At 38.8% G+C, this 71,315-nt stretch overlaps 4 protein-coding genes and 1 long non-coding RNA gene across 6 annotated transcripts in view; 3 read left to right on the top strand and 2 right to left on the bottom strand.

Moving 5' to 3' along the window:
* Positions 1-7,712: 7,712 nt before the first annotated feature.
* On the bottom strand, positions 7,713-8,712 carry LOC126733057 (uncharacterized). The gene has a single exon (XM_050436175.1). The coding sequence runs from the start codon at positions 8,503-8,505 to the stop codon at positions 7,864-7,866; it is 642 nt and encodes a 213-aa protein (XP_050292132.1). The 5' UTR covers positions 8,506-8,712; the 3' UTR covers positions 7,713-7,863.
* An 8,012-nt stretch (positions 8,713-16,724) lies between these two features.
* On the bottom strand, positions 16,725-21,552 carry LOC126733056 (receptor-like cytosolic serine/threonine-protein kinase RBK1). Its single transcript, XM_050436174.1, has 8 exons — positions 21,203-21,552; positions 20,579-21,037; positions 18,675-18,932; positions 18,197-18,351; positions 18,016-18,095; positions 17,788-17,923; positions 17,401-17,550; positions 16,725-17,302 (listed from the first exon to the last, which is right to left on the bottom strand). Exons 1-8 carry the CDS (start codon positions 21,216-21,218, stop codon positions 17,144-17,146), a joined length of 1,413 nt encoding a protein of 470 aa, XP_050292131.1. The 5' UTR covers positions 21,219-21,552; the 3' UTR covers positions 16,725-17,143.
* Positions 21,553-35,471: 13,919 nt separating this feature from the next.
* On the top strand, positions 35,472-41,931 carry LOC126733051 (uncharacterized). Its single transcript, XM_050436169.1, has 6 exons — positions 35,472-35,916; positions 36,000-36,088; positions 38,470-39,290; positions 40,361-40,490; positions 40,952-41,295; positions 41,391-41,931. The coding sequence occupies exons 1-6, from the start codon at positions 35,619-35,621 to the stop codon at positions 41,512-41,514; spliced, it is 1,806 nt and encodes a 601-aa protein (XP_050292126.1). The 5' UTR covers positions 35,472-35,618; the 3' UTR covers positions 41,515-41,931.
* A 1,764-nt stretch (positions 41,932-43,695) lies between these two features.
* LOC126733052 (putative UDP-rhamnose:rhamnosyltransferase 1) lies at positions 43,696-47,168 on the top strand. 2 transcript variants are annotated; one of them, XM_050436171.1, is made up of 2 exons: positions 43,696-45,373; positions 46,804-47,168. In XM_050436171.1, exon 1 carries the CDS (start codon positions 43,953-43,955, stop codon positions 45,357-45,359), a length of 1,407 nt encoding a protein of 468 aa, XP_050292128.1. In that variant the 5' UTR covers positions 43,696-43,952; the 3' UTR covers positions 45,360-45,373; positions 46,804-47,168. The 2 variants fall into 2 exon arrangements, with proteins under 2 accessions (XP_050292128.1, XP_050292127.1); XM_050436170.1 differs by having other exon boundaries at positions 43,698-45,373; positions 46,800-47,168.
* Positions 47,169-67,174: 20,006 nt separating this feature from the next.
* Positions 67,175-71,315, top strand: part of LOC126733054 (uncharacterized) — a 4,258-nt gene continuing 117 nt past the window's right edge. The window contains exons 1-2 of the long non-coding RNA XR_007659612.1: positions 67,175-68,590; positions 71,157-71,315. The exon at positions 71,157-71,315 is cut by the window's right edge and continues 117 nt beyond it. This is a non-coding gene — a long non-coding RNA (uncharacterized LOC126733054). The remainder of the gene's footprint in view (positions 68,591-71,156) is intronic.

Here is a 71,315-nt window from a genome sequence, read left to right as displayed (position 1 = left end):
TATGGTTAATCAAGTAGTCTCGGGTAATCCTACGCATGGGAAGCGTTATTCCTCCCTCTATGAAAACGATTATAGGAATAACAACTTGACCCATATCTCTATCGGTCAGTACTCGGTCCTAAGGGTAATATTCTAAAACCACCCCCTGTGGAATACGGTACCTAGCTCTAAAAGCCTCCATAGCGGTTGGTGTATTTACTAAAAGCTTGAATTTACCCATCTAGATGAACTGAAAGGCCGAGGAGGAAGGCCGAGATGAAAAAGGCGTAATATAAAGGAATGAGAACTTACGGGTACTTGTATAATAATCTCTGAAACTTTCAGAGATCTTTTCAAAGAAAAGCTTCTTACAGGAAAGGACTATGGAAACTCAAGAGTTTGGTGCATTTTATGAAGACTGGGCGCTGGAGTTCTTTGAAGTTCTTGAATATTCGTAAAAAAGAAAGGCAAAGGGGGTTCCTTCAAGGCTTTATATAGCAGGAGAAGATGGAAAAGATTACTCCCGCTCGAAATACTAGGAGGAACGCCAGCCGTTAGATGTGGGGGACACAAAGCCGCTTGGAGTAATTAATAGCGCCTCGTAAACTACGACGCATCAGAAGTAACCACTCCCACACGTGTGAACCAAAAATCAGTTGGTCTTATCTCTTGAAAAATCAAAATCCCGCTTTTCTCCTCGGATGGAAGGGAAAAATTGGAGTTTTGAGGGGCTATTGTAGGGGCTAGGGCCCAAAATAATGTATTGGGCCTTGGGCCTTGTCCGAGGAGAAGAATACGACTGAAATGATCCACATTACAAGTTTCATCAGTGGGGAACAAATAGAAGAAGGTCCGAGGAGGAACTCCTCCTCGGATATGACAAACGCAGACCAAGTGTGTACTTTAACAATTGAAATGCGCCCCCTGAACACATAAGAGGGAAGAAAACTCAAAATATCTAAGGAAAAGCTGCCACCACCACATTAAATGCATTGCAACTATTTTTCTGGCCACATTAATGTGGAGAAAACCCCTGAACAAGGCTGCCTTGGCTGCCACAACTCACAGAGGGCTGAAAGGAGTGTCTGATGGGATGGGTATTCAAGTGGGGATCCAGATGATCAACAAGTGTAAGGTCCAGATGATCAGAAAGGAGCTATATAATGTAGAAGAGCCCCCATGAAGAAAGGAGGCAGAAAAAGAGTGAAAGAGAATACTATAGCATGCTAAACAATCTTAATATTGTGATTTGTATACGTTAAATTTTGGTCTCCTTGGACCGAACGTCCATTGGCAATGATGGCTGTTATTTGTATTTGATTGATTTTTAACTCCATACTAGCCGTTGCCCAACTCATCAAGACCTAGTTCTTTGACCCATACTCTACAAAATTCATTGTATTGGGCTTATTAGACTAGGATTCCATACGTTTGGGCTTGGGCTCCAAATCTTGCCCTTACAATATATATATATATATATATATTTGCTTTTTTTGGACATTGCAATTGAGGATGTTAAAAAAAATTGAGGATGTTAAAATATCTACATCTTTTTTTTATTTTTTTATTTTTTATTTATTTTATGAATTTTAAATAATAGTATAAAATTTTTTAGTTTATATAAAAAAAAGTAAAAAAAAAAAATTGATGACAAAAAATATAATTTTAAAACAATAATAATAGTATATAAAATTATTTCATATAAAAAATTATAAAAATAGGAAAAAAAGAAGAAGAGAAAGTTTAACCAGAACTGGTCGGTTTAACCGTGAAAACCGAAAATCGGGCCATTTTAACCGGTTATGAGCAGATTATGTTGAAATTCAAAACTACACTGTTGGGTTTTTTGTAATAGTTTGTCAAATATAATTTTGCAAATTCCACAAGTGCTTTCAATTGCTAATAGCTTGTCTTGGTATTTAATTGAACTCTTTACGCATGAGTTATGTAGGGGACGGAATTGGATGATTGAAGACACTCAGATAACTCGAATGCTAAGTGTTGAAGGGGAAATTGATGCTTTGAAATAAACTATGGGGGGCCCAAGCTGAAACTCAACGATGGGCTCTTGAGATGATGTCCAGAGGCTTTCGGTGTGGTGATAAGCCCATCCAAGCAAGAAATAAAGGCTGCACTTTGACAAAACAGCAATAAAAGCCCAATAAACCCGCTGCCTAAGTTGAACTTGTTGCTACTCGAACTAATGCTGAGGCACTTCCACCTAAACTTAATGGTAAAGCCAAGGTGAGTGAGATAGTTGCTGGTTGTGGTAATAATAGGAAAAAGTCTACTGCTTGGGATCATTTTGAAAAAAATATAGATTAGTGAGGGTCATTTTAAGGCTGTTTGCAATTATTGCCAAAAACTTATCATGCTAATAGGAAGGGCCATGGTACTACTAATTTATTGAATCTTGTGCCAAATTGTGTTAAGAACCCTAATAGAGATGCCTTTAAAGGGCAACAAACCTTAGCGTTTGAACCCAAAATGGATGGGGAGGAAGGGTTTTAGCTTGTACCAACAACTTTTACTGTTGAGGCTTTTAGAAAGGTACTTGCTGAAATGATTATAATAGATGAGTTTCCTTTTAGGTTTGTTGAAGGGTATGAGTTTCAAAGATATTCAACAATCTTACAACCGAAGTTGCGAATTAGGGATATCCCATCTTGTCAAACTGTGGCTAAGGATGTGATTGGCGTTTATGGTGTTGGTAGAGAGAAACTAAGAGAAGCCTTGAAAGGTCGTAGGGTGTGCCTTACTACAAACACATGTCATTTTATTGATGATGATTGAAACTTGCATAAGAGAATTTTGAATTTTTGTCAAGTTGAAGACTATAGGGGGGAGACTATAGGTAGAAAGGTTGAAATGTGTTTGCGTGAGTGGGGTGTTGATGGCATATTCACCTTGACAGTGGATAATGGTTCTTCTAATGGTGCTACCATTATATTTTTACAAACAGTAACTAAAGATTGGAAAGGGACTGTTTTAGAACATGAGTTCTAGCACATGAGGTGCTGTGCACATATTCTAAATCTGATTGTGGGGGGTGGTTTGAAAGAAATTGTTGAGTCCATTGCTAGGGTGTGTGAAGTCCTCACCAAATAAAAATCAAACTTTTAGGAGTTTTATGGAGAGATTAGGTATTGAATTCAAGTGTTTACTATGTCTAGATGTACCTACTAGGTGGAACTCTACCTACCTTATGTTATATATTGCTAAAAATGTTGAAAAAGTGTTCCTAAGAATGGACTTTGAGGATGATAGTTATTCTTCATACTTTATGAACAAGGAAAATTGTGGTGGTTTGGGATCTCTTAGTGGGTTTGATTTTCAAAATTGTAGGACATTTGTGGGTTTCTTGAAACTTTTTTACAATACAACAAAGAAGTTCTCCGGTTCTTTGTATGTTACTTCAAATACTTTCTTTGATGAGATATTTGTGATTCAAGAGAATATTGCTCATTTAATTAAATCTCAAAATCATCTCTTGAAAAACATGGCAACTAAAATGGAAGCTAAATTTGAAAAGTATTGGGGGAAAGGGGATAAAATTAATCATCTTTTGTATGTGGCTGTGGTTCTTGATCCAAGAAAGAACATGAGGTTTTTGAAATTTTCTTTTTTCTGAAATTTATAGGGATGAAGTGGCTGATGAGATGGTTGATTTAGTGAGGAAGACCATGGATAGGTTGTATGATTATTAATCTTGTGTTGATTCACCAAATGTGGTAGCACCAAGTGGGAGTGAGAGGATGCACATAGAAGGTGATACAATGGGTTGTACTGATCCATATGCGATGGTTAATTCTCGACATGAGCGTTTCTTAGAAGCTGAGAAGTCTATAGAGTGTAGCAATGAGATTGAAAAATATTTGGCTGAAAATTGTGAGAGTAAAAGGGATTTGAAATTTGAGATTTTGGGGTAGTGGAAAGCTAATTTAGATAGGTACCAAGTGCTATCCAAAATGGCCAGAGATGTGCTGGCTATACCTGTTTCTACAATTGCTTCTGAATTGGTATTTAGTACCGGAGGGCGTATACTTGATTCATTTCGAAGTTCACTCTCCTCTCATGGTTCAAAATCTTATTTGTGCTCAAAACTGGCTGCAAGCCCATACCTGTTTCTATGATTGCTTCTGAATTGGTATTTAGTACCGGAGGGCGTATACTTGATCCATTTCGAAGTTCACTCTCCTCTCATGGTTCAAAATCTTATTTGTGCTCAAAATTGGCTGCAAGCTCGTGTCCCAATTTCTTTTCACAAATCAAAGGACAAGATGGAGGCCTTGGAGGATGAATTTCATGACTTAGGTAATATGTTTAACTTCCAAACTTTTTGTCTATTAAGTGTTATTAAATGTGTCATATACTTAAGCAAAATTTAATCTATTGCCTTAATTTTTTCTTTTCTAGTTTTGAATCAGACAACAACAAGAAGAAGTTCTAGTTCTTGCTCAAGCAAAGGTGGTACTCGTACCACAGTTAGTATTGATGAATGATTACTGACTGGGTATATTTCTGCCCTTGTAATTTTTGTTGATATTGGTTACTTCCCTTTCGGTCATTCTGTAGCTTTAGTTCTTTGTCTTTATGTATTATTGATAAATATTTTTTCCCCTTGTATTGTAGGAGGAAGGAATGTTGCATTTTGTATAGGAGGCAGTTTTTTGGATATATTTTGGAAACGTTTTTGTGCAGTAACTACCTTCTCTGCTGCCTCTATGGCTTACTATATATATATATATATAATTATGAAGATGTTCTAGTATTTGTAGCAATGCTTGCTGTGTGGTTCTGGAAATTTACTTGATGTGTGGAATGGTTGGCAGGTTTAATATGTGTTCAGATTGACTTTTTTATGCCTGAGTTTTCTTGAGGCAATTTTGAGGTATTGCCCAGTGCCCAGGCCCTTAGGCTTAGGCAATTTTGAAAATATTTGTTACCTGTATTGTGTGGATGATTAACAAGTGGTAAAAAAAATGGTATTTTGTGGTTTTTTATTTGTTGGATATTTGCCTAGGTTTTACATGCTATTGAGGTTTAACAGGTGGTAAAAAATGACATTTTGTGTGTTTTTATTTGTTTGCTATTGTGCCTAGGTTTTACTGTGTATTTTTTTGTTCCCAAATGTCAATACATGGGTACTAGGAAGTATAAATTTGGATTGATATTGCTTCAAGTAGATCTTGAAGGCCCATTTTAAAGGGTACTGGCTTACTAGGAAATATTAATTTGGATAGATATTGTTTCAAGCAGAGCTTGAAGGCCCATTTTAAAAGAAATTAAGTAAAAAAGAGGCCCAATCTGATATGACAAGATTCAAAAACTTTTAAATCCTTATAATTTAGAAAGCCCAATAATTTTGGCCAAAAAGGTCCAAAAAAATTAAATCCATGAAAATCTACAAATTTGGCCCAATCTGTGGTCCAGACCTGCCAAATCGTTGAATCTGACCCGCCCCAACTGATGACCCGAATCAATGGGTTCGACCCATATGTTCAGTTAAGTGCAGGTCAATTTTCCAATGACTTGACCCAATCGGGTCGAGTACGGGTCAGGCCCAAACTCGGGCCGATATGACCCGTGGACAACCCTAATGAAAGGTTAGGATTTTAAGAATTCTATATGGTAGAGTACTCTAGGAAATCTAAAAGATCTTGATCCACAGGGCATGACCCACGCATTTGAGCACACGTGCAAATCCAGACCAAATAAGATTTCAGTCATAAATTGTAATTTTTAGGCCTTAAAATTATTGTCCACATATAAACTTTGAAAATCAAAAAGGTTGGAAAAATTTAACTAACATTGCCCTTTTAAGTCTTAAAGGGATCCACAACGCTTCTTTTTTAAGAAGTGAATGAATAATGGTAAAGACTCTTTAACTTTAATATTCCAAGTTAGGTGGAATAAACCTGAGTTTGGCTGGATGAAGCTTAACACAGAGAGCTCTTCATTGGGCAATCCGAGAATGACTAGTGGAGGGGGCTTAATTTGAGATCATAAGGGTTTCACCCGTTCCATAGGGGTGGTATATCCTGTAGATGCCAATGTTTGGGCTTTTAGAGATGGTTTAAGGCTTTGTATTAGTTTAAATCTCTTGGCTGTTGAAATAGAGCTTGATGCTAAAGTTGTGCTTGATTGGATTACTGAAGAATTTAATAGCAACTTACATCATGCGTCTCTTATCTTGGATTGCATGACTCTTATTATCCAAATTCTTCAAGTGAGGATGAAGCATTGTTATCGCGAAGTAAACAAATGTATGGATGCTTTGGCTAGAATGAGATCATCTTCAAGTCAAGATTTTATGGTTTTTGATAGTCTGCTTGTAGATTTATATATGCTTTATTTTATGACGCTTTTGCTTTGTATTATTAGAGGTAGCGTCCTCCTTACGCTGGCTTTGTTTAGCTTCTTTTAAAGCATTTCAGTTTTAACAATTAAAAAAAAAATAAAGGATTAACTTTGATACTAACAGGGAAATATCTAAACATCTGAAAAATAAGATTGAACATCCGCTTGGCAAAAAAATAGCTACGTAAGAGCATAAGCAACGGTATGGCTAAATGCCAAATGTAAGCTCCTTTTACCATTATTTTACCATTCAGCCCAAAATGTCCCCTCCATTGAGTGTTGTAAAATGCAACTATTGTAAAAAAAAATACAATTGTGCTATAGTGTGGTTCTAAATGTAGAACCACACTGTACAATTGTCCCCTCTCATCTCTCTCTCTCTCTCATTCTGACTCTCAGTTCCTCTCTCTGTCTCTCACAACAGCTCCTCCCTCCTTACTCCCTCTCTCACATCTCTCTCGTTCAAAGCTTGTACCGGTGCTGGGTTTTGGATTTTGGAGGTTGGACTGACATGGATTGGTGGGTTGGGTTTGGATCAGTGGGTTTGAATCAGTGGATTTGTTGATCGGTGGGTGGATCGGTTGGGTTGATTGTCAGTAGCTCCGATGGGTTTGCTTTTGGTTTGGGTTTGATCTTTCTGAATGGGTTTGCTTTTGGTTTGGGTTTGATCGTTTGTTTTTGGTGGATCGGTTTGGATTGGGTTTGATTGTTTTCCGATGGTGGATTGGTTTGGTTTGATCGTTTGGTTTTGGTTTGATGGTGGTGGCGTTGCTTTAGGGTGGTGGATTTTGATTTTGGCTGGATTTTGCTTAGCAGAGGTGGGTGGTGTGACTAAGAAACTGGACAGTGGTGGTGGTGGTGGGTGGTTGAGAGAGAGAGAAATAGAGATCAAAGAGAGAAGTGAGAAATGTATTTATATTATTTTAATATGTAGTATGGTAAAATAAAAGTTGGGATGATGGTGTATTGTAAAATAGTATTGTATAACTGATAAAGTAGTTTTTTAAGATAGTAAAATATGATAGAATTGGCATGAGCCATTGTGGATGCTCTAACTAGGCAAAAATGGCGCACTATCACTATTTAGCAAAAAATTTAGTAATCTACCACTGTTTTGGAAATATGTAAGGATCTACCACTTTTTTGGAACTCGAGTTTATGAAACAATGTGTGAGACTCGAGTTCCATAAAATCGAGTTTTTTGAAAAAATATACTCTGAAAAATTTTGAAAATTTTTTATGATACTTTAGTTAAATTGCAACATAGTTGATAATAATATGCTATTTGGCTAAAAAATAGCTACGTAACTAAATAATTTCAGAAGAGAATTTTTGATAGTATTTTTAGGAAAAACTAAATATTTGGCCAAAAAAAAAAAAAAAAGCCAGTATTTCTATTTCACTCATCAAATTCAAATACACAGTTTCTACTTTCTATACAAAAATTAGGGAAAAAAAAAAAGGTAGTGTTATAGTTCGCAAATTACAAAAGGCGAAGGCAATTGGTGTTGAAGCAACCCAAGTTCACGGTCCCGAGCGACTCAACCCCTGACGAGCCGCGACGAACCCAGGCTCGACCCTCAAGGCCTCTTGGAAAGCCTCCCTAGCCTCTTCTCTCATTCCTTTCCGTTCGTAACACTCTCCCAACAAACAAAACGCCGTCGCTTTGTCACGAATCCCACTCAGCCTCACCGCCTCGACCAAATCGTCCACGGCCGAGTCAACTCGCCGCTTCCGATTCATGGCCAGCTTCAACTCGGCCCTCGTCACGAGCGCGTCCCCACGCGCGCTCTCGGAGAGGGACTTCACGCGCGGCGGCGACAGGGCCAGGTCTAGGGATCGAATCGCGGAGGCCGTGTGGCCCATGAGGTGTAGAGCGTGAGCTTTGAGGAGGTGAGGGGTTGGGTCCTTTGGAGAGAGAGAGAGGGCTTTCTCGGCTTCGATGAGAGCGGACTTGGCGTGGGCCTGGGATTGGGCCCGGTGGTGCGTGGATCGGGCCCGAGCGAGGAGGTGAGACCCTTGGACGAAGTGGCGGTTGGTGTGGAGAGCGGCTCGGTTCTTTGTTCGGAGCTTGTTTAGAGCTTGTCTTGGGAGTTTGTGAACCGCGACGAACATTGCTAGGGTTAGGAGTAGCAAAGCCAATTGGATCACAATCTCAGTCGCCATTACCGTTCTCTCTTGCTCTATCTCTCTACTCTCTACTCTCAGTTGACTTAAATTGCGATAATCTGGATTGTTCGTATCGAAGAGGACAACAATAGTATATCCTGAATTTTGGGCCAAGGTTCTAACTGGGATCGTTAAAACTAGTTTTGCAAACACACTAGCTACGTGACCATTTTTTAAGATTTGAGTTCCGTCGAAAAAATCATGAGATGATATATATATATATTTTTGATAAGAAATACTGAACTTGTATTCAAGTGTTAAGAAATAGTAGCTACATCAATATCCTAGCACAGGCCCGCTTAATATGACTCGGGCAGGATTCTACCCAAGCAACGTAACTAACTAATGACTTAGAATATTGTGCTAACATGTGGGCAGAGACATTTCCCTGCCTTTTTGTATGGGAGAAACAACATGACCTGAACCAACGTGCTTGATGGAGGATGCTGTCCACGATGAAGAGGATCGAAGAGCTTGGTGTCGCTAAACCTTGGACAGCATTGAAGACAGCCATCGCATTACACTCAACCACCACATCTCTGATGTCTAAGTCAAGTGCGAAGCGTATGCCAACCTCCATTGCTTTGGCTTCCGTCTCAAGGGCGCAAAGGGGACCCACCATAGGGCTGCTTAGAGCAGCAATCATATTCCCATTGCTATCACGGATCATCACACCCAGCCCCACCTTCCTCTGGTTCGCAAACACAGCCCCATCAGAGTTTACCTTGTACTGTCCCAGTGGTGGAGGCGCTCAGCGAACTGGTTCGGGGCTCACTGCAGCTGGCTTCCATGGACCCTCATTGGCCATCTGGAACTCATCCATTAAGCCAAGGGAGGTTTTCAAAGTGACCCTACCAGGTTTACCCCTTCCACCGGTACGGATGACATTTCTCTCTTTCCAAATACCCAAGCACACTGAGACAAATCGTTTAGCCAGGCCGGGATGCACTTCCTCATCTTGTAGGAGCTTTTCCATAATATCCAAAAAACACCAGTTGGGTTCGATATCAAAAGGAAGAGAGAGCTTACTTGTGTTCCACACATCCTTGGCATGAGCACAAAACTAGAGAATATGGAGAACGTTTTTCGTCAGGTTCCAACATAGAGCACAACCACCTTCCACTGCAATGTGCCTCTGCCGTAGCGCCTCTTTGGAAGCCAGAATGTTTCTAACTGCCTTCCAAGCAAAATGCTTGACTTTTTGAGGAAGGTTCATTCTCCACAGCCCCTTCTATATGTTCTTCCTCGTCGAGGGGTTCGAGCAATCTGCTTTGCTGCCACCCTTGTTCACCTCATAGGCTAGCCTATATGCGCTTTTAGCCGTAAATTTTTCACTTGGTGATTCCGCCCATATCAATTTGTCCTTGGGCTGATGTAAACTTAGAGGGATGCTTAAAATAGCATCTGCTCCTCCTCTGTGAAACAGCCCCGGATCTGCTCAGCTTTCCACTCCATGGATGCTCTGTTTATGAGGTCGCAAACTGGAGCAACATTTGGGCAAGCATCTTCACATGTGACCACACAATAGGAAGACGGCTTAGGAATCCATTTGTCACACCACACCCGTATACTCTCCCCCGAGCCTATTTGCCACATCGTTCCCCTTTTCACCACCCCTTGGGCCGCCATAATGCTTCGCCAAGCATAGGAGGGGTGGCGGCCTAAATCTGCCTCCAAGAAAGAGCAGTGGGGAAAATACTTCGCCTTAAACACTTGGGCAAACAAGGAAGTAGAGTTGGTTTGTAACCTCCATCCTTGTTTTGCCAAAAGCGCCAAATTGAACATCCTCAAGTCCCTGAACCCCATGCCGCCCATTTCCTTTGGCATGCACAACTCATCCCAGCTTAACCAAGCTAGCTTTTTCTCATCTTTAACCTGACCCCACCAGAATTGCCGAACCAAGGAAGTAAGTTCATCACATAATTTCTTCGGCAAGAGAAAACATGACATGGAGTAAGACGGTACTGCTTGTGCAACTGCTTTGATAAGAATTTCCTTACCAGTTGTCGTCAAGAGTTTTTCCTTCCAACCCGACACTTTGTTTGCGACCCTCTGTTTTAAATTGGTAAAAGTATTGCTTTTTGACCGGCCCACCAAGGATGGCAGCCCGAGGTAGGATTCATGAGGCCGGATCTCAATTGCACCGAACATTGCCTTGATTGACTCCTTTAACTCATCTGTTGTGTTAGGACTGAAAAATAAGGAGGTTTTCGACCGATTTAACTTTTGTCTTGATGACTGTTCGTAGACCTGAAGCACCCTCTGTATTTCAGCACATTCCTCCAACGAGGCCCTCCCAAAAATGAGACTATCATCTGCGAAGAAGAAGTGAGACACTCTAGGTCCGCTACCCGAGGCAGCCACTCCTCTTAGCCTCTGCTGTTGAATTGAACTATGGATTAGAGCAGATAGACCCTCTGCACAGATGATAAAGAGATATGGAGAGAGAGGGTCGCCTTGTTGAAGTCCACACGATGGACGTATTTCTCCACAAGGCTTGCCATTAATTTTCACTGCATAAGAGATTGACGACACGCACCTCATTACTATTTGCACCCAATGCCCATGAAAGCCTAGTTTTAGCATTATCTGCTTTAAGCACTCCCATTCTACCAGGTCGTAGGCTTTACTCATGTCTAACTTCAACGCCATTTCCCCACTTTTGGCTTTTCTTCGTTTGCCGATATGATTCATCACTTCATGTGCCACTAAAATATTATCAGTGATTAACCTCTCTGCCACAAACGCACTTTGGTTTTCACATACAACTTCCTGCAGCACTACCTTCATTCTGTTTGCCACCACTTTTGAAGCCAATTTATAAGCCACGTTGCACAAGCTTATTGGTCGGTAATCCATGACCCTTGCCGGATCTTTCGTTTTTGGGATGAGCACAATATGAGTCTCATGGAACTTGGGCGGGGCCATGCTGTGGTTAAGAAAGTTTAAGGTATTACATATAACAGTCTCTTTAATAGTAGGCCAGAAATGTTGGTAAAATAAAGGGGGCATACCGTCTGGGCCCGGGGCCGTCGTGGGGTGCATCTGCTTTAAGGCTTTCTTAACTTCCATTGCCAGGAATTCCCTGATTAGCGAGGCATTCATCCTATCCGATTCCTTTGGCTGAATTGCATCAATAAGCTCCCCCTCAATCTGAGGGTCAGAGGAGGTAAAGAGGCCCGTAAATGACTGTACAAATTCATGACCAATATGCTCCTCATCTTCTATCCACACATTATTGGAGTCCAGCTCCCTGGCTATAGTGTTACGCTGCATGCGGTTGGATGCTTTGGTGTGGAAAAAAGTCGTATTCTTGTCCCCTGCTTTCAACCAACTATTCCTTGACCTCTGAAGCCACATATCTTCCTCAATGGCAAGAGCTTTGTTTAACTCTAATCTAACCTCATGAAGATCATTCAAAGCCGCACCGCCCATGTTCAAATTCTCCAGAATTTGGAGCTTCTATTGCAGAGCAGTGACTCTTCTACCCACGTGGCCAAAAATATTTTTGTTCCACGACGTTAAAGCGAATTGGCACTCTTCCAGGCAGTTAGCAATTGGCCATTGAGAGCCCTTGTTTTCACCTCTTGCCCACGCTTCCTGAACCACCTCACTACATGCCTCATCTTTGAGCCACATGGCTTCGAACCGAAATAGTTTTGATCTCCTGGATTTCTGTCGAGGGGGGTTGGCTACCTTTAGGAGTAGAATACTATGGTCAAAAGTAGAGGAAGCAATATGTAGTAATTTGGAACGTGGGAACGTCCCAACCCAATTGGTGGAGACCAGTGCACGGTCTAGTCTTTCTTGTATCCACCCACGGTTGCCCAACCTTCGCCGCCAAGTGAAAGCCGAGCCCTTGTACCCCAAGTCCTTGAGGTTGCATCTATTTATCGCATCCCAGAATTGTTTCATTTGACCCTCAAGTCTAGTATTACCACCCTCCTTTTCACTTGTGAACATGAGTTCATTATAATCCCCATACACACCCAAGGTAAGTCACTGCGACAACTAAGTCTTGAAAGCAAAGTCCAAGATTCATTGCGCCTACTGATTCTCCGAAATGATAACATCTATATGGTTAGGAGAGTAAGTTTGCACCTCCATAGTTGTAGAACACCTCCATAGGAGGGCAAGCCCACCCCCCCGACGAATACAAGGCACCACAAGCCCCTGTTTTCTATCCAACTTCCTTTGTACCCATTTCATCTTAGTAACATCATACTTAGTCTCCATTAAGAAGACTAAAGTAGGATCTTCCTCCTTCACGACTTTGTAGAGTGCTTTAACTGTGAGGGGGTTCCCAAGCCCCCTACAGTTCCAACTTAATGCACTCATTGTTCTCGGCGGGGCTGACCCGCAGCCATCATCGATCCTAACTCTTGAGCCATGAGTTTGCTAAGGGCCATGACATCCCCATCTACCTTTTTCCTCTTCACGTTCTCCACCAAACCCGAAATATCTTTCAAGGGAGGGCGAGTTCTAAGCTTACCACTCTTTTCATTTTGTTCTACGTCCATCATGGTACCCGTCCCCAAGTCATCACCTTTTACCCTCACTATCCCTCTACATAAAACATTTTCTTTTCTTTGCATGGCTGGTCCTACTCGGCCTTTCCTTAAGTTTATTTGGCTGGACTTTTTCGGTTTAGGCTTTGTGGGCTAGCTGGTGAAATTGGGCCCATAATAAATGGAGGGAGAGTTGTAAAGTTTACCTGGGCTTTATTGGTTGGCCCATTATGTGGCTGTGACCCAGATGTTGACATTATATTGCTTTTTGACATTTCCTGGGGCCCATCATGTCTAGCATCATCTTCCACCTTCATCTGCGTATGGGTTGTCTGAACATTTGTTTGAATCACCTCAGTCATACCCGTGCTTTGCACTGCTTTATGGTGATTTGTTGTGTCAGCTGTATCCCCAAAAATCGCTGCGTCAATCTCCTTTAGTTGCTTCTCGAACTGACTGCCTCGCTGCTCGTGAGGGATTTGTGGGATTTTCACCTCGGTAGTTGCAACCACAGCCCCCATGTTAGCTTTACCTTTTTCATTTTCCTATACTGCCGTCTTTGGGGATCAGTTCCCTTTACAGGACTTTGCGAATGCCGGTCTGATCCAATGACAGCCTGAATATGGAGGTCTGGGTTCTTTTGTACCTCCTTATCGTTGTCCCGAGATGGTGCCAAGACCAGTTTAGGTTTCTGGAGTCTTTCCTGCGTTGCTCGCAGCCATGGCCCATATGGCTTGTCCTCTGCATTCATCCGTTCAGTACGTCGAAGCCCTACCAGGGAATCATTTTCATCGTGGGTCACCATACCACAAAGGTAGCAAAATATTGGCATTCGCTCGTACTTGAAATCAACCCAAAACTGACTTGATTCTCCTAGTCGAACCTTCCGGCCTCTGCACAGCGGATTTGAAATGTCTATCATTACCCTTATGCGCATGAAACTTCCAAGGTAGAAACCTTTTTCATTTGTGTCTACACTTTCCACCGCCCTAATGGTGGACCCTATGCTGTACCCCACCTCCTTGGTTTGGAACGTGGTTGGGATGCCGTGGATTTGGATCCATAGTGCCATCCTGTCAAACTTGATCTTGATCACTGCCTCCCCTGTTTTCAGCTTGTGTAGAGCAAGGAGGTATTTATCAAAGGACCAAGGACCTTGAAGTTGGACTTTATCTGCATCATCCTCATTTTGGAAAAGAAAGAGAGCCTTATTATCTCCTAAGTCGCTAACCTCGAAGCTTTGGTTCGTTTTCCAGATCAATCTTAGAACTCGCGCCACTGACTCCAAATTCACACGCCGTTTCGTGAAGAACTTCTCGGCCAACACTCTGTTGCTTTCTGTCACTAGAGCATCTATAATAACCTCTGCTCCCTCCCTCTCTGATAGCTGTAAGCTCGCACATCTATTCAAGATATCATCCATGACTTTCTTACCATGAAATGAAACCAAACGTTTCTACTGAGTTGATCAGAGAACTATTCGTACAGAGACGAAAAAGTTTCACCTCTGGGACTCCTGGGAGAACCTAGAGAGAAAAAAACCGTTTATCATGAGATGATATTAGAAGCTTGACTTCCAAAAGTGATCATATAATCAATACTCAAGAGAAATGTTATCCTCACTACGTTTTCGCAATACTATTACAACAAATTATTGGTGGTAAGTTGTTATTAGTCCTAATTTAAACTTACAATTGAACCACTGCACATCCTTGGTATGATCGTCACTCCATAAGTATAAGTGTTTGTGGGGATAAGGGTCGAGATTCAAATCTCCAGGAGGGAGTTTCACACACATATATACTTAGATTGGGCTAGAGTTGAATTTATATCTTGTAAAAAAAAAAAAAAAAAAAACCTACAATTGAAATTACCTTTTTGACTACTAATAACAATTTGTCACTTATAATTTGTTGTGAAAATATTGTAGCCATATCATTTCTCATTAATTAATAAATATGGTAAATTGTAAATTACACCCCTAAATTTGGGGTGTTTGAATTTTACACCGTAAAATTTCAAAATTTAGAATTTACTCCCTGAAGTTTGGACTGTTTGGATTTTAAATCCTGACATTTCAGAATTTGGATTTTACTCCCTAAAGTTTGGGGTGTTTGAATTTTACACCCTCAAATACTGAAACTTTAGGGAGTAAAATCCAAACACCCTAAAATTTATGAGTTAAGATTCAAATTCTGAAATGTTAAGGTGTAAAATCCAAACACTCCCAAATTTCAGAGGGTAAAATTCAAATTCTGAAATTTCAAGATTTAAAATCTAAACAATCCCAAACTTTAGAGAGTTGAATCCAAATTCTAAAATTTCAGGGTATAAAATTCAAACACCCTCAAAGTTTAGGGTGTAATTTACAATTTACCCTAATTAATATGTTTTAGTCACATAACTAGTATATTTGTAAAATTAACTTAATGGCAAAAAAGCCCCTAATTATCTAAACTCGATGCTATTACTATAGTTTGCTTGTTTTTAAAATTGAGTATTGTAAAGACTTTTATGGCTTAATTAGTACTTTCTCTTTCTGTTTCAATAGAAATGTCCTTGTCCTCGAGGCACTTTTGAGGATGTAATTTGATTTCGTGATTAAGGATTGTGAGTCTGTACTTAACAGAGAGGAATTTTATCAAATAGTGCTTGTGTTTCCCTAATTTGAAGACAGTAACATAAATATCGCGAGGCTTGAACTATATTATCATTAATGAGGATTTCAACTTACACGAATAATAACTAATCTTGACGTTTATTCTGTTTCATCATCTATTAATCTCTATGCGGTAAGTAGCTTTCTTGCAGTGAAGTAAGCAAACGACTACACTATTAAGCTTAATACTATTCTATAGAGGAAATATAAGAAAGAATATGAGTGTGTTGGTTGCCTCATTTCTGAAATCTGACCATTATTTATCCTTGAGTCTCAACTATTACGGTATTACCAACAGTTTCCCAAGCCACATTTTTGTCCTGACCTCAATTCTCTGGGAAATATCATATGTTTGATGTGTTATCATTCGTATCTTGATTTTTGGAGTAGTTCCTGAATTGTGCTATTATTCAAATTTTTTAAGGAAAAACTCTAGCGATGTATCTAAACTCACATCCAAATCTATTATAAGTTTGTGTCCATTGATGCATCAAATTAATATTTTCACTGAATACTGTGGTGGTCCCACGCGTAAGTATTATAATCTAATCACAAGTTGACACTCATGTATGCTGTCAAATTAGATATGAACTTAGGTTTGTGTTTAAGCTGATTGTTTGTAATTTTATAACCACTGAAGTTAATTGTACTACCATTCGTCACATATTTAATTTGTGTCACATTAGCATATGCCATCTGTTTTAAAATTTTATTTTTATACAAACAAGAAACGACTACTAGTACTAGAAATTAATTTTGTCAACATTGTTTCTCAAAAAAGAAAAAAAATTGTCAACATTATTGCAATAATATACATACATACCGAGTACTAGTTTATACAAACAGGGAATTGAAGCTGAAACCTAAAACACATTTAGGTTTGTGTTTAGACTGATTGTTTGTAATTTTATAACCACTGGAGTTAATTGTACTACCATTCGTCACATGTTTAATTTGCGTGTCACATTAGCATATGCCATCAGTTTTAAAATTTTATTTTTATACAAACAAGAAACGACTACTAGTACTAGAAATTAATTTTGTCAACATTGTTTCTCAAAAAAGAAAAAAATTGTCAACATTATTGCAATAATATACATACATACCGAGTACTAGTTTATACAAACAGGGAATTGAAGCTGAAACCTGAAACACATTCAAACTTTTAAGCAAATTGTTGGATTTCCAATTTTGGAAATTGCAATAGAAAACACTCTGTACACAAATTGTTTTTCCCTACAGTTTCTCGTGGAGAGTTTTTCCCAGTAGTCGTGTGCTCTATAGGTTTAGGACAGACAACGATGCTTAATGTTGAAAGCCTGAGGAAACATACTAGTAGCTGGTGAAAAAAACTTCACCCACGGAACTGCTGGGCCATACAATTTTATAAGTCTCACAAAAGCAATTTACAGGAAGGAACTCTTGCAGCTGCAGCAGAAGTGACAATAGAACAGAATTTGAGGATTAATTACTCCATCACAAGTTGCCTGTGACGATTGAGGTCGTTGAGATAGTTTGTGCAAGTATAATCTTCCAGGTCACTAGCACTGAAAAGGTGTGATCTGGCTTCTGTAAACTTTTGTTTCAGTTCAAGAGGTCCATCATCAGCCTTCAGTAGCTGCACAAGCTGCAGTCCACAACTTTGCATCAGTAATCAAATCTTGCAGCTTGATCATGAGGAAGTTAAAATTAACCTGATACAGAAAACATGGCATATTTTCATACCCGGTTCATGTCAGGACGCATGGAAGGTAAGTGGTGGATGCACATTGAAGCCATGTACATAGCGCGTCTCATCTCACTAACATCATATGCATCTCCTAACCTAGGATCTGCTAATTCCTTAATATTATTCGTGTCCAGCAGCGGTTTTGCCTGCACATAACCAAAAACTAAATGAGTAGTCATTTATCTTTGTCAAAAGTATTTCATAATCCATAAAGATATTAGCAAATAGGAAACACAAAGCCCAAATATTGCAGCCTAAGGTAGACAGTCAGTCTTGGTGCCCTCAAAATGTTTTATGAACGAATTTTGTAGCCTGACATGATTATCACTATAACCATTGATTGGACCTCGCTCACAAAAGTTTTGGCATAAACAAAACCATACCCAGATGACAAGGCTTTGTCTACTTGAATCAACAGCACGGCGGCCAGTTATGATCTCCAGTAATAAGACTCCAAATGCAAATACATCAGTTTTCTCATCAACAATCCCATGCATAAAGTATTCTGGGGCCAAATACCTGAAGTTCATAAAAAAATTTGTAAGCCCAGATGACTATTAACTTTTGAAATGAGAAACACTTCTAACAAATCATTGAAACTGATGCTTAACCCGAATGTGCCCTCAATAGGGAAAACAACATGGTGAGCCCATTTTTCTGGCAGCCACTTTGCGAGTCCAAAATCAGAAATCTGCAAGTTACAGGCGAAATCACAAACTTGAACTTATCCCATTTTAGGGACTACATTATACATAAATGTCAAATTTAGCCCTTGAGAAGTAGCAAAGATACCTGAGCATCGAAATCTTGGGTGAGTAATACATTGGAGGCTTTGATGTCTCTGTGAATAATTCGCCTGTTGCATTTGTGATGGAGATATTGCAATCCTTCCGCCACCCCTACAGCCACCTTAAACCTTATCTTCCACTCCAGACACTCAGATGAACCTGAAATGCTGAATGTCTCTTCATCAGCCAAATAAATCTATAAGTTTTGGCTTACTTTGTTTTTCTTATAACTAAACTAGTTCATTCGTGGTCATATTTTATACAATCCTTCTCAAACATCTGCTGCCATCAAACCGTTTTAAGTCTTAGTGGTTCCAAAGGAAGAATTCCCATCACTTCAAGCTTTGCCTAGTAGAGAAGCAGAGATGCAGCAGATGTGGCAGAAACACATATTGCTATTTATGTTCACTGTATGTGGACTAAAAACAATCATACAAGTAGAAAGGAACAGAAACATCAAAGTAAAGAGATTGAGACAGCACCGAATAACAGAGAAGCCAGGCTGCCGTGCGGGGAATATTGAAGGACAAGATGCAGACCACCATCTATCCCGAAACCAAGCAATCGAGCAGCATTGGGATGGTCTATGTGTGCAATAATTCCAACCTCAGACAAGAATTCACGTATTCTATCCTCGTCTTTCTTCTCTTTCTTTGTTATCTTTTTAACTGCTACAACTTCACCATCAGATAAGCACCCTTTGTACACCTCTGCGTGCCCCCCTTTTCCAATCAAGTTCTCTATCAAAGTTTGATGAACAAATTAGAACCATAGTACAATATAATAATAAATAGACACTGACAATTTAACTAGAATTTTTGTAAATATTCAATATGATTGGATTGAGATTGTTGTTAGATCATTGACTACAACTAGTCATACAAGTGTGAAAAAACGCTTGTCAACAATCCATTGATTGATTTATAGTTCCGCAATTAACGGCATAAAGTTGGACTGCAGAGAAACTAAGCCCGACTGAAGATTAATATGTAATTCCAAATTCAGAGACTAACGGAGAAAATCTTAAGAAAACGACTTGCTGCTTGGACTTATACTTACACCAGAAAAACCTGTAAAACAAGAGCATGTCTTGGAAACTGGACCATACTAATTTAGACAACATTAGTCATAAATACACACTATTCAGAATAAATCCAACAAATTCAGCAGTGATAACATACAAAATTAAAAATCTGTACTTGTCAACTAAACCGATCACAACCCAAGTTAAGGCGTTTTTCACGGAACTTTTTTTCAAATGGCAAAGTCTTTCTAAGCTGTTTGAAATACGAACCCATTTGACGACTTGTTCATTATCAGAAGCAGTTAACAGTTAACTGTCTCAACTTTACTGCCACGTGTGGGTCAATCAGTTCTGTTCCACAATTCACTTTTATTTTTCCATTCAATAAAAATTGGGTCAAGGGGTCAGCTCCCAAAGAAAAATTTATTGGGCCGGTCCAAGTAAGTGGCGGCTAGTTGACTAGTTCCCAATTTTTTAGTCAACATTGTAGTAGTTGATAGTTAATAGTTGATAGTTGATAGGTTCCCACCCTTTTGTTTTTGTTTCATTTTTGAGGTTCTATCTAGGACCATATACAAGCCATACTGCATTCAACTAGCTAGGATTACATGGTTTTTGAATGAACTAGGATTATATAGTTAAGTAATGCTATATATAAATTGAATGTTTGAACTTTAAAACATCCCATAAGATGTCATGTACAGTACAACCTTTTTTTTTGTTAGGTACAATGTCACGTACAAGCTATAGAGATTAAAAAGAGACTATTACTTCATTTTTGGACTTGAATGACGAAATGTGAATATTAATGAAATTAATTTGGATTAATAATGGCCAAAAGGCTAACTAATGAGGAGAAAAAAAGCAACTTTACTACCAAGTGCTAACAATGCATCTGTCACTAAAGAGTTTCACTTTCACTACCCACTAAAGTTCTCCACTAATCAAACCTTATTTGAATTTTTTTTCTCACTTAAGCATCTTGAGCATATGACCATCTCTCTGATCACTTGCGAATAATTATTTTTGGTTTCACCTTTAAAATTTCACCGTGAGAATCTATTTTTGCATTATAAACTTGAGTTATATTATTAAAAAAAGAAAAAAAAAATGTTACATAGTAAATTATGGTTGGTGGACTTCAAATTCAAGCAAAATGAGATAAGTGGGGCATGTGAATCATCTATTAGTAAAAAGTCCACTAACATGATTTAAAAAAAAATCATAATAATAATTAGTCCACTAATAAGATTTCTCAATCGATTAGGTTGAGTAGGTTTTAGCTCTAATATTTAGATATTTAGAAATAGAAAAAAATAGAAAAAGACAAGGAAAGTAAAAGTAGAGGGAAAAATGTTTTACCAGAGCTAAAATTGTCTGTAGCAGCCGCAAGTTCAGCAAAATCAAAGTTCCTCCAAGAAGGTTTGGGTATGGGAATCTCATGATCCTCACCGCATTGAATTCCATCCTCGGCGCTTCGAATCCTAGCCAATTTCCTCCTCAGATAATTCTTCCTCGAAAGATCATAGCTCGCAGTGAAAGAAGATATGGTTGATAACCTTCTCATTGATTTCTTCTTCAAACCATCGATCACAGACTTCCACTGCGACCCACCACCATGGCTCTGACTCTGACTCTGACTCTGACCCACCATAGATTTCTGGCTTGTTGGAGAAACACAAGAAGATGAGCTAAAACTATTGCTACTCCCACTGTTGTCTGAGTCATTACCCCCCATAATAGGAATGTCCAATACAGCTCTTGGTGACGAGTCATCTTCTTCTGCTTCTGGGTTTTGCTTTGTTTCTCCTTTGCTAGTCTCTGTGTAAGCCATAACATATTAAAAAACAAAAAAAATGAAACGTTTTCTCTTCAACAAAGCCAATAATTTACTTCATAATTGTGGTATTAAATGAAAAGCTACGTTTTCTCAGCAAAGACAAAAGAGATAATCTTGAAATTAATTCAAATAAAAGCCAAATTTACCTTCTTCAACAGACATGGTTTAAGATTTTTTTTTTTTTTTTGCTTTGGTTCCTTGGATTTTCCAAAGCTTTAACCAATTGGGTCAAAACCCAGAACTACAAGCTTGAAAACATGAGGCTCATAAGGAAAACATTAAAAAAAAAAACTAACCAAAAAAAAAAACAAACAAACAAGAATATCCACCACTACATTTGGGGTGTGCAAATGGTCTAAGAAGAAAGGAAGCAGTGGAGCAAAAGAGAGAAGAGCGTTAACAACAGAAGGGTATATCTTAGGGAAGTGGTTATTCTTTGAAGGTTCAGAGACTTGAAAAGCAAGGGAAAACCAACACTAGGATGATTGGAATATATGCTATATTTATACACAATACACTGTTAAATTATTTTTTGATTTCTGGATATGTTTTACTATATTGTATTTGTTTGTAGCTAGTAGAGTTGTTGATGTTGTTGTGGTGACGCAATCTCGACCGTTGCTCTGAAAATCGTGATTTTAGGCGTGACTAACGCTCGTTTAAATGCGCAGGAGAAGGAATTTATATAACTAAGGGTAGTTTGGGGACTCAGTCACTAACAGTCAGAAAAGATATTTTTTACGTGTTCATAAATCAGTTTTTTTTTTTTTTTTTTTAGCATAATAGGTAATAGATTTTGAGTGTGTTTAAATATCACTTATTTTGCTGAAATTGAAAAATTATTTTTGAAAGTTAGTCGAAATAATACAGTGGGATCATAAATAGTGCCAAAAAATATAGTGAGACCTATAAATAATAACAGAAATAAATTAAATAGTAAAATAATTTTCAATTTTAATCCTAACCTCAACGCATAGTTTATATAAATATAATTACGTTTATATAATGGAGAAGAGAAAATAATGGTATTTTTCTAATTAAAAAATCTTTTCTTTTTCTTTTGCAGCACTAGCCAAAGCAATTACATCATAAAAGAATGCTAACAAAGGAAAAAAAATCAAAACTATTAACCATCCCTAAGCAAAGTAATGTCATAAATCATTTAAATCTTTGTTTTTGTTTTAAATGTTTAGTATTTGATGCTGAACATGGAGTGTTCCCATGTTCGTACGAATATCGATGCCCAAAATGCGAAGGCTAATGACTTTTTATTAAGGCAACCAAAAGAAACAAGGTATACTGCCAAAAAAAGTTTTGGATCTTTCTAGGATTTTTCAAAGTAAATCTATTACTAAATTTTTCTTTGACGTGTCGGTACGAAAAAGTTTCGCAGATTTTTGGGAACTAAAAAAAATAGTGGAAATTTCAAATTAAAAAGCAATTTTGCTGTTTGCAAAAGCCAAAAGGAGGTTTGTAAACTGCGCAAGTAAAATTGAATAAAGTATTGTGAAATGGGAAAAGTTAACGGTACATTTATGTTATTCGCTTAGAAACTATTTTAAAATTTTTTTTTTAATTTTTTTTGACAATATTTTATATTTTTCATGAGAATAATATTAAAACTTTTTTTAAATGATACAAATGTCCTAAGGCATTCATTAAAGCGTCCCTTATAAAATTGAGGGGTGTTTTTGTTTTTGCTAACACTTGAGGATTGTTAAACATATAGCAGTAAATTCCTACCATGAGATATGAAATTTGGGTAATAAATGGGACCATCCTGAATGCTATTATACTATTTGCTTTCACTTTGTGATGAATTGAGGACACTACTTGTTTCTATCTTTTCTTTTTATTAATTTTGTGACGAACTTAAAATGCCAAATTATGATCATATTGAATAATGAGCGCATGCTAGAAGAAAAACACTTTCATGAAGTCTTCTAATCATGGAGATGAGACAAGAAAGCAATGCATTTCAGAGCCAATGAAAGTGTTCGCTTCTATCTGGAATAAAACTGGCAAGGCAACAAGGATGCTTTCTTACATAAACTTGTCTTAGCAATAGCATCAAAGTGAGAGTTCACATCTAAAACGTGGATAATCACAAGCAAAGTCATATCTTTTGTTTAGTCAAACATAATTTTCACGCATTTCAGAATTAGTTAGTTCAATAGATAAAATCTCTTATTATCCTATCCTATTATATATATATATATATATATATAAAGGCAAAAATTCAAAACTAACCCTCTAACTTTCAACGTTTTTTCATTTCAGTTCTCTAACTTTCAATTTTTGTCAATGCAAGATTCCATTAAAACTCAGTAAAGGGCTATCGTTAAATACACTAAAACGACGCCGTTTTTATTTATTTATTTATTTATTTATTTATTTATTTTTAACTTCAAAATTAAAAGAAAAAAAGAAAAATCTATATAAAAAAAAAAAGAAAAAAAGAAAGAGAGAAAAGAAAACATTTCCCCTTCCCCTGAAATCTTTTTTTTTTTTTTTGAAAACCCCCTTCCCCTGAAATCAAAACAAAGAAACATTGAGACCCAAATCCCTAACGTAAATCAAAACAAAGAAACATTGAGCCGTGGTGAATTGGCTATACTTTAAGAACAATTAATGTTCAAATCATTGCATAAACCAACCTTCTTTATTTAGATTATCAAAGTGAAGATATCAATGGCTGCAGAAATAGGAAAGTGGAAGCTGATTGTTGGAGAACGATGAAGTGAAGTCATGAATTTATAGGCCAAATTATGAAATAAAATAATGCCCAGGAACCACAAATGAAAAACGTTGAAAATTAGAGGGTCGGTTTTGGATTTTTGCCAAAAAAAAAAAAAAAAAAATTCACACGTGGGCTTTATCTAAACAAATGAATTCTTTTAGATTGAGAAAAAAAAAATCTAAATATAATTTAGGGTAAATTCCATTAATATATCCTGAGATTTTGGCTAATACCAACCAAGTCCAAGACTTTTCAAAACTGGACAATTTGGTCCCTAAAGCCATCTTAGTCCCTAAACAGTTAGTTATTTTTTCTCAACTTTTTTAGGAACTAAGTTAGCATTAGGAACCAAATTGGTCAGTTTTAAAAACTCTTGGACCTAGTTGACATTAGCCTATGGGTATATTAGTGGAATTTACCCTATAGTTTAATATGTGACATGCACAAGTAACAAAATAATAAAAATGTGTTGGGTTTAAGTTACACCTGGTGTGACTTTAAGCAATGTTATATCAATAAATGTTTTTTAATTGGATGCAAATTTTGACAAATCTACCATTAGATTACATTATCTTCATATATTCTTCATGCTTTCAAAATTTCAAGGTGATCAAATATCAATAGCCATGTCATCTATCACTTGTTTAAATTCAAGATTTTGTAGCTTAAACTTTAAAATAATGCATAAAATATAAGCTTATGATCGAATGATAAATAACATTCGATTGACATGAAAATTGACCTGCATGTTAGAAATATATAGAACATGTAATACAATAGTGTGATTTTCAAAATATGAATTCAATAACAAGTTTTGAGTGGTGTAATATTACTTAGAATTACATCAAGTGTAACTTAACGCAACTCATAGAAAATATATAAACATAATATGTGATCATGTTGGTGTTAATCAATTTAATTGGTAAATTATGATAGAATTAAATCTTCCTTAACCTTTCTCACGCTAAAGAATGAGGATCAAAGAGTAAGAAAAGATTACCTCCATTCTCTAATTTATTGATTCAACAATGAATTAAAAATAATGCATTTGATCCCTAGCAAAAAGGCCAATGAAGAAATGAATGCTTAATTACAAGTGAGAAATTGCCTATTATCCTCTACTTAATTGTATTATTATTAAAATTTCTCAACTCGCAGGATTTGAACTACCACTAAACTAAAATACATGATACACCAATTAAAAGCAAGATTACTCAATCATACTACATTAATAGAAAACGCATGGGTATACCAAATGAGAATCGATCAAAACGTCATGTGCACCAAAGTTAATTATTACCATTGGTTTTGAATAAATATTGATAAAAAAATTGTTTGAATGTAGAAGTAAGGATGATTTTAGTCCAAACATTCTTTAATTTAGTAAACTATTTAACAAGAGTTAATCCCCAATGCACCTTTTCAATGTTGATGTGATGAAGATTTAGACCAAATTGATTATTACCCAATATTTTGATAGAAAATCACATCATCAAGATGTTCCGGAAGTACTTAATAATTTCTCTCTAAAATTGAAGTATCTTCGATTTTGGTTCTATGTATATATAAAAGAAGAGTAACTTTGGATACTGAAGTAGTTGTCACCCGAACCAAGCTGCTGCTGCTATCGCAAGCAAAATGTAGTATAAAATGTTAAGTGGAGAAGGGTTATTGTTAAGTGGGTGAACTAAACCCGTTAGTGTGACAGCAACGTTTATAATATACCAGTTCTTCTTGCAAATTAAATCACAAAACCCAAACTCACCAACCTCACCAAAGTCATCGAGGTCACTTCAGTTAGGGAAGTGCGTTTGACTGAATTCTCATTGACATCTTTAAACTTTAGTATAACAGAGATTTTGAGGGACCCTTTTGTACATTTGAAGGGAGCCAAGGAAGTGGACCTCAAAAACTAAAAAAATATAAATCTTGCTGCAACTTTCACTTAAGACCTATTTCAAACCAGTTTTGGAGCTCCAAATTCAAGGTTGGGACACCAACTGAGAATAGTCCGAGAGAGAGAGAGAGAGAGAGAGACCGATATATCAATGATAATGTGGGAAGAAGATATTTGCCTATTTGGGGATGATAACAATGTGGGTTAGTTAAGGTATTCACACGCCCCAAAAGGCATGCCCCAAAGCCAATTTAAGATGGATCAGTTGTCCACAGCCTAATGATAAACAACAAAAATAGCTCACTGACCATTTAGCAAACATGTGAGATCATGCACACTGCGACGTGCAAATCAGGACAACTGGGAATAGTAAAATGTTTTTTTGGAGTAATTGAAACTTGTGAAAGCTCCACCAAATACCGACGGGAGAAAAGGCTAAATGTGCATGGGTTTAGTGTTTCGGATAAGGCCTGACTGGAACCAATCATATTTTTGGATTTCATGATCGAAATTTACCAGAGTAATTGTTGAATTCAAAGTTGAGTTGATTGAGAATTGATCTGAATTGATGGCCTATCTATTTAGATTAACAAGATCTGATGTGATCTAGTAGAGGTTGGTCCGACAGCCATTGTCCCGAATCTTCTCTTAATGCGTTAATATAAGAGAAACTGCACTAAACCCACGTTTTGCATTTTTGAATAGTTGAAGCAGTGGTGCTTCAACAAATTTGTTGTGTCTATGTAGGGGTGGCTAAGTAAGCCTAAACCCATTTGCCCACCCAAATCCACCAACTCTAATTGAACTCAAACTCACCCAATTATTAGTTTGGTTAAATGGGCATCAACCCAATTAGACTCAGTGATTATTGAGTTTTAACTAAAAACCCATTGAGGCCCATTTAACCAAAAAGCAATATACTCAAATTCAACCTAGCCCTTCCCATAAAAAAAAAAAAAAAAAAAAAAAAAAAAAAAAAAATACAAACAAACAGCCCTTAGACATTTCAGGGTTTTCCTTCATCTCTCTCTCTCTCTCTCTCTCTCTCTCATAGAACAATGAGGCATAACAAACACAACACAGAGACCACTAAGTCTCGCTTCTTAGGAACCATATCCGCTTCTTACAGCGTTTTTTTTGTTTGTTTGGAAGCCCCATGACGATGACGTTTGGAGCTACGAACACAGCTGTGCTAAAGGATCCAAAGCTTCAGATTCCAAGCTTCCTTCGTGGCGACCTTCTCAGGCCATCTTCCAATTCGCTTGCTTTAACAGCAACAACAAGACAACAAACCCACCTGCTTTCCTCTTCTAGCTCTTCTTCGCATGTTATCAGAGTTGTCTCCAAGGTTCAATTTTTCTTTCTTTTATTTTTTTTTTCTGAAATTTGAATTCTCTAAGTTCTCGATTCTCTTCCAGTTTTGGTGATTTGTTTGGTTGTTGAGAAAGTGCAGGAAATGGAAGCTAAGTGCTTAATAACTTAGGCCCATTTTTTTTAGATTTTGTTGTTTAGATAGTGTTGTTTGCATGCCGAGAAAGTGTGGGAAAATAAAAGGAGAAGATTGATCCAATTTAAAGCAATTTTCTTTTCAAGTTTGTATCTTTTGTTTAATTTGATTTTTTGGGAAAAGTAGAGTGGAGACTAGAGAGAGTGGAAAAGGGAACCCAAGAAAGTGTTGGGGTTTTCACTTTAATGGCATTTTGGTAATTTTGATAGTTGGGTAATTGGGTGAGTTAGGGTTTATCCATAATAATTGGGTTGGGTTAGATTTGGGTTAGAAGCAATTAGTTAAATTAGTTAAATGAGTTTTAATGAGTAAATGGGTTTTATATATCCAACCTAATTATGCCTACCCCAAACTCACCCATTTGACACCCTTAGGGTCTGTTTGGATAGAACTTATTTTGCTGAAATTGAAAACTGAAAACACTGTAACAAAATAATTTTTAAATGTGTGAATAGTACCGTGTGACCCATTTTTAATGAAAAAGTTATTGAAAAGTGTAATTTGTGGGTCCGTGAACAGTGCACATATACACTGTTCACTGTGGAAAGTCAACATTTGTGGTTACTGTTCAATGAACAGTAACTGCATTACTCCAAAACGCGTGAAAAAAAAAAAGAACAAAAACGCAGCTTCAGAAACGCAACGCAGCAGACGCGGAACCCAAACACACACTTAGGGTCCATTTGGATACAGCTGAAAACTGAAAACTGAAACTGAAAACTGAAAAACACTGTAGCGAAATAATTTTTAAATGTATAAATAGTACCGTGGGACCCATTTGTAATAAAAAAGTTGCTGAAAAGTGAAATTTGTGGGTTCGTGAACAGTACACGATGTGCATTGATTGGTCCAAAAAAGTTTGAAAAGTCAAAGTTTGCGGCTACTGTTCATTGAACAGTAGCCACAATTTGAAAAACACGTGAAAAAAACAAACAAAACGCAGACGCAGATGCAATCAGCCCAATCCAAACGTAGCTTTAGTCTATGATGATGAGTCTCATCAAGGCTTCAGTGATACATGTTGTATTGTCTATTATCGTCATGTGTTTTGTGGTTGATGAGTCCACACTAAAAACTCAATTTTTTATTCAGCAAAAAAAGAAAAAGAAAGAAAGGGTGTGGTATTTGCATCACTTTCATTAAGCCATGTGACGCTTGATTTGAGTTTCCAAAAAAATAAAATTCTTGGTGAAGGGTGTTATTATATTTCTACAAGAACTATGCTTTTAGATTAAAAAGAAAATTAGAGAGTCTAGATGTTAGGGCAATTTGAATACCACAAAGATGGACTAATAAACGTTTTTATGGTTGCTATTCCAATTGGAAATACAATTCTAGTCTCTAGAGATGTTTTATCTTATAAATTAAAATTGTCAAAATTTAGACTAGATAAATGAGAGAGTAAAATGATGGATCTGAAAGCCACATGCTTTCAAATTTAAAAGGCTTGGATATCCTTTGCAATGTATTGTTTTGTAACCAACAAGATGATGAATGGGTGTGGGGTAGATGATGAATCATGGACCTTGGGTTCCACAAGGCATTTCCCAATCCCTTACAATCGAGCCTACTATTGGACCAAGTATATTTTGGGCTCGTAAATAATCCAAATAATCCTAAGTACATTAAACTACAATTATCCATACAGTTTTTTAAAGACTTAGGCCCAGTGAAGATTTAAAGGTTGACCCCCAAAATTTGTCCTCATAGCTCAATAGTTCATTAAAGTCTCCCAACAAAACCAATGGGAGTACATTTTGGGCTGCTAACTCCTTTAAAGAATTAAACGAGTCCGTTAGCATTTTCTAGTATTAAATGAAGGAGAAGCGTAACTTCATTTTTCTTTTTCTTTTTTTTACCCAAAAAAAAAGAAAAAGAAAAGAAAAGAAGGAGAGGCATAACAATAGAAAAACAGAGCACCATTTACAGTTAAAGGAAGAAGATGGTTAAACACGTATTGGACTCACACACACGTATGAACCACTAAATTAAACTATGTCGTTTCAGTGTGGGTGAGAGTTAGTTATAACTCGTGTGATTCTGGTATGGCACGTGTTTGTTCAAACCCAATCAATTCAAGCTTCAGAAATGGCGGGAAATTCTGTTACAAGTTAGTTAGGATTGTTAGAAAGTTCTGGATCCTATTTTATGTGTGTAAATTCATTTATATATAAGTGAGATGTATTGTATTTCGATTCATTCAAGAAAATCATAATTCAGTTTTCTCTTCTCTGATATTCTCAATTCTCTCTCTCTGGTTTTCCTTTTCTTTTCCTTGCTTCTTTTCTCTTTCACGCATCATTCATTTCTCATAGTTCTAGATACAGAGATCTATGTAAACATCTCTGCAAATCTCACTTGTTTCGTCATGGTATCAGAGCCACAAACGGCCTTCACTGAACAGATGGCTTCAACTACAATGCCATCTTCGTCTTCAACAATGGGGTCTATGGCGTCTTCCTCTACTGCTTCAATCAATTTGATCAATCAACCTCTTTTGTTGCTGTCAAACATGTCAAACATGATGACAGTAAAGCTTGACAGTTCCAACTATATAGTTTGGAAACATCAAATCTCAATGGTGCTTGAAACTTACTCCTTATTTGAGTTACTCGATGATACTCAACCAATTTCTGAGAAATTCCTCACAGATTTTTCAGGATCTGTTACTTTAATCTTCAATCCAGAGTATTCAATCTGGAAATCAAAGGAGAAAGCACTTCTTACCTTCATTAGTTCAACGTTGACTCCTTCAGTTCTTGCTCTAACTGTGGGATGTCACTCAACAAAGGAAGTTTGGAAAGTTCTTGAAAACCATTTTTCTTCAATCTCAAGATCACACATTATGAATCTAAAAGGAAAACTTCACAACATTAGGAAAGGCTGTGATTCTGTTGATCTGTATCTTCAAAAGATCAAAGTTGTGAGGGATAAGTTGATGGCAGTTGGAATAATTCTTGATGATGAAGAATTACTTCACATAGCCATCAAAGGCCTTCCCAAAGAATTCAATGCTTTCAAATCTGCTATACGAACAAGGAGTACACAAGTGAATTTTGATGAACTCACTACTCTACTTGGTGCAGAAGATGAATCTTTGAATGAGTCTAATGATGTTAAAGAGACTTTTGCTATGGCAGTGAATACCACACTTAGATCAGGTGGTGGTGGCTATAATCAGTACAACAACAGAGGAAGAGGAAGGAATAACAATAATAGAGGAAGAGGTAATGGTGGTGGTAGAGCATCTAATACTTTTCCACATCAGTTTTCATCATACACTTCAAATTAGAACCATTCAAATTAGTTCTCTCAGTTCTCTCCATCATCACAGTTTCAAGGTTTAAGAAATGAGAGGCCATCATGTCAGATATGTGGGAAGAGTGGTCATACAGCAATTGATTGTTACCATTGCATGGACTATGCCTACCAAGGAAAGCACCCTCCAACCAAGTTAGCTGCTATGGCAACAGCTTCAAATGCTACAATTGCTCAAGAACAGCCTTGGTTAGTTGACAGTGCTGCAACGGATCATGTCACATCCAGCCTCAATGCACTCTCCTTCCCAAAACCTTACACTGGACAGGACCACCTAACTGTTGGTAATGGTCAAAACCTTCCTATCACTCACATAGGTAAAGTTCAATTCCCTACTCAACACTCATCCTTACATCTTAATAATGTCCTTAGGGTACCTTCAATAGCTTCAAATCTTGCTTCTGTTCACAAACTCTGCCATGATAATAATTCTTGGTGTTATTTTGATGAAAACCTTTTATCTGTTCAGGCCTTGACCACAGGGAGAGTACTTTACCAGGGCAGGAGTGAACAGGGTGTATACCCTATCTACCCTAGTAAAGCTCCTAATATGTCTTTACCTTCTAGAGTCTGTAATCATGTCTCCACATCTTCACTTTGGGAATTATGGCACAACAGGCTTGGTCATCCACATGCTCAAGTCCTGCAAACACTTCTTCCTAGTCTTAAGATTTCTTCAAATAATTGTACCAGTGTATCTTGTACACACTGTCTTAGTGGGAAAATTCATAAACTCCCCTTTCCTACTTCCCATTTTACTGCTCATTCCCCACTTGAATTAGTTCACTCTGATGTATAGGGCCTTGCTCCAGTTTCTTCTATCAATAAATTCAAGTATTATGTGTTGTTTGTTGATCACTATACTCGGTTTACTTGGGTTTATTTTCTTCAACACAAGTCTGAGGTCTTTCCTATGTTTGTTAAGTTCAAATCCATGGCTGAAACACAGTTCTCATCAAAACTTAAAATCTTAAGATCAGATAGGGGTGGTGAGTATATTTCTAAGGAGTTTAAGTCTTACTTATCTGCCTATGGTATTCTCCATCAACTCTCTTGTCCATACACTCCACAGCAGAATGGATTGGTAGAACGAAAACATAGACATATTATAGAAACCACAATTACTTTACTGTCTAAGGCTTCCCTACCTTTCCAATTTTGGTCTTATGCTGTTCAAATTGCTGTTTTTCTCATAAACTTGCTTCCTACTGCAACACTTTAGTTCCACTCACCATATTATCTGTTGTATCACTCCCAACTTGATCTCAATTAGCTCAGGATCTTTGGATGTGCTTGTTATCCCCTTCTCAGACCTTACACCTCACACAAGCTTGAACCTAGAACCAAGGAATGTGTATTTCTAGGTTACTCTTCTGTTTCCAAAGGTTACCTATGCTTTGATCCCATTACAAATTCTATGTATACCTCTAGGCATGTTTTGTTTAATGAATCCAAATTCCCTTTTCCTACACTGCCTTCTTCTTCCTCACAGTCACCTGTCACTACTACATCTCACTCCATTTGGTATTCTAATCTTCTTTACTTACACTCTCTTCATCAACCTTCCATTTTAGGGCCAGCCCCACAGTCTGTCACTACTGCCACACAGTCTGTCACTACTGCCACACCTCTTGCCACTTCCTTTGATCAACTCTCTCACACAGTTCATTCTCATGCTCCTGCTTCACCTAGTTGCACTGCAACTTGCTCCCATCTGTCTTCCACAGCTCCTATTGGTTCTACTTTGCCATCATTACCTGCCTCTGTCTCACATATTTCCTCCTCTAGTGACCTTTTATCCTTACCAATTGTTCCTGTTAACACTCACTCCATGCAAACTAGGTCCAAGAGTGGTATATCCAAACCTAAACTCTGCTATAAGGCCACTCTGGACTATAATTTTACTAAACCACCTACCTACAAAATAGCTTCTTTTTATCCAAATTGGTGCAAGGCAATGGATGCTAAATTTGATGCATTGCAGAAACAGCAAACCTGGGTTCTTGTTCCTCCTTCTGATCATTTCAATCTAGTAGGGTGTAAATGGGTTTACAAATTGAAGCTTCACAGTGATGGTTCAATAGCCAGATACAAGGCCAGGCTGGTAGCCAAGGGGTTTCATCAACAAGTTGGAATTGATTTCACAGAAACATTCAGTCCTGTTATAAAACTTGCTACTGTCAAATTGGTTTTGGGCATTGCTGTCAGCCTTAACTGGTCTATTAGGCAATTGGATGCCTCCAATGCCTTCCTTCATGGCTATCTCAAGGAGGAGGTTTATATGCAGCAGCCACAGGGTTATGTTCATCCCTCTAAACCTCATTATGTCTGCAAATTACTCAAATCCCTTTATGGATTGAAGCAGGCACCTTGGGCATGGTTTGAGAGGTTCACTTCCCAATTACTTCACCTTGGTTTTGTGGCTTCCTTGGCAGATTCTTCTCTGTTTGTTTATCAGTCTGGCTCTACTATTCTCTACCTACTACTGTATGTTGATGATATTATCATCACTGGTAATGCTCCTAACCAGATTACCTATCTCATCTCAGCTCTCAGTGCCACTTTTGATCTCAAAGATCTTGGCCCCCTCAATTATTTTCTGGGTATTCAAATCACACCCACCAAGTATGGTCTTACCTTATCCCAGACAAAGTATGCCTCTGATGTTCTTCATCGTTTCAATATGCATAACTCCAAGCCTACTAAAACCCCATGTTGTCCTGCCACAAGACTTACTCCAGATTCTAGTATGCCCTTGTCTGATCCTTCTACTTATAGAAGCATGGTTGGAGCACTGCAGTACCTCACATTTACTAGACCAAATTTGGCATTTAGTGTCCATCAGTTATGTCAATTTATGCAATTCCTTACAACTGCTCATCTGGAGGCTGCTAAGAGAGTTCTCAGATATGTGAGGGGCACTCTTTCTCATGGCATTTATTTCTCTCGAGGTCCCCTTACTTTAATTGCCTTCACAGACGCTGATTGGGCAGGTGACCCTTTTGACAGGAAGTCCACCACTGGGTTTATGGTGTTTTTAGGCTCCAATCCTATTTCTTGGTCCTCTAAGAAGCAGAGCACTGTGTCTAGATCCTCCACAGAAGCTGAGTATCGTGCACTTGCCACCACTGCTGCTGAGCTTTCCTGGCTTCATCAGTTGTTTCGTGATCTTCTCCTTTTCCTTCATCATGTTCCAGTTTTATGGTGTGACAATGTGTCTGCCATTGCTCTTGCTTCGAATCTAGTTTTTCATGCTCGTACTAAGCATGTCGAAGTGGATTATCATTTCATCAGAGAACGTGTTCTTCGCAAGGACTTAGCTATTTCCTTTGTTTCTGGCAAAGATAATCTTGCAGATATATTCACTAAGCCTTTGCCTGGTCCTTTGTTTCTCCTATTTCGGGACAAACTCATGCCTCATTCCTTCCCCATTCGTTTGAGGGGGGATGATAACAATAGAAAAATAGAGCACCATTTACAGTTAAAGGAAGAAGATGGTTAAACACGTATTGGACTCACACACACGTATGAACCACTAAATTAAACTATGTCGTTTCAGTGTGGGTGAGAGTTAGTTATAACTCGTGTGATTCTGGTATGGCACGTGTCTGTTCAAACCCAATCAATTCAAGCTTCAGAAATGGTGGGAAATTCTGTTACAAGTTAGTTAGGATTGTTAGAAAGTTCTGGATCCTATTTTATGTGTGTAAATTCATTTATATATAAGTGAGATGTATTGTATTTCGATTCATTCAAGAAAATCATAATTCAGTTTTCTCTTCTCTGATATTCTCAATTCTCTCTCTCTGGTTTTCCTTTTCTTTTCCTTGCTTCTTTTCTCTTTCACGCATCATTCATTTCTCATAGTTCTAGATACAGAGATCTGTGTAAACATCTCTGCAAATCTCACTTGTTTCGTCAGCAATCTTCATTGATAAGGATGTTTGGTGTTGTGGATTCAAAGGGATATTGAGACTCCCCATCATAGAAATTGGTTGTCATCTCATCCTAAGATGGTCATTTATTGGCATAATGTGATACCATAAGTAAGGCTCCAGATTTATGAGCCTTAATAGTGACGTATGGTAGGTTTTATGTAGAGAAATGAGTTATATACAACATTTCTCTTTCTTATTTTAAGTGAGTGTTTGGATAGAAATTATTCTCCCTGCATTTGCGTTTTGTTTTGTTTATTATTTTTTTTTTTACTAGCGCCTCTTGCACTGTTCATGGGACATGAACAGTGCATTAAGGCAAATGTACAGTGTTTGGGTGAGTGAATAGTAACCCAAAAATTATTATTTTTATTGTTTTTAACAATAAGTTTTCAATTTTCAGTAAAATAAGTGGTATCCAAACACACCCTAAATATAAATTGGCTTGACCAAGACCTAAGAATCAATAGATTGTTGATGGGAGAGGTGGATTGAGTAAGGCTTGAAGGTTGGGGTATTAAGAGGGTTGTAAAGATACCTCATTGGAGAGCCCTTGGGATATATGACATTTGGGTGAAGAGATCTCAGTATAATCATTTGGCACCTTGCATGCAAAGATGGGCAATATAAACTGTTTTGAGATGAGTTTGACTTGGTGTGAGTCATAGTTACTAAGAGGATTTGAGCATCCGACATAATTAGGGGCTCTGGATGGAGGGAAATGTGAAGAAAAGCCATCGGTTTGATCATACTCGGAAGGAAGGATGACAACAAAGATGTTTGGAGTTAGGGAATGGAGATTAGGATTGTTGTTCATTTCTTGTGAGAGGGCTTGTGTATGGACACTATAAAGGGTTGAAGGTTTTTGTTTAAAGGGGGAAATTGTTTTTTTTTTTTTTCTATTGACCTAAAATAGTTTACACCCTAGTATTTACACTTTCCTAATCAACCAAAAAAAACAAGAAATGAAAAACGGTGCTGTGTCCTCATATTAGTTTAACTTATTCTCTGCTGTGCTGTGTCGTCATATTATTGGGCTCCTAAATGCAAAACGGTGCTCCTTCCCACAGTCAATCCTGACAAGCCGAATCCCCAAACGGCGAAACGCGAAGCCAGCAAGTTGGTCAAAATCCAGTATTGGCAGGGTAGAGAGAGCAGTCATCGGATGGCTCTACTGGGCGACGACGGTCGCGGCTACGAGCTGGCCAGAAAGCTCGAGAGCGTCGGAGTATGGCGGACGTGGCTGGGCGAGTCCAACTACGCCATCTTCCTCCGCTTCCTCGAATCCCCATCCTCATGGGATTCCTTCATGCGCGTCGACGACTCCAAATCCAGGCCTCAGATCCTCCTCCAACTCCGCGTTCGAGCTCTCCTCTTCGACAAAGCTAGCGTCTCTCTCTTCCTCCGCTCCAATCCCTCTTCTTCTTCTTCTTCTCTCTCTGTTTCCAAGCTCAATCCAACTTGTGAGTTCCTGCTTCAATTTCCACCTCTTACTATTCCTTAATGGAAATCCATGGTTTGTGATTGACGCCGTTTGATTTTGCAGATTTGCAATTGCACGGTGATGACGTGTACTTCACGCTGGAGAATGCAGCACAAGATGTTGGTGTTTCGTCCAATACGGCGTCGTCCAAGGTTAGTTCCTTCGTTCCCCTAATTTCAACTGTATTGCTAAGCTAAATTTGTACTAAGATTTAAGTATTTTGGTTTACTAATCATTTAACTGTTCTATTAAGATTATGGCATGGGAGAGCAGATTTATGTGAATTAATGTTGTATGTGTAAATTGAAAGGAGAGTTAGGATTCAGGAAATTAATTTTTTTTTTTTTTTTTAGGTCATTGTTCACTCAATGCAGAATGTATTTCCGAAAATAAAAAATAAAAGGAAGAAACAAAAAAGACCTTAGCCTTCTTCACCTAAGAGTGCTTCGGAAATCGCTCATCAGATTATTAAGTCACAATTACATCCCAATAAATCCTTAGTTGTAATAAAAACCCAATTTCAAATTTCTGAATGAAATATGGTATCTAAAATGATAAAATCTGAAGCGATAAAGCAACGAAATAACTGGTGTCTGCACTGACTCTCCTAGGGTGGGAGGGACTTGACCTGGTCGAGTTAAGCTCTAGGTGGACGTGTAGTGAGTCAATTAGCGTCAAGAAAGCCTCCACCATGTAGCCACAAGGTCACTGGGTGAGCACTATGCCTCTTCGGATTACTGTAAATGCACGTGATCTAAGGTCGATATCTATTATTTGGTGGTGCATCTAGGTGGCTTCAGTAGTGCTTCAAGCTGTTGTAGATCCTTGTTGGTGATCCATGCTTAGTTTGATTCTATTGTCCTTGTCATCAAACCAAAAAGCATGGAACAACTTCTTCCCTAGTGAAAACTATTTCCTCATCCAAAATAGCATCTATAGATTCTGAGTGTTGGTGGAAGGTTTAGTGGGATGGGATGAAGGATAGGATTGGTTATTGGGTCAAGAGAAGGTTCCTCAAATGGGTCATTTGGTATGACTTTTGGACCTTTGTAATAAATGAAATATTGATATTAAAAGTTGAGCTAATACCATAGTCAGGTGGGATATCATTGACATATGCATTCCCAATTTGTTTTAGCACCTTGAATGGTTTGACATTGTGAGCTTGTAGTTACCTAACTGTTCCCGAAGGAAACTGCTTGGGCTTAATACGAACCATGACATAAACCTCTGCAATAAGTGGCATGGGACTAGATCTAATGGCTTCCCCAACACAACTTCAAATGAACGAATGCCTATGGACCTATTGATTGAATGATAAGTAAACTTAGTTGTAGGGAGAATGGAGTCCCAATTCCTAGAATGCTCACCCACAAGATATCTTAATAGGTTACGATGGCAACTACTAACTACTTCGGTCTGACCATCTGTTTGGGGATGGTATGCCATAGAAAATTTTAGCTTCGTGCCTAAAATGTGTCAAAGGGGTTTCCAGAACTAACTCATGAACATAAGAACTAACTTCCCTATCAGACATGATGTTTATGAGAATGCCATATAATTTGATGATTGTCTAAATAAAGCTTGTCAACCTTAGAGGCATCAGAGGTTTTGAAACATGCGATAAATGTGCCATTTTGGAGAATCTATCCACTACCACAAAAATTTAGTCAAGTACAAAATCCATAGTAACATCTTTTGAAGGGTGGTCAAGACCTCAGGTTTCAAAAGTGGTGTGTAAAGGCCAGTGTTCTGCTTCCTATTTTTGACCAACTGACATGTATGACATGGACTAATGAGTAATGATCCTAGCAACATGTTTCTTTAGGCCTGGCCAGTAAAATTGGCACTTCCTCTACAGTCTTATCACATCCAAAATGACCTGAGGCCTCCTACTTGAATGTCCCACTCTAAGAAATCTCTCAATGAAATCAGTGGGATACTGAGGCTCCGACCATGATATCCAACATATTATCAAGCCTGGGGATAGGAAATGATATTTGACCATGATTTTGTTGATTGGAGTCAGCACCATAGCATTGGGATTTCAAGAGAAATTTAATTCTTCATCAAAATAATCTGTCTCCATAGGAGTACAATACTTTGCTCATATATTAAGCCCTAATTCAATCTTATATGGGAAAATCTAATTCTAATTGACTGAGGGAATCTAAAATTCTAAATGACTTGGGAAATCCCAATTTTTGAATGACAAAATTTCCATTTACTCGACCTACCAAAAAATACCATTTACTCTAGGAAATTAAATTAAAAATACTAATAAGCCGATTTAACTACCAAGGCCCAAAATAAAATACAATTTTTTAAAGAAAAAAAAAAATTGACTTGTAAAATTAAATAAAAATAAATATTTCATTCCGCTTTCCGCATCATTAAACTATCATATCTTTTGGATTTTTGATGGCTCAAGATAGTTTGGCTAGATGGTACTATGCCTCTTTTTTTAGTTGGTTATTTCTCCTCCCGAACGATATGCATTAGGTTGATCAACATTATGGATTCAACTGTGCAGATTCAATCAAGGGCAGGTTTTAGTGTCGGATCAAGATATGGTGAATCTGAGATTGATAATGTATCCCAGAGATTCAGGAATGAAGAACTGTCTGAAACATGGTATAATCAGTTTATTGAGAAGTATAGAGTTAGTAAACCCTATAGATTGTCATCTGGGGACCATGAATCAGACAAACGTACACCTGAAGATATGTCTTCTTATCTAAGACTTCTTGAGAAGCAGAAAAAAAGGCGTGTGGCATTCAAGGAGGATCGCTACATGGGCTATGGTAATTCCATGTTGGAAAATGCATCAAACATGCATCCAAATTCTGTTTTAAATGGTAAAAATTCCATTGAAGATGATGCACCTTTTTTGCCAGAGACAATGTTTACATTGAACTGTGTACCTGATAGTGCACTCCCCCTTATGGATAGAGTGGAAGAAAACCAGAAAGTGGAGTTCTATGGAGTTCTTGATAACTTGCCTCAAGTAACGATAAGGAGTCCTGTGATGATTGAGAGGCTTGGTATCAGGCCTGAGTACCTTAGCATGGAACATGGTGGAAACTTACATCATGGAAAAATTGGGTCTGAAGGAAAGAGGAAACATCTTGGTCCAGAGCAAGCATCACAGCTGTCTCGAAAGGTAATTGCACGCATGTTGACAAATTCGGGGTTTGATGGTGCCACAGAAGTTCCAGTGGAAGTCTTCTCTCAATTACTAAGCTGTCATGTATGTAAATTAGGCCGGATATTGAAAGTTCTTGCTGATAGTTACAGAAAGCAGTGTTCAGCTACCGAACTACTTAAGATGTTCCTTAAAACATTGGGATATAGGTAACCATGAAATCTCTTTTACATTATGCTTTCAGAACATAAATTGTATTTAACTTTCATGTTGGTTTTTATTCCCCTTCAGTTTTTGCAGAGAGATAGGAACACTGAATTTGTATTTTTATTTTGTGTCTGTGTGCATGCATATCCCCACAAAAATATATACATGGTCAACTTATAGTTGTGTGACTAATTGATCTTGAATTCTGTCTGGAATAATCTTGTTCTCGCTTCAATTGGGAAAGATGTTCTCATTTTTTATTTTGTGTCTTGTCTTTGACTGGTAATACAATAAAAAATTTTCTTGCTTATATATGATAGCTCTCTCTCTCTCTCTCTCTCTCTCTAAATTTATGTATTTTAAATGCAAAGTGAAACTAAAGAACTGTGGGGCCAAAAAGTTTCCTGTAATTTATTTGTGGCTTTGAAAGTAATCTCTCTCCCCCTGCATATAATTGTTCTTTCATAATCTTGCTGATTAAATATGGCTCAACGGGCACTTCTTCCTCCCATAATAATGGGATGGAGATTGACGTCATGGATTCGAGACCTGCTGTGAGTGTGTGTAGCTACTAACTTACCATTAAAGGCCATCTAATTTGGAGTGCAAGTACCTGCCCTTCCACTTGCAATCCAGTTCAAGCATACCCTGCTGGAACCCACCTTTGCAGCAACTTTATACCATTATAGCCCATTTAATGGCCAAGAGATGACATGTTTTTAGCAGGTCTGATCTAGTGACCATAACTGATTGCATAATTTTGTGAAGGCTTGATTAGACCAAAAAATATTCTTTAAATGGTTCAATATTTTATTGAATAGCCTATATGTTAAACAGGCTCCAGGGCAAATCAATGTCCACAAAAATCTCTATTATGCCATATGGCATAATTTGTGAAAAGATCTAGGTAACGAGTCTGAAAGGGTCAAAATATAAGGAAATTGGTTTTGCTCTTCATATTTAGTGTCTCACTTCTTTTAGGTATAAATTGTTTCAAATTTGAGCTTGCTTGTCTTTTACATTAGTAAGATAAATGGTAATTTAATCTCACATATTTCTCTTTTCTCACAAGTAATTTGGGCCCTTTAGCGGAGCATGTAAAGGATGGCTCCAGGAATTTGGTACAGCAAACTCAGCAACTTCAGGGAATCCAGTCGCAGCTGCAGTCACTGCAGCATAGTTCCCTTCGAATGGCCCAGCAGGTATGTGCATTGACATTTGGTTCTCTGAATTTTACTTGCCTATTGCCTCGGTTCCTTGTATAGTGTGATGAATTGTTTAGAGAATTGCAAATTCAGCTAGCTGGTTCTAATTTGTAGTTGGATCTTTTCCTATATATCAAGTTATGGTATCTAACTTTTAACAAACTGCCACCCCGCCTTTTCCATACCTCAGGATTGTTCAAAGAATGGTGTTTTTTATGAACATTTTTGCGCCCATTGTCATTTTTTATTTTCTTAGCACAAGCTTTTAGTGTGGACTAAGTTTGGCAAGCTGGATTCCCGTTTTCTAAAATTTTCCATAAATTTTCAAGTTTTAGGTGTTGGTAGATTTTCAATGTTGACTTGTATGGTTATATATATATATATATTCCCATTTGTTAAGGATCTAGTGTGGCATTATTAGTATGCTGATTTCATTATAATTTTTGGTGAACGTACAGATGCCTAGACAAATACATCCGCAGATGCAGCCAATTGTTCATCCCCAAAATTTGACTTTTCAGCAGCAGCCACAGCAGCAGCAGTTGGATAGAATCCGAAGACGCCAACCAGCCACTCCTCGCCCTGTTATGGATGTGGAGAAGGACAGACCAATGGTACAAGTCAAGATTGAAAACCCATCAGAATTACCAATGGATGGTAATTCCTTCAACACTATCAGTGCTAGACATCCCCAGATGCAGTTACGGGCACAACAAATTGCTGCAATGTCAAATCTCCATGCTCAAACTGGCACTCCATTTAGACAGATGACTTCGCTTCAAATTCCCCAAGTCCAGACACAGTAAGAAAAACCCCAAAGAAGAATGCTTTCCACCAATGGTTGTCAGTATGAGAAATTCCTGACTGCATTTTTGTGAATTTCCTGTGTGCCTGCAGGAGCATGGGCATTGTTAGAGCTCCACCAGTGAAGGTTGAGGGCTTTCAGGAATTGATGGGTGGGGATGCTAAATCAAAGCATGATGCTGATGAAAATAGGTTGATGTCCCCCTCAAGTAAATAGCTTTGCTAGTATTTTGATCATTCATTGCACGTGTGGGTGATATTGACCTTGGTACTTCTGCAATACACAGCTCTCTTTTTTTGTACTAAATGGCACCGCCTTTTGCATAATTTTCTAACATAAAGGGTAGCGCATTCAGTGCTCAGAGAGTCAGAATTTCCACTTCTATGGGGTTTGAGAGAAGTGATTATGAGATAGCCTTACTTGAACCCATGACATGTTGCTTTGGGTGCATGGCACTTACCATGAAACCAAGACCCGACCTCTATTTTCTAACATAACCTATGCATAGTTTATGTATAGTTTGATTATAGGAATGGATCTTGTTAAATTAAAATTTCGTAGAATGTTGTTTTGTAACTTCATTTGAATCCACACATTGTACTTCTGCTGGGGTCATCCCCTTTTTGTTGCTAATGTGCGTGCCGTGTGGATGCAAAAGCAAAAAGGCATGGGATAGATGGGTGTGTTGAAGAAACACTTTGTTTGCTTCCTACTTTGACAAATTTTTCCCTAACTAGTGATGCATAGATTGTGTTTTAGAACTAGGATTCCGCCATAGGGCCCATATCATCCGTGTTGGCTGGGGCCTGGGGGTGTATGGCCCAAGTTACCTGGTTGTTAATACAGAACATCATCTCGGATGGTGGTGCACTGGAGTCTTGAGGCATGCCAGTGACGCCAGAAATAAAACAGAACATCATTTCACTGAAAGAGATGCCTGGCTTTGATCCTCCATGTCTTTCTCGCCAACCCAGCTAGCATCCATCTAAAAACTTTCTCAACCACATAATGGCATTTTTCTCTATTGCGCGTCTTTTCTTCTGGGAGAGCATATCACGTGTAGTTGAATGAATATGTTATACCTGGAAGGCTTTTATTAGCGGAATAATAATGTTTTGGTGCTTATTGGTCAATTACAAGTGATGTGTTACCTTACCACCGGGCCTGCTGGCCCAAGTGGTACCTAGTCATCCTAGTGACTTCAAGCTCAGGGGTTCTAGCCCCTGCATAAACACTTACCCAGCAAAAAAGAAAAAAGAAAAAGAAAAAAAAAGAAAAAGAAAAAGTGATATGTTACCTTGCTTCTGTTTGTTTCTGCTTTCTTTTTTTGTGTTAATATATTGTCTTATTCAGCCAAAAAAAAAGTGATATGTTACCTTTATCGTATGCCCCCTCAACTTTTGATAACTCTGCTGTACTACTCACTTTGATAGGACGATGGGCCTGACCATGTTCCATCAATCATGTGCATGAATTATTTAGGTGGTCGCAGTCATTCTAGTAAAACAAGAGCCTCTCATCATAAAGGCTATTTCTATTTACAAAAAGATCTCAATTTGACCTTGCAAGTAATGGCGAGAACAGAAGGTACCTTTGTGAGAAATAGCTAGTGCTGTTCAGAAAGACCTTTAAGCTGCCAACAATAGAGATAAAAACTAACTGATTCATGCCCGATGTTAATACGCTTCGCATCGTCATTTTCTCATGCTATAGCTGTTGAGAATAACTTATTTTCTATAGTTTATTTGCACAATGTGAGACAAAGAATTTAAAACTAACTTATTTTCAAAAAGTTAAAAAGTTAAATTATCCAAAATAAAGCTGTGATAAAAAGCAACAAATTAATAACCCTCCTCGAAATATTGATTGCCTACCTAAAGTTCCTCCAGATCTGGCTCGTTGAATAAATTTTGTGATGCTCGTTAGTTGTAATGCATTTATGCCTACCTAAACTTCCTCCACCGACAATCCTTACCATGCATCGGGTCCCACACCTTAAAGAAGCCTTGTGGTGGACTATAAGAAAGGGCTATGCATATCGTCTGGGTTGTGATCTGTTGACTGTTTGAAGTTACTAGTATCGAAGGGAAGTTGCCATGGAAGTTAATACAAAATCAATTAAATCTGATTTTCACCATGTTAAAGAAATACCAAACTCTATTTGATACATGAATGAATTCATCTGTTGTCTAATTTTATTTGACACTGAATAGATACTAATTTTATTATTATGCATTAATTTAATTTTAGTCTTGACATATTCCTTAATCTTGATTCTTGAATGACGATTTTTTTTTTTTTTTTTTACTTCCACCCCCCAAAACACACACATATGTTGTGATTATTGTCCAACAAGGCCTACCATCTACATGGAGCGTTCCTAAAGCATTTTTAGGTATGTGCTATTGGATATCGTCGACATCCACTTTTGTGTTTGCCTCAGTGGCCAATAATGACAACAAAAAGCCAAAAATCAGGGCACATCATACTTTCGCCCTAAAACAGCAATAATTATGCCATCGAAAAAGTCATAAAACCAAACCCACAGTGTGTGGGACGATTATGCCATTTTCGTTCTTCTAGTTTTTTCTATCTTAGCAGAGCATCAAAAGTGAGAAGATAAACGGAGAAGTCAGAAGACCATTACCAATCCCATGAACTCTATGGCCGAACGTAAGAAGCTTCACATAGCCATGTTTCCATGGTTAGCCTTCGGTCACATAATCCCATTTTTAGAGCTCAGCAAGCTCATTGCTCAAAAGGGTCATCGTATTTCATTCATATCCACACCAAGAAACATCGATCGCCTCCCAAGTATACCTCCACATTTAACCCCCTTGATAACTTTAGTGAAACTTCCCTTGCCTCGTGTAGAGAACTTGCCAGAAAACGCAGAGGCTACCATGGACGTACCACACCACATAATCCCCTACCTTAAGCTAGCCCACGATGGTCTCGAAGAGCCTTTGTCTCACTTCTTAGAATCTTCAGCTCCTGATTGGATTATTCACGACTTTGCCCCTCACTGGTTACCACCAATCGCCACTAAGCTAGGCATCTCCCGGGTCTTCTTCAGTATTTTCAAGGCATCATCAGTATGTTTATTGGGACCAACAAATCAAGACGCTCATGATCCACCGACGGAGCTCCAGCACTTACTGGTCCCTCCCAAATGGGTTTCTTTCCCAACCAAAATAGTGTTTCGGCTGTATGAGGCGAAGAAAATCTTCGAATCCTTCGAAGAAAATTCTTCCCGTGTTTCTGACTCATTTCGTTTCATGACCGCGTTATCAGGCACCAAAGTCTTGGCTGTCAAAACTTGCATGGAGATCGAAAATGAATGGGTGAAGCTCCTTGGAGAGCTTCATGACATTCCTGTAATTCCTGTGGGCTTATTGCCAACCTCGGCCCAAGAGAGCAGTGACAGTGAAGGTAATAGCACTTGGTATTCAATTGTTGAGTGGTTAGACAAGCAAGAGAAAGGGTCAGTGGTTTATATAGCACTCGGAAGTGAAGTTCAACCTAGTCAAGAAGATCTCACCGAGTTGGCACATGGGCTAGAGCAATCAGGGTTGCCATTCTTTTGGGCTCTAAGGAAGCAAAGTGACTCGGCCAGTGGGGACTCGGTTCAGCTACCTGAAGGGTTCGAGGAAAGAGCAAAAGGTCGGGGGGTTGTTTGGACAAGTTGGGCACCTCAGTTAAGAATATTAGCTCACGAGTCGGTTGGGGGATTCTTGACTCACTGTGGTTGGAGTTCAGTTGCAGAGGCTTTACAATTCGGACGGGCACTTATTATGTTGCCCTTCTTGTTGGACCAAGGGCCAATCGCAAGGTTTTTAGGAGAGAAGCTGGTAGGAGTTGAAGTTCCTAGAAATGAGGAAGATGGGTCATTTACCAGGGACTCCATAGCTGAGACAATAACGTTGGTTATGAGGGAAGAGGAGGGAAAGACTTACCGGGACAAAGCTAAGGAAATGACTACCATATTTGGAGACACGGACCTACAGTATCGATATGTAGACAAATTTATTGAATTTCTTGAACGACATGCAAAACTGTGAAAAAGAAAGAAAGGGTAATGATACTCTAACTTCCTCAATTTTTTTTAATAATTTTATTTTTTTTATACATCTAGTTTTTTATTTTTAAAAATGTGGATTTTTTTTTTTTTTTTTGGTATTAATATTGTGGTAGGGGTGTTTAGGGTATGGTGCCTTTTTGGGCAATTTTTAGTATCACATTTTGTAGTAGGTTAGCCAAAACTATAACCGCACCATACCTCATTTTTGTGGTCATATGTGCGGTGTAGTACGGTGCAGTGTGGTGTGGTGTGGTGTGATTTAGAATTTAGCCAAAATCATAACCACATTGCACTTTATTTTTGCGGTCACATATGTGGTGTATAAGATGCATTTTGAAGTCAACATATTTTTCAAATTTTTGGCTTTCTTGCCTAGCCTAAAACTGATTTTTTTTTTGGTCAAGTTTTAAACTATTGAGCTAGTTTTTCTTTATTTTGATCTGACTTTTCTAATTAATGCTTGCTATGATTATTAAACTTTTTTTTTTTTAAAACTAGGGTTATTAAATTATTAATAATATATTTAATATTAAAAAATAAATATGTTAATATATAGAGAGGGTGCGGTTTGTGCGGTTTTATTATTATAAAACAGCAAATTGCACTGCGCTTTGCAGTGCGGTGCGGTGCAATTATGCTATTTTGCGGGCAGTTATGGTGTGGCTTTTATAGTTTGTGTAGTTTGGTAAACACTCCTAATTATAGGTATTGATGTAAAGTAGGAAAGATTAACAAATACTTTAAAGATATTAGTTTAGAAAATATAATTTCGAATTTTTTTCATAGGAAAAGAAAAAATAATTAATTTTTTTGGTAAAATTTCGTTAACATATCATGAGATTTGAATTAATGTCAATTAGGTTTAAGATTTTTCAAAACTTATTCGATTAGTTATTTTTCTCTATTAAAAAAAAAAAAATTGACCTAGTTGAGATTAGTCTAAACCTTAGGATATGTGAATAGAATTCACCAAAGTTTTTTGTAACAATCGTCTTAAGGAAACTTTTCATGTAAAATAATGGATGCTAAAACCTAACACTCATAAGAGGATATTTTTCTATAAAAAAAAAAAAATTGATAGAGAAATTAAAGAGGAAGAAATAAATGAAGGATTGCGAATGAGAGTGGAAGAGAGAAAAAGATAAAAGACTTTCCAATGAACAATAGAGACGGCAATTGTGGTTGTGTCATGTGTGGGCTAGGAGAGGTGATGGCGGCTTGATTGGGCTATATATGGCTAGGAGTAGAGACAACGGTATGTATGAGCTATGTCAATGTGGGGTTGAGAGGCGTAAAACAATTTATGCCTTGTTGTTTTCATGTAAAACTGAAATTATTAGATCAGTTTCAATTCATTAACGCAAAAATTAGGAAAACGTCTTTTCGGAAAAACGTATTAACAACCATATTTGATATGCAGACAGATTTGTGGAGTTTCTTGAACACCACCACAGCCTCTGAGCCTCTCCATCAATAATTAAAAGGTGAAAAAGGAAGTAAAATCTCGCCAAAAGTTACTCTCTTTTTTCAACCGTTATGAGATTTTAATTTTTTTATAAAATGTTTGGAGCATCGTTGTTCCTTTAGGGTTGTGATTGTTTTTAGTTTTAATTTCTAAGCTGTATCTACAGTTTCTAAATCATGTGTAAAGTGTGGACATTTTTGAAACATGTGTATACTTAATTAGCTTTGAAAAATTGTGAACATTGTGTGAAGTAGTGTAGTTCAGGAAGTGTGAAACAATAAATTTTCCTCTATAAAAGTGTTACTAATGACAACTTCCACTTCATTTTGGCAGATATTATTGTTTGGTTAATTGGTACATATGGTGGGTTTTGGGCTGATGTTCTCTTGTGGGTAGGATAAGCTCAAACGCTCTATTAGGCTGCATTTGTTTCGATATAAGATATTTTATGATGGAAAATATTTTTCAACCTCAAGGAAAATTTATTACATATAGGAATGGCAATGGGGCAGGGTGGGGCCGAAGAATGGGCTCTTTGTCCCGGCCCCGCATGGTTTTATGTTGCCCCATCCCCACCCCTTGGGGCCCCGCCCCACCTCGTAAAACTCTATTTTTTGTAAATTTGCCTTACAACTAGTACAATTTTTTTAATGAAACCTATTTCATTAAGAAAAATATACTTGAAATTACAACTAAATTTATCCCATCAAATCATTAATCAAATCAATTTTTAGAAAAATTAAATAATATATCAAAGTGTTTATCAAGACAATCACAAAGAAAAAAAAAAAAACTCATAGTATAACACATAACAAAATAAAGACAGAGAACTACATTAGGTAGAATAAAATAAGTTAATATTGATATGTTTGTTTAAATAGTATGGTTTTAAGGTATGAAAAATTTACAATTATAACCCTTGGCAACGTGGAGCCAAGTGGGGAGGGGGACGGGGACGGGGATGGGGACGGGCAGGGTGGGGTGGGTCTAAAAAGTCTAAACCTGTGCGGGGCTAAAATCTTGCCTCATCCTTGCTCCACCACCTTTGTGGGGCGGGGAAAACCTGTGCGGGGCGAAACAGGGAGGGGTAGGTTAAGCTGGGCAGGGCAAAATTACCATACCTAATTACATAGAAAGGGAGGTGAAAGGGATCCAACCACAAATATGAATAGTGTATTGTGGACTATAATTTTTTTTTTTTTGGCTAAATTATCAAACTCATAATTAATTTTCTTCAAAAAAAGTGCATCCACCACGCTATTGACTAGTGACAACTTTTGGTCTACCAACAATAATTATGGAAAAATGTCAGTATTACAATTTTTGCCATAATTTGTACACGTGATAAGTTATGAGTAGTGGAATAGTGGAATAAAAGTGATGGATCCACAACTCTATTACTCAAAACTCATTATGTGAATAAGTTGTGTAGGGTTGTCCATCCAATCCGAAGACCCGATCCACCCGAAGATTCCGACTGTATCCGACCCGAAAACCGGCCGACCCGATCAAGTCACCGGTCGGCGGCGGGTCATTTGTTCCAAAAACCGACTCCGGCGGGTCGGTTTCGGTTTTCCTCCCCAAAACCCGAAAAAACCCGATCCGACCGATATACTAAGATTTTCATCAAAAAGTTTCCAGAATCCGGCGAAAGTTTCCAGATTCCGGCGATATTTTCCAGATTCCGGCACAATTTCCAGATTCCAGCGTTAAATTTCCAGATTCCGGCGTCAAATTTCTAGATTCCGGCAACAAACTTTCATATTTCGGCGACTTATCAAGTAGATCTAGTGATATTTCGTCCAAATCTAGTGAAATCTCACCGGATCTAGCGAGATCTCACCAGATCTGGTTAGATCTCCGCTGGATTTGGCGTTTTTCTCCTGAAATCAACTATTTTGGCTGGTTTTTTACCGTGGACGATTCCGACCGAACCGACCGTGTTTCCGGCGCAAAACGGACCGCACCGATCCGACTCCCTCGCCGGTCGGCGGCGGGTCAGGATTTTCTCAACCCGATTCTATCGGGTCGGTCTCGGGTTGGGCACAAACCCGACCCGGACCGACCCGTGGACACCCCTAAAGTTGTGGCAAAGTTGTAAGTTGTGGAGTAAAAGTAATGGGTCCACCATCACTTATAACTCGCTACATGAATAGTTGTGATAAAGTTGTAGCAAAAATTGCGATCTTAATATTACTCATAACTAGTCACTAACTTATGCAATACGCGGAATAGTTGAATAATTTTTTTTAAAATTTTACTTGGTTTAAAGTTATGATCACTTGGAAAAAAGAAAAAGAAAATATACATAAGAGATTACTACTACTAACAAAGCAAACCTATTTTTTTCCTTCAATATTAGAGCAACCACATTAGTGGTTGCAAAAATTTGCAAAATACAAAAAGTGCTCAATTTTGCACATTTTAACTCAAAAAACACTCACATCAGTACTTGTAAAAATGTGCAAATATACCAAACTACTTGGCAAATGAATAGTAATCGTACATATATGCAGACAGATTGTGTGTGTGGGGGCCAAGAGAGTTGATGGAGGCTTGGTTGGGCTATGTATGACTAGGAATAGGAGTAGAGACAACGGTATGAGCTATGCGTTGTAAAACAATTTATGCCTTGTTGTTTTCAGTTTCAATTCATTAACGCTAAAATTTGGAAAATATTTTCGGAAAAACCTATTGACTACCATATTTGATATGCAGACAGATTTGTCGAGTTTCTTGAACATTCGCCCTCAAAATTAATATTAATTATAAAAGTGAAGATAAACTCAGAAGTCACCAGCCCTCAAAAATAATAAATTATTCAAGTAGTTCGTGTACCGCCTGTTCTATTAAAAAAAAAAGAAAAAGAAAAAGAAAAAAAGAAAAAAAGGCCAAGCTTGATCATAAAATAGTGAAGAGAGGGCTGTTTTGGAAACTTAATGGGCCTGGGCTGACCAAAACCCCAAAACATAATGGGCCACAGGCCTCATGTAACGGTCTTGAGAGTTGAAACTGCAGTCCAAGAGAGCTGCTAGCTGTCACTACCGGTCTGGCGAGTTCTGTTCTAGATATTGTCGGAGACGATATGGCGGGCAGTGACTCGGAAGAACCGGCCATTCCCAACATGACGACGATATCTTGGCATAATTTCGGCGATGATACTGCCGAATTGGTCTTCTCCATCTCCATCATCGAGGTTCCTCCATCTCTCTTTCTAATTCTTTAATAGCAATTTAGAAAAAACAACAAATCGAGTATTAGATGGGAAAATTGAAAACTAATTATTTTGTTTCTTGAGTCAGAATATGAAAGAAGAGTACGTCGAAGATGATAATCTAGATATAGAAAAAAATTCAGATAGAAAATATTTGGATTGGAAAATCCTCCATTTTTGTCTTAGAAAAAAAGATCAATATTAAGGCCTGGGTCGATATTGATAACGTTACCAACAGGAATAAAAATACTAAGAATGGGTTTAATAATTGTCAAATAATCGATAAAATTGATAAGAAAGGCCTTTATTGTCTAACGATTCATCAAGATCAGAAAGTTAACCCATCCAATCGATAAGGTTTTTTCTTTGATTGGACGGGAATGAATGAAGAAATACTAAGTCATCCCATATCGAATCTAGAACTTTGGTTTTTCCCAGAATTTGTGATACTTTATAATACATATAAGATTAAACCATGGGTCATACCAATCAAATTACTTTTTTTTTTTAATTTTAATGTAAATGAAAATGTTAATAAACAGAAAAGCATCACCGGAAATAAAAAAAGTTTTACATTATCGAATGAAAAAACTCTTGAATTATAAAATAGAAATCAAATAGAAAAAGAATTCGTGGACCAAGTGGATCCTGAAGCGTCTCTCTCAAACGAAGAAAAAGATGTTGAAGAAGATTCTAAGGGATTAGACATAAAAAAACGTAGAAACAAAAAGCAATACAAGACTAACACGGAAATAGAACTTGAGTTATCCCTAAAAAGGTTGTGAGAGTGCCCTTTTTCGTGACACTCAGGCCCAAGGATCCCAGGCCTAAATGAAAAGGAGGATTTGGTGGACCGGGCCATGACTCACCGCAGCTAATGAGCTGTTTAAGAATCAAGTGAAATGCAGAGAATACTCCTGACAATATAAAGAAAATGGCAAACAAGGATATCGAAGAGTGCCAAAAATTAACAAGGTAAATTCAGAAGGAAAGAAACAGGATTAGCAAAGCGATAGAAATTAGTGCTGTGGGGATCCTGGGAAATATGAAGTAATGTTTCATTAATACATTATCTGTTTGATTACAGAAAGCTCACTAGGACGTGATACAAGGTTCAATCAAGCTCAAAAATTGCAGTCTTGAATGGCTATTTCAGCCTTCAAAACTTGCAAAGTTTGATTCTCGTTGAATCCGAGTATGTGCAATAGTGGCTTTTACAGGATACCGGGAAGCAATATTTGTTTTTCCCTTAGTATTTTCCTTTCTGCACAGATTTTCTGATAGTTTTTCCTAGATAATTTCTTCTTTCTTGTGTTTCTTTCTTTTTTTCGCTGCCCTTTCTTCACAACCCATCCCCTCCTTTTATAATGGAGTTTTTTGGTCTTCCCGGGGAACCGTTGGTTCCCCTGTTTTGCTCTTTTGTAAACAGAGCATGTCCTGTTCCCATCGTCTCGGTAAGTCCCTTTTCCATTTTTTCTCATTCTTTCCTTCTTTCAACTCTGATTCTTTTGAAAGTTCCTGGTTGGCCATCTTCTTTGGGACGTGCTGAGGTATGCCCTTCTCGGCATCCTCATTTCTGGCGTCTTCCACTTTTCCCTTTTCTTTCCTATTTGGGCGGAATCCTATTCTGCCATTTTGAAAGTCGTTTGTTATCATTCTTCTTCCCTGTCCTGGTTCCCCGAGGCCTTTTCTGTCTGTGCCATGAGAGGTCGCTCGCGTTCTTTTTTGCTTTTTATTTCTTGTTTTCTTCTTCTGTCTTCTTTCTATCGAGCTGTCCCAGTCTTCCTTTTTCTTTGTGCCTGAAGGGATCCGCGCCTATTGATGGTTCCTGAGGATCCTTGCTTCTTATACTTTGCCGTGATCCTCTTTTTCTTTTGGATGCTTCTTTTTTCTGGGCTTCAGGATCCTCTGGGCCTTTCTTTTATTCCCTCTGTATCTACTACTTTGGGCTAAGCTTAAATTTCCCTTTTGGGCTTGACTTATTCTTTTTGGGCTTATTTCACTATGACCCTTTTTAGACCTCAACATTTAGCCCCCCGAGCTCGTGGGTTGCCTGAAGCCCACGCGTGAGTGATTTAGGTTTCCTAGGATTTTCGTGGGATCCCCTTTTTCTCAACTTCTACTGGGTTCCCTTCCTTTTTACTTGGGATCCCAGCCCTTTTCTTCTGCTTTTGGTCACCTCCTTTTTGCGTGTCGCGTTCCTTTATAATTATTACTTTTTGCAGCTTCCTCTTTACACGGGATGTGGCAGTTAAGTATTTGAGGTAAAACTCCTCTACCCACTTTTCTCGTTTCCCGTTACTTCTCATTAATAACCGCAGATTAATCCCTTCTTCAAATTAAATTTTTTGGCAACTGGCGCGTTTTTCCATAAACTGTTTTCCCCAACTGCTATTTGCGCCTTTATTGTAGCCGTTTCATCTTATCACTTTGCTTCTCTAAGTCTTTCACTCTTTGAGTTTCTCTTTTTTTTTCTCTTCTTCTCTGTTACTCCGGTCTTCCCCTTTTTCGCACTTTCAATCTCCTTTCTTCTCATAGTACGTGTTGTTTCGATGGCTTCTTCTTCTTCCCGAAAGAGGAGAGAGCGTACTCCCAGTCCTTCTGAGGGTGAAGGTTCTTCTGGTTCTGCTCCGAGTGATTCTCACAAGGTTACCGAACGTCCGGCCTTCCCTTTACGGGATCCTTGGTATTCTCCCAGTTTATTTTTCCCTCATGTATCTCATGGTGAGGCTCCTCCATCCCCTCATGTTTGGATGTTTTCTGGCCAAACGGGTTTCGCTAGTTCCGCCCAGGTTCCTGACCCTAGAGAGATTTTCGATCTCCAGATTAGACAAGGAATCCGAGAGGCGGTTCTTATTTTCTTTGATTTTGTTCCGGGAAAGATTCAGGGCTGGCTTATATGGGTAGACAAGGAACTGTCTGATGCTGAGTTTGTGGGTCGCTTGGAGTGCGCCGGTATCCTAAAGGCAGTGGTTATTTCCAGAAACCTTGAGGGCTTCAGAGACGCCAAAGGGCTCAGGCATCTGGTACGTCGTTGGTGTCCTTCCCTTCATACTTTTTTCTTTTCTGCTGGTGAATTGATGATCACCTTAGAAGATGTGGTTAATAACTTCCTCCTCCCGGTGTTTGGTGAAGAGAGCCCCTTTGATATTAACCTTTCTGGTGAGGATCTCGTGGTAGAAGATAAATTGTTTGGTAATTTTGGTGGTCGCGCTGCCTCTTCTGGTGATAAGCCGGCTAGGATGGGGAGATGGGTGATGACCCTCTCTCGTGAGAAGGATAAGGAAGTGAGGTGGGCCAGTTTTCTGGCTTTTTGGCTTAGTAAGTTTTTGTTTAGTGAGTTCCCTGGGTATGGAGTTAAGTCTTCCATTTTTCCGTTGGCAATCAAGTTGGCTCGAGGTACCCAGTATCCTTTGGCCCCTCTGTTTTTGGGTCATGTTTATTCTCAATTGGACCAGCTTCATGGAGATGAGATTGAGGGTGATTCTTGTTATGTGATCACTTCATCTCTTCACTGTGCTATTCTTCAGATTTTCATGTGGGACCGTTCTGCAGCTACTTTGGCCAAGTGCAGGAATTTGAAATTTGTGAAGGACAAGTTCCAAGGATCCCCCGATATAGTGAAGGGTCTTTGTGGCAATTCTATCGATGCCTTTCCCATCATCTTTCATTGGATTAGCTTGAAAGGTGGTGGCCTCAATCTTGTGGAGTTATTTGACCAAGCAGAGAGCTTACATTGGAGATCCCCTCGTGAGTTTGGCCCTGGCTTTGCTTGTGATTCTGTGTTATCTTCTTTTTTATCTTCTACATGTAATACCTTTGATTTGCGCCATGGTGATGAGGGCAGTTTGGCTTATCTTGCCTGCATTAGCCCCTCTTGGCTTCCTGTGCCTTCTTCAAGTGGCCCAAAATATACTCATTATTCAGCACACCGGGTGCTCCGACAGTTTGGTTTTGATCAGGACATTCCTCCAGTTTTTAAGGACGTGGTGCCGTCTCTTCCTTCTTTGGATCCTTTCCTGAGGCTACAAGCCTTTTCTAATTGGTCACGGAGGAGCCCCCAATTTGCAGTGCCTAGCTCCCAGAGAGGAGTCTTTGCTTCTAGTGGCTATACTAGTTATTGGAGAAGAGTACAAAAGTCTTTTGTTGACTATGTTGGCTCTGGTACAGTTCGGGAAGCCCCGAATCCTAGCATTGTTTCTGCTCCGACATCCAATAGACGTTTGTGAGAGGTGCTTTTTTCTTTAGCACACAGGCCCAAGGATCCTGGGCCAAATAGTTGTGTTTTGGTGGACTGGGCTTGGTTCACCGCAGCTAAATGGGGGCTGATTACGAACCAAGTTGTGCGCAAGTCACATAAATCTCCTCAAGGCAAAAATGCGATTCCTCCCTAGGCGTACTGTCGTGGGATCCCGGGACGTACTGTCGTGGGATCCCGGGGCGTATAAGGCCTGTAAGAACCCAGAATCTCTGGTTCTGTGCACTATACAATCTTTCTCCATGCTTGTTATGCAATGGAGTTTTGTCCTTTCCTTTTACCTCTATAGGTCCTACACAAGAACAACTATACAATGCACATATCTTCAAATAATTGTTAGTTTTTTAGATTAGGATATATATATATATATATATATTAATACATATACATATATGTAAATGAATTTCATAAGGATGATTCAGCCACGAGGATCCTGGCCCCAATTCTCACAGACTTATGCTTTTGCACAAGACTTGTGGGATTTGGAACTCAAGTCTGAGTGGCTTTGCTTGGGCAGGGACTCAGCTTTACAAGCAAGAATATATATGTATTGAGCAGCAAGAAGCAATAAAGAAATATGCAAAGTAATTGTTAGAAATTCTCAAATCAATATGAGATATTTCATTATTTTTCTTGATTGTGGATTACAAATGTGCTTAGTAAGACGTGATACAAGGTTCAAATAAGTTCAAAAATTATAGACTTTGATGGCTATTCAAGCCTCTAAGATTTGCAAAGTTTGAATCCTTTTGAATCCAAGTATGTGCTATAGTGGCTGTTTCTGGGATACCGGGAGACATTCCTCTGTTTTTCTTAAATTTTACAGAGTTCTAATGACTCTGTTATGATATTCTTCCTACTGAAAATCCTCCCCTTTTATAATGGAGTTTTTGGTCCTCCCGGGGAACCGTTGGTTCCCCTGTTTTACCCTTTTGCAAACAGAGCACGTCCTGTATCCATCATCTTGGTAAGTCCCATTTCCGTTTTTTCTTATTCTTTCCTTCTTTCAGCTCTGATTCTTTTGAAAGTTCCTGGTTGGCCATCTTCTTTGGGATGTGCTGAGGTATGCCCTTCTCGGCATCCCCGTTTCTGGCGTTTTCCACTTTTCCCTTTTCTTTCCCATCCGAGCGGAATCCTGCTCTGCCATTTTGAAAGCCACTTGTTATCATTCTTTCTTCTATGCTTCTCCGTTTTGGTTCCTCGAGGCTTTTTCTGTCTGTGCCATGAGAGGTCGCTTACTGGCGTTTGTGTTCTTTTTCTGCTTTTGTTTCTTGTTTCCTTCTTCTGTCTTTTTCTATCGAGCTGTCCTAGTCTTCCTTTGTCTTTGTGCCTGAAGGGATTTGCGCCTCTTGAAGGTTCCTGAGGATCCTTGCTTCTTATCCCTTGCCGTGATCCTCTTTTTTTTGGATGCTTCTTTGTCTGGGCTTCAGGATCCCCTGGGCTTTTTTATTCCTTCATGGGTTTCCTACATCTGTTACTTTGGGCTTAGCTTGATTTTTCCTTTTGGGATTGACTTATCCTTTTGGGCTTGACTTATTCTTTTGGGCTTCCTTCACTATGATCCTTTTTAGACCTCAACAACGTTTATCCCTTCCTACTACTGGGATTGTTTCTGCTGCTGCAAGCAGCAAGACTGGGTTCGCAGAGTGGCATGCCTCCAGGGGAGGTTGGGTGACTTATGGACAGGATTTTCTTGAGACTTGGCTGGGTGATAGTCTCATCATTGGCGCTTCCTCTGGAGTGCCCATCAAGAAAGGCGCAATGGAGACAATAAGTGCTGCCACTGCTCCGAGTAAAGGTAAGGATGTCAGGCTGAAGAAAATGAAAGTTGTTGATGTTGATGAAAGTACAGGGGGTGTGGAGATAGGTTCTGAGGCGAAAAGAAGAAAAACTGGGAAATCTAAAGCACACTTGGCATCTCAGGAAGGCAAGGATGTCAGGGAATCTTTGGTTTCAAGGACCCGGAAGAAGACCAAGGTAGAGTCTTCTTTTTCCCAGGTTCTTGTGACTGCTTCAGTCCATGGTTCTTTAAGATCCTCTGGTTTGGTATCCCAGCCTCCTTTAGGACTCTCTGGGCGTACTCGTAGTAAGCAAAAGACTTCCAGAGAATCTGTAGAGAGAGAGAGAAGGGCAAGACTTCTTTCCTTCTTCTCTCTTTTTTTTCTACCTGTTCACCTTGTTGCACTTATTTCTATTTCGCTGACGAGTGGTGATTTCCTTTGCAGTCTAAGCGCAAGTCTGATCACAAGAAGGGTAAAAGCCAATCTTCTGGTGACGACGTGGTATGTGTGTTCCCCCCTTTTTTTTTGTTCTCTCCCTTTTGTTCTGACATTGTGTTGTTAGTATTTCATGTTGTTGTGTTTTTTTTTTTTTTTACTTGGCACTGCCTTTTTCTCTTCTTCTTCCTTTAGGTGGAGGTATCCCCTCCTATGACTGGCAAGGCTCTGGGAGAGGAAACTGTCACAACTCTTTCTGTTGTTTTTCCTGCTATGGGGGAGGAGCCCCCTACTGGTGGTCTGGCTGAGGAAACCGGGCAACCGATGCAGGGTTCCCAGGATTCTTAGGATCCTAAAGCCTCTCGGATCCCTTCATCTCAAAGTCCCCATCTTGAGCGCACTCCTAGTCCCATCAGGACTGTGTTTCCTCAAACCTTGTCAGATAAAGGCGCTTTGGGAGACACTCCTTTATCCAAACAGACAGGTGAGTCTTGTTTCCTTGAAATAGCGTTATATCTTTATTTTCTTTTCCAGTTTTTTTTTGAGTTCCTCCTTTTCTTTTTCCTTTTAGGTCAAACCAGTGAGAAATCCGCTCCCAGTGTTGCCTCTTCTTTAGAATCAGAAAGTTCAGAAGGTGAGTGCGAGCTGCTCCCATCGTGTTTCCTTCTATTTTTTTTTTTTTTTTTTTTTTTTTTTTTTTTTTTTTTTATATGGCGAAGCCCCCTGCATCTATTCCTTCCTTTAGCCACTTTGCCATTGGTCCTTCACCTTTTCTTCAACTTGCCTTATGTTCTTTCCCAGAATCCTCGGGGAAGTCAGGGGATCAGGAAGAAGAGGCTCTGCCCCAAGAAGCCGGAACTGGTTTGTTCTTATTTTTTTCCTTTTCTTTTTTTTTTAAAGAATAAATCTGTTCTTCCTTTTCTTTTTTTCTTTTTTTGAATATTGATACAGGCTTTGCAGGTTCTGAGCCTGTTATCCCTGAAGGAATTGTGAGACCCGTTCAAGTTGCTGACCTTCATCCAGAGCGAAAGGCTGCAAGTCCTCCTGTTTCTGCAAGTGGTGACACAGTGATGGGGGACGCCTCGAAAGTGGCTGCCTCAGATCTTGATTCAAGGCTTTCCTCCTTCCTGGCTCGCTTTGATCTCTTGGAATTTAACAGTCTTCCTACCAGCCACTTCCATGTTTTTGGGTCTTCTTATGGCAGCTTCCTGCGCTTCTCTGTTCCTGTGGAAGGCCTGCCGCTGCTAGAGAGTCTGCTCAAGAGTCACGGGGATTTCACCAGTGGCTTCAGGGGAGGCGTTTTTCTGGGCAATATTTTGATGGAGTTGCTGTAGATTCTTTGTCTGAAGAAAAGCTTCTAGAGTGGAGAGGGGTGGTGCAAGACCTTCTGGAGGCCAAGTTCAATTTGCTTTTCTACTGGATCACTTGCGTTTGCTAGCTCATATGCTGTTCCAGAGGCAATCATTCAAGAGTATAGACACTGAGATAGCTGCTGCTGAGGAAGCTTTGGCTCATGCTCACAAGGCTTTACAAGACTTGAAGGTCAAGCGGTAGAGGATCCTTTCTACTTTGACTGTGCCTGTTATTTCTCCGGATGCCTCCCTGTTGGCCGGCCTCATTCCTTAGCTTATTTTAGATTTACATAAACAATTTGGGGTTGTATAAGTTTTTTTTTTTGAACATTGCTCTACTCTTTGTTTTCTCTTTTTTTTTTTTTTTTTTTTTGGTTTCAAAACTGCTTCTCATTTCTTAGTATGTGAATCTGCCTTTTTCTTTGATATATTGCCTTTTCTTTCCTATGACTCTTTTCTTTCCTGAGTCCTGGACCATGGTTTCCACAGGCTTCTCTGTAAGTTCTGGTCCAGGTACCCGATAATCTATTATGCAAGTACTGAACTGGGTACACTGGTATCCTTTCCTACGTATATTTTTTTTTTAAGATACGGTCCCAGTCCATGAATTTTGATAGGTTCCCCTTTTGCCAAGTGCTAGGCTAGGTATCCTAGATACTTTACTTTTATTCTGTGATCCTAGACCTATGCATTTGGAACTATCTGTGGGATATCTGAAATTATTTGTGAGATGGATCTTGGGCCATATGTAAAAGGGTATTACATACTCTTTTTTTTTTTGACTCAGGTATCCTTCCTTAAATCTATCCAAATTTGGTCTTTGCAGTATTTAAAGAAAGACTTAAATGTTGAAGAAACATGAACTTCATTAAAACATGGTCATTTTTAAGGAACAAAGAAAAAATCATTTGGTGCAGTATTGACCACAAAGTGTCAATCCATCACATGTTCCTAAACAAAATCATCTTAGACCAGAATTCATGATAAAGGCTGAAAAATAAAAATAAAAAGAACTTAGCAGATAGTGAAGCTGGTAAAAGGACCCTGAGGTACCGGGATCTCCTTGTCCTTATGCATAGTATTGCTTCAGCCATTTCCCGTTTATGGGTTCTGTCAGGACTGTCCCATCTTCTTTGGCAAGGTAATAATACCCACTCTCATGGGCTACATTGATGATGTAGAGTCCTTCCCATTTTGGGGTGAACTTGGAAGGCCCTGGCAGGTTCCTCCTCACGTGCTCCGCCATCCTTAGTACTAATTGCCCTTCAGTGAACACCCTTGGGCGTACTGCTTGTGCATATGCTCTGGTCATTCTTTGCTGGTATCTCTGGCTCCTTTTCTTGGCCAGCTCTCTTTCTTCTTTTACCCCTTCCAGATCTGCTAGCCTCTTTTCATTGCTTGCGTCCTCACTTTCTCCTTGATTTTCCTCCAGAACTACCCTTGGTGTAGGAATGACTAACTCCACAGGGCTGATGGCTTCTGTTCCATAGACCAGGGAGAATGGGGAGAATCCTGTGGCTGTCTTTACAGAGCTTCTACATGCCCAAAGCACATCTGCCAGATGGTCACTCCATTTCCCTCCATACTCATGCTTCATTTTCTTAAGGATTTTCAACATTACCCTATTAGTAGTTTCAGCTTGGCCGTTTCCTTGTGGGTAGTATGGGGTAGATCTTCCATGCTTGATGTGGTATGCTTCAGTTAATCCCTTCATATCTTTGTTTATGAATGGGGTTCCATTGTCACTGATCAATCTTCTAGGGATCCCGAACCTTGTAATGATATGGTCTCGAATGAAATTTGCACAGCTGCTCTAGTAGCTTTTTTCAAAGGGATGGCCTCTACCCATTTTGTAAAGTACTCCGTGGCTACCAGGATCCATATATAACCATTGGATGGAGGGTTTATAGGCCCTATGAGATCAAGCCCCCAAGTATGAAAAGGCCATCGCGTCGTCATATCCTGTAGGACATTTGGGTGAGTGTGAATTGCATCTCCCAGGACTTGGCAAGCATGACATGTTTTGACCAGCTCCTCAGAGTCTCTTTTCATCGTTGGCCAGTAATATCCCAACAACAGTAACTGCTTGTACAGCCTTCTCTTCCCTGGGTGACTTCCACAATCTCCAGAGTGTACCTTTCTGACTACTTCTCTAGCTTCCTTTGGTCCCAGGCACCTGATGGGATCCCCATGGTATCCCTTTTTGAATAAAATGTCATTCTGCAGGAAATACCTACACGCTAGCTTTTTGAGCTTGTGGGCCAGTTTCCTGTCGGTTGGCAGGATCCCCTGAGCCAGGTATCCTATGAAAGGAACCCGCCAATCTTCTGCAATAAACACCGCGTAGCTTTCTTCTTTATCAATTGCCAAACGACATTCTTGGCATTTCCCCTGTATGATTGCTGCTTCCTTGTCCATATCTGGCCAGTAATACCCCATGCATTGCATCCTTCTGTATAGGCTGACCTTTTCTGCAACTCCACATGCTTGGGCGTGTAATTCTTCTAGTTTCGACTTTCCTTCATTCTAGGTGATACATCTGGATAGTATTCCTCTTGGCAGCCTTCTATACAATTCTCCTTCTATCTGAGTGTAATCCATTAGTTCTTTGATGTTCCCTCTAGGACCTACCCCTTTCATCTTTTCTTTGACTTCGTCCCTCTAGTCCCATTGTTTGGACTTTTCGGGGTACATCCCTTGGAGGATCCTTACAATAGAATGTTCCTGCCTTCCTATTTTTATCAGCGTATCCCTCCCATTAAATGGTATTTGGGATCCCAGGGTGGCGAGCGCATCAGCAAACTTGTTTTTACTTCTTTGAGTGTACTCTATGCTGAAGGTCTGAAATTCCATCTCCAGCCTTTGTGCCTAAGTCCTGTAGGCTGCTAAGCTTTGTTCCCGTAATGCAAAGTCACCTTTCACTTGGGAGACTACAAGATTGGAATCTCCCAACACTCTCATATGTTTCACTCCTATGCTGAGTGCTATAGTCAACCCAGTTAAGTATGCCTCATATTCAGCTGCATTATTAGAGCATGAGAAACCAAGCTTGAAAGACAGGGGTATGATATCCCCATTTTCACAGCTTAGTACAATTCCTACCCCATTTGAAGTTGCTGTTGCCGACCCGTCAAACCTCATGGTCCATTTCTTCCCCAGGATCTCCATCACTGCTACCTCACTAGGGATTTCTTCGCTCAGCGGGCCTTCCTCCTTTCCTGGGAATTGAGCTAGCAAATCTGCTATGGCCTGGCTCTTGACAGCCTTGGGAATTCTTATACCTTTATCATATTGTGAGAGCAATACTAGCCATTATGCTATCCTTCCCGTGAGAAGGGGCTGGTGTAGGAGTGCTTTTATGGGGTGAGACTTGGTTACCAAGAGGATTTGGTGAGCTGAGAAGTACCTCTTCAACCTTTGGGATGCATAAATGATCACTAGGCAGGCTTTCTCTATTCTGGGGTACCTGGTCTCGGTATCCTTGAGTGTTCTGCTTACATAATATACAGGCTGCTCATTTCCTTGGTCATCTTCTTGTGCCAGCAAAGCTCCTATTGCTTGAGAGTTTGATGCTAAGTATAGCAACAGAGGTCGCCCACGTACTGGTGCTTGGAGGGTGGGCAGATGATTCATGATGCCCTGAATTCTTTGAAAAGCTTCCTGCTGCTCTGTCCCCCAGGTAAATTCATTCCCCTTTTTCAACAGTTTGGATAGGCCTGCTGTAGCTGAGGCTAAACCAGGGACAAATCTCCTAATATAGGAGACCCTTCCCAGGAAGCTTTTGAGTTCCCTAACAGTAGTTGGTCTTCTCATTGTGGCGATAGCTGTGGCCTTGGCTGGATCCACGCTTATGCCTTTGTGATGTACCAGGAACCCAAGGAACTTTCCAGCAGACACTCCAAAGGCGCACTTCATGGGGTTCATACGTAACTTGTACTTCCTGCATCTTTCAAAGACTTGCTCAAGTACTTGGAAATGTCCTGTTCTGGTTTTTGACTTAACCACAATATCATCTACATAATCTTCTATCTCCTCATGCATCATGTCATGGAAAATGGCTGTCATGGTCCGCTGATACGTAGCCCTCGCATTTTTGAGGCCAAAGGGCATTATAGTGTAGTAAAAGTTCCTAATCGGAGTTCTGAATGCCGTCTTCTCTACATCTTTGGCTGCCATACAAATTTGGTTGTACCCACTGTACCCATCTATAAATGAGAACATTGAGTTTCCTGCAGCTGAATCTACAAGGAGGTCGATATTGGGCAAGGGGAATTCATCTTTAGGACATGCTTTGTTTAAGTTGCGAAAGTCTACACAGCAACGGATCTGACCATTTTTCTTCTTCACAGGTACAATGTTGGAAAGCCATTTTGGGTGTTGGATGGGTTTGATAAAACCAGCTGTTAGCAATTTCTTGATCTCTTGAACTATTTGAGCTTCTACCTCAGTGTGGAAGACCTTAGCTGGTTGGACTATTGGCCTCATCCTTGGGTCCACATTAAGAGAATGGACTACCAACCCTGGGTCTAGACTAGGCATCTCATCATAGGTCCATGCAAACACATCTCTGTATTTTTGAAGCAAGGTTACCAGTTGTTCTCTTTCTTAAGCCACCAATTGACTGCTAATGAAGACAGGTTTTCGGGATCCTGATTCTGTCCCCAAATCTATTTCCTTTAATTCTTCCTCAGGCTGAATCTGGGCCTCCTTAACTGGTTCTTCTGGGATTTCTTCTTGGGCCATCATGTAGCTTGGTGGTCCGGGACCTTCCTGCACAATGCATTCGGGTCCCGCGCACCTTCACAAACGATAGATTAGCCTTCCCCCAGGTTCCCGCACCACCACACATTCTCGGGATCCTGAAGAGCTGGGCTCCTTCTTTTGCATTTTTCTTTCTAGAAGGTTCCTCAGGTCACGGGTGCCCCTCCCTCCTTCTTCTTCTTCTAGGATAGGTGCCCCTGGGGTCCTTGGGGCGGGGTTCTCATCATCTGGCTCCAACTCATCCTAAAACATCATTTCTGCAAAGTTCACTTCTTCCTGGCTGAAAGGATTATGGTTGGCAGGGATCCTTATGGGCCTCCCATTCAGTCTCCCTTTAATGCATTGATGGAACGTGGATGGAATAAGGCGATGTTTATGAAGCCACGGGCGTCCCAGCAACACGTGATAAGAAACTTCTGCATTAATCACATGAAACCTTGTCAGAGCTACTATTGGCCCCACCCTTAAGGCCAGCTGCACGTATCCTTCTGTTGATTCCACCGATCCTCCAAATCCTATTATTTCCATAGGAGCCCCCAGGATCCTTCTGTCAACTAAGCCAACAGCTTCCAGGGTACTCAAGGCTATGAGATTGGGTGATGCCCCCGTATCCACCAGTGCTCTTCTAACTTGAACGCCGTTTATGGTGGCCATTAGATAAAGGGGTCTACGGTGGTCTGGGTGCTCAATCTCCATGTCTTCATCAGTGAAGGTTATCGCATTGGTTGTCTCCAGGAAAGCTCGACTAGCATGTGACTCAACTGTAAAGCATTCCATCCCTGAATCTGCTGCTATGCTCATGAGAGACTCTGTGGCCACTCTTCTTGCTTCTGGTCCGAATCCTAATTGATTGAATAGTGACCTGAACTTAGGATTCTTCTGGAGGGTCCTGACTGTGCTCGGGTAGAAGGATCCTTCAGATTCTCCTGCTTCTGCCGGGTTCCCATGTATTACTACTGCTACCACCCCTTTTCCTTTGTGGTTAGGCAAGGGGTTCCTCTGCACCTCTGGCTCCTTCTGAGTGAGCTCCAGGGTTCTTTCTCTCAACTTTTTGTGGAAGAGTCTGTGAAGGGTCCAGCAATCCTTGGTGGAGTGCTTGGCATAATTATAGATTCTGCAAAATAAAGGGTTCTTCCTTTCTTCTTCAGTTGGTGGCCTGGACACAGTGAATGGCCTAACAACCCCATCTCCAATCCATTTGTCTAGGACATGGCTTAACTCCTCAGCTGTACATGGGATCACTGGTGGTTCCTCGAACACCTTCCCATCTGTTCTCTTCCTTTTCTCTCCTACTGATGCTGTCATAGCTTGGGATGCGGGCAGCCTTTTTGTCCTCATGGTTTGTGCCGTCCTTCTGGTTCTCTGTAGCAGGTCAGCAAACTGCGTGATACATAGATTTTCAAGGTTGAGCCTATAATCAAAAAGCATGTTGGCTATACAGGTTTCCACGAGCTCCTTTTCTTCATGGTCCCCATAGCAGTCTAGGGACACATCTTCAAATCTTTTAATGAACTGAACAGGATCTTCTCCAGGTCTCTGCCTCACCATTTGCAGATTCTGGAAAGTGATTTTGTCTTCACCAGGGTAATATTTGGCGCAAAATTTTCCATCATCTCATCCTAGGTTTTGATGGACCCGGGTCTCAGCGTGGTGTACCAAGTGTATGCCATATCCACTAAGGATTTGGCGAATTCCCTCAGACATAATTCTCTGTCTCCTGCATAGGGGCCCATAGTGTGGACAAACCTACTCACATGTTCCATGGCACTTCCGTTCCTCCCATCGAAAGGATGGAACTTTGGGGGTTCGTACCCGTTAGGGTAGGGTTTGCCAAGAAGTTCTGGAGGGAACGAGAGATCCCGAGAGAATTGCTTGGGGATCCCTGAGAGTTTTTCCCTTTCTTGCTCCAGGAGGGCATTGACATCTGCCAGTGTCAAGTACTGAGGGTTGGCTCTTCCTCCCACTGCTAACCCTCCTTCTGGCTGCGTCCCATCTTGGTGGCCAGTAGGGGGAACATTGTCTCTGATTTCCTGTGTCCTGCCCTTTTTGAGAAGACGAACTTCTTGCTCCAGATCCTTTAACATTGCTGTCATCCTGGCCATGAGGTTTGGTTCCTGCCTTGCGTGTCTTTGTTCTAACACAACCTTCTGTTCTACCAAGGGTATCCCACCTCCTTGCCTGGAAGCTACCTCGTTTTCTCCTACAGGCTCAGAGGCCGTAGGTGGCACATTAGTTGCTTTGCTGTTTCTTTGTCTTGGAGGCATTCTCTGTGAAGGGGTTGCTTCTTCCTTCTTCTTTGCCCAGTCCCCAGTGGAGTCGCCAAAATGTGAGAGTGCCCTTTTTCGTGACACTCAGGCCCAAGGATCTCGGGCCTAAATGAAAAGGAGGATTTGGTGGACCGGACCTTGACTCACCGCAGCTAACGAGCTGTTTAAGAATCAAGTGAAATGCAGAGAATACTCCTGACAATATAAAGAAAATGGCAAACAAGGATATCAAAGAGTGCCAAAAATTAACAAGGTAAATTCAGAAGGAAAGAAACAGGATTAGCAAAGCGATAAAAATTAGTGCTGTGGGGATCCTGGGAAATATGAAGCAATGTTTCATTAATACATTATCTGTTTGATTACAGAAAGCTCACTAGGACGTGATACAAGGTTCAATCAAGCTCAAAAATTGCAGTTTTGAATGGCTATTTCAGCCTTCAAAACTTGCAAAGTTTGATTCTCGTTGAATCCGAGTATGTGCAATAGTGGCTTTTACAGGATACCGGGAAGCAATATTTGTCTTTCCCTTAGTATTTTCCTTTCTGCACAGATTTTCTGATAGTTTTTCCTAGAGAATTTCTTCTTTCTTGTGTTTCTTTCTTTTTTTCGCTGCCCTTTCTTCACAACCCATCCCCTCCTTTTATAATGGAGTTTTTTGGTCTTCCCGGGGAACCGTTGGTTCCCCTATTTTGCTCTTTTGTAAACAGAGCATGTCCTGTTCCCATCGTCTCGGTAAGTCCCTTTTCCGTTTTTTCTCATTCTTTCCTTCTTTCAGCTCTGATTCTTTTGAAAGTTCCTGGTTGGCCATTTTCTTTGGGACGTGCTGAGGTATGCCCTTCTCGGCATCCTCATTTCTGGCGTCTTCCACTTTTCCCTTTTCTTTCCTATTTGGGCGGAATCCTGTTCTGCCATTTTGAAAGTCGTTTGTTATCATTCTTCTTCCCTGTCCTGGTTCCCCGAGGCCTTTTCTGTCTGTGCCATGAGAGGTTGCTCGCGTTCTTTTTTGCTTTTTATTTCTTGTTTTCTTCTTCTGTCTTCTTTCTATCGAGCTGTCCCAGTCTTCCTTTTTCTTTGTGCCTGAAGGGATCCGTGCCTATTGATGGTTCCTGAGGATCCTTGCTTCTTATACTTTGCCGTGGTCCTCTTTTTCTTTTGGATGCTTCTTTTTTCTGGGCTTCAGGATCCTCTGGGCCTTTCTTTTATTCCCTCTGTATCTACTACTTTGAGCTAAGCTTAAATTTCCCTTTTGGGCTTGACTTATTCTTTTTGGGCTTATTTCACTATGACCCTTTTTAGACCTCAACAAAGGTATTTTCATTTTCAATTGAGATGGGATGATTCTTTAAATCAAAAAATAATCAATAACATCAAAGTATATTGTTTCCTGCTTAGACTGAAAAATCCAAGAGAAATTGCTATATTCGCTATTCAAAGGGAAGAAATGAGTTTGGATATTTTGATGGCCCGGAAGGGTTTAACTTTTACAAAATTGATGAAAAAGGGAATATTGATTATTGAACTAGTTCGCCTGTCTGTAAAAATGGATGGACAATTTTTTATATATCAAACCATAGGTATCTCATTGGTTCATAAGAGTAAGCAGCAGCAAAGTCATCAAAGATACCTAGAAAAAAGCCTGGCCTATCTTCATAAGAATAAGAAGGATTTTGATGAATCCATTGCACTACATAAAAAAATGACTGGAAATAGAGACAAAAGTAATTATGATTTTATTTTTCCTGAATAAATTTTATCCCCAAGGCGTCGTAGAGAATTGAGAATTTGAATTTGTTTCAATTCGGGGAATGGAAACGGTATACATAGAAATACGGTATTTTGCAATGTAAATAAGTTAAAAAATTGCAATTGCGATTAAGTTTTGAATAAAAGAAAAGAGCTTTATAGAGATAAAAATAAACTAATTAAATTAAAGTTCTTTCTTTGGCCCAATTATTGATTAGAAGATTTATCTTGTATGAATCGTTATTGGTTTGATACTAATAATGGTAGTCGTTTCAGTCTGATAAGGATTCAGATATATCCGCTATTAAAAATTCATTAATGGTATATTTTGACTCGATTCCCATACCATAGCGAGTATATGAAGACAAAGAAATGGGTTTGGCTTACATTCAGTGAAAATTTAACAGAATATCTCCTTTTGTTTATAAACAGAAGCTGCCATGTCACTTATTAATAAACCAACGGTTGAGATTAAAAACTCAATGCTACCTCATTAAATTTTAAGCCAAAACTAAAAGAGCCCACCCAAGACTAACGTGGTTGCTTCTTCTCACGTTAACAACGTTAACGTTTTCACTAACGTTTTTTTTTTCCTTCTCATGTAAAAAGTGGCCGCCCAATTTCTCCCTCTTTTTTTGTTTATTTTTCTTTTTTCTAGGCTTCTAGCCTTCCAAATCAGATCTTAGAACTGATTTGTTAACGTTTTCACTAACGTTTTTTTTTCCTTCTCACGTTAACAGTGCCTGCCCAAGTTCTCCCTCTTTTTTTGTTTATTTTTCTTTTTTCTAGCCTTCCAAATCAGATTTTAAAACTGGGCTAAAGCATATGTGAAGATGTCATTTTCTGCAGGAATGACTATAACTCAATTGAGTGAGAGTAGAAACTCTGATTTGAAGGATTATTTACATAAATTTCTAAAACTTTTCACCTATTAAGATAAAAAGGATTATTTACAGTAATTTTGAATGGACAGTCTTGTAATTTTGTAGTTTTTCATGATTACTACCTTAATTGTTTGTGATGAGGAGGCGTGCTCTTTGAATGGATAGTTTTTATTTTGGGTTTAAAAAAATGCATGCCAAGTGCTTGAGAAAAGTTCCCAAAGAATTTCAAATAGGGTCAGGGCCAACTAGCATATACTGTGAAGGAATTATTGTATTTGAAGGAATCATGCTCAGGCCAACTAGCAAACTGAAGCAGCTATAGCACTGCACCAGTTATGCAGCAGCCACAGCACTGCATCAGTTATGCAGCAGCCACAGCACTGCACTAGGCACCTATTAGAGATTTTATAACCGCAACAACATAGATTAATCTATATAATAATAACTAATAGCCGAAACATTTGACTTTTTGTTGACTGCTTCTCATTGCGCCACGTGACTACATAAATCACTACCACGTTTACATTTTAAAAACCTTAAAAGAGATGACTTTTGGTTCAATGGTCTATATGAAACAATTTTCTGATTCATTAGATACAACGTTTTTCATCTTAAAAGTTTCTCAAAAAACATTAAGTTCTTCTCAGAGAAAAAAAAAAAAAAAACAACGTTTTGACTCTTGGTTAGCAGTTTACAAACCCATTTCATATTCCTACCCATAAAAAACTATATAAAAAAAAAAAAAAAATCAAACACTTCACTTTTTCCCTCTCCCTATACGCTCCCTTCTCCCTTTCTCTGTCTCTCTCTCTCACTCTTCTGAAATGTATTTCCTATGCACAATTTTGAAACAATTTCTCTCTATTTGGTTGAAAAACTCAGAAAAATGGCTTCTCCTCTTCAAGAACAAACCCAAGGGAGAAATAACTATGCCCGGCCATTCCTGCCCCCGCCTATTCCCTCCTGATACTCCAACCACAGGAACCGCTGGCACACAAATATACAATTTGTAAGGTGCACCGTTACCATCAGACCGTCGGAACTACCATCGGTAATTTTTTCTTTCTTTCTTTCTTTTTTTCCTTATTTCTTAGGTTTGGGAATGAAATATGACATAGTTTTGGGTTCTACCCCTACCAGAAACGGTGCTATTTGGTGGGTGTACTATTGTGGAATTGTATTGTGTTTTGGTTTAGGTTCTTTAAATTTGGGTTTATATATAATTTAGGTCTGGGTATTTTCATTGGATTGGATTGCATTCAGGTTTTGGCTTAGATTCGGTTTGAGTAAGAAATTTGGGTTAGAATTGTTCTCAATATCAGTTATATGTGTTAGATTTGGTATTTCTTTTTGATATTTGGGTTAAATTTGTTTTGAGTATGTCTTCACTCCAAAGAGAAATCTCTGGAGATCTTCATGGATTGATTTAGTTCTGAAGAATATAGATTCATGTTACCAAAAAATAAAGCTCTGTTTGCTGTTTCATTTATGCCGTTTTCAATTTTTTTGTTGAAATATATTCCCCTCTTTATATTTTCATTTCCCATGTTTCTTTTCTACCATTGTTGTCAAGTTTTTCAAGTATATATTTTTCTAAAATTAAAGTTTATCCTGGGTTATGATATAAAGGCCATGTTGTTCACATATCACAATGATTAGGTCAATTTTATTATTAAATTGTATTTCGTTAGTATACACACACTCTGTAATGTTAGAGATGAGTTTTGTCAGATTTGATCAACGAGGCTAATAATGCAAACTTTGCATCTAAATTGGATTTCCATTTCTACTTTAGTATGTCAAATATTTGAGCTTCAAGTCTCACTATCTATTTATTTCAATTTTTTGTTTAATGATGTGCTCTGCCTGTTTGTTAAAAGAACTTAGTCAATAAATTTTTCAGAAATTGTTGTTTCCTTTATGGCATGAGATTAACAATATGAACTATTTGAACTACCCTTGAATCTTTTGTTATGGAATTGTTGTTTTAAATTTTAATGCATCTTAATTTGTGATAATATCTTGCTATCTTGGAGGGTTAGTCATGTTGTGCAAGTCCACTAGATTCACCAAGTACATTCTCATGTTTGTAAGATTTCAACTTTTTTTAAAAAAAAAATCTGAATTTTAAAAATCGTTCACGGGCTGAATTACTAAATACTCCTCAATGTCATTTTGTCTTTGTAAGTGCATCAAAAATCTAAAAAAGAGGTACTTAAGAAGATTTTTGACATCGTGAGAAAGATAGAAAGAATTCAGGTAATTTCAAATGTAGTTAATTCAAGTGATTTAGGTTTCAGTACTATTTCAAACACGATTTACATATGATCTATAAAAGACTCTGTTTGGCCTTCCACTGCAACAAAATTCCAAACAAACATAATTTTTTGCTCCCCAAAACACCATCTAAAACAGGTATATTGGTTGGATTGATTTTGAACTTATGGTCTTTCAAAAATGGAATTAAATATGATTAGTTTTGGGTATTCTGGTCGGATTGATTTTAAATCTTTGATTTTTGTTTCTAGGTTAGATTTTGTTTTGATAAAGGTATTTGGTTAGAATTTGCTATCTTTAGGATATTTGTGTCACATCTGGTTTTCTTTTTTGTTTAGAGTATTTGGGTTAATTGGTTTTGGGTATTTTTCAATGATGTTTTTAAAATAGAGAAAAAGAAACACAATCATGCCTTTCTTTTCCTTTTTCTTAAGAGATGGGAATGGTGACAATCTTTAAGTTTAGATGACTCTAGATATTTTTTTCCTCGGTGATGGTTACCAATTCCTGTAGATAACCATAAGTCCATAAGGCTCATTAAAAATCCTCTAGGCTTGAGTTTAATGGTAGAGTGAATTAGGTCCATGGAAATAATAGTGATTTTAATGATTCAATGTGAGTGTGTGTATATATTTTATCCATACTATGTTTGTTTAATCCATATAATCATGTTAAAATTAGAGATATGCACATGTTTTGATCCTTGCCACTTTGAAATGTACATATATATTCTTGATTGCCATTTTGATTTATAGCTGATATTCCTATAATTGTTAAAATTATGCCATAAACTTGATTTTATTGTGCTAAGTTTGATGTTGAAATAAGCTTTATTCTGAATTACTATATTATGGGAATATAGATTAAGGCATATAAGAATATTTTGGGTTCTGGCTTACTGCTTATGTCCTTCGTATAATAGTATCATGAAATAATGTTTGTAGATATTGATTTAAAGGTGATTGTTTTTGCTTTCTCTTGAAAAAAGTTTCAGTGCATATGGAGGTATCTTGAGTCTACCTATTCAATTCTTATTTAGTTTCTTTTCTTTATGTTGCATTCATTTCTTAAGTTGTATTGTAGCCATTGTAATTTGATATTGAGGTTAACATAGTTCTATGGTGCATAGGCTTATATAAAATGTGAGTACTCTTTTTTCTCAATGGATTTTCTTGCCTCATATTTTATGATGCCAGCAATTTATTCTGTTTGTATTCTATTATTGTATTTATGAACTAAATGAGTTATGATGCTAGCAATTTGCTGCTAGGGAACTCATTTGACTAAAGCAATTAAAATTTGAGTTGACAATTTTTTCTTTTTAATGTTTCCCTTTTTAGGTTTATCTCTTGAACCTGTTTGGCTTCCTATTAATTGGAAATGTTCATAGTTTGCATAATATTGCATTCATAAATCCAACATATCAGATGAGGCGCTTTAGAAAAATTGGAGTCATCATTGTAATGGATGGGCTAATTCATGAAATGCGCCAACTTTAA

This window comes from Quercus robur, chromosome 6 (genome assembly GCF_932294415.1).
Source record: "Quercus robur chromosome 6, dhQueRobu3.1, whole genome shotgun sequence".
Taxonomy (NCBI): domain Eukaryota; kingdom Viridiplantae; phylum Streptophyta; class Magnoliopsida; order Fagales; family Fagaceae; genus Quercus; species Quercus robur.
Note: the sequence above shows the minus strand (reverse complement) of the source record. Positions and strands in the feature narration are given on the sequence as shown.

Bases quoted from the DNA above. Each gene is read 5' to 3' on its own strand.
- LOC126733057 (XM_050436175.1), bottom strand. From the start codon at position 8,505: ATGGCGACTGAGATTGTGATCCAATTGGCTTTGCTACTCCTAACCCTA.
- LOC126733052 (XM_050436171.1), top strand. From the start codon at position 43,953: ATGAACTCTATGGCCGAACGTAAGAAGCTTCACATAGCCATGTTTCCA.
- LOC126733051 (XM_050436169.1), top strand. From the start codon at position 35,619: ATGGCTCTACTGGGCGACGACGGTCGCGGCTACGAGCTGGCCAGAAAG. The intron at 36,089-38,469 runs GTTAGTTCCTTC...TCAACTGTGCAG, and splicing joins CCAATACGGCGTCGTCCAAG to ATTCAATCAAGGGCAGGTTT. The intron at 40,491-40,951 runs GTATGTGCATTG...GTGAACGTACAG, and splicing joins CCCTTCGAATGGCCCAGCAG to ATGCCTAGACAAATACATCC.
- LOC126733056 (XM_050436174.1), bottom strand. The intron at 18,096-18,196 runs GTATCTTTGCTA...TGTAACTTGCAG, and splicing joins CCCAAGATTTCGATGCTCAG to ATTTCTGATTTTGGACTCGC. The intron at 17,924-18,015 runs GTTAAGCATCAG...TATGAACTTCAG, and splicing joins CCTATTGAGGGCACATTCGG to GTATTTGGCCCCAGAATACT.